General features: G+C 43.8%; 2 protein-coding genes, 1 long non-coding RNA gene and 1 other non-coding gene across 7 annotated transcripts in view; 2 read left to right on the top strand and 2 right to left on the bottom strand.

The window, feature by feature from the left end:
• Positions 1-3,380, top strand: part of LOC124264110 — a 3,418-nt gene extending 38 nt beyond the window's left edge. Inside the window, exons 1-2 of the long non-coding RNA XR_006895057.1 lie at positions 1-355; positions 1,331-3,380. The exon at positions 1-355 is cut by the window's left edge and continues 38 nt beyond it. This is a non-coding gene — a long non-coding RNA (uncharacterized LOC124264110). The remainder of the gene's footprint in view (positions 356-1,330) is intronic.
• A 12,237-nt stretch (positions 3,381-15,617) lies between these two features.
• On the top strand, positions 15,618-17,570 carry LOC124264119 (chitinase-like protein PB1E7.04c). Its single transcript, XM_046698842.1, has 4 exons — positions 15,618-15,644; positions 16,408-16,773; positions 16,833-17,002; positions 17,471-17,570. Exons 1-4 carry the CDS (start codon positions 15,618-15,620, stop codon positions 17,568-17,570), a joined length of 663 nt encoding a protein of 220 aa, XP_046554798.1.
• An 8,818-nt stretch (positions 17,571-26,388) lies between these two features.
• Positions 26,389-69,577, bottom strand: LOC124264083. 4 transcript variants are annotated; one of them, XM_046698809.1, is made up of 7 exons: positions 69,238-69,577; positions 56,177-56,261; positions 39,173-39,352; positions 31,067-31,205; positions 30,019-30,144; positions 27,748-27,810; positions 26,389-27,232 (listed from the first exon to the last, which is right to left on the bottom strand). In XM_046698809.1, exons 2-7 carry the CDS (start codon positions 56,190-56,192, stop codon positions 27,181-27,183), a joined length of 576 nt encoding a protein of 191 aa, XP_046554765.1. In that variant the 5' UTR covers positions 56,193-56,261; positions 69,238-69,577; the 3' UTR covers positions 26,389-27,180. The 4 variants fall into 4 exon arrangements, with proteins under 4 accessions (XP_046554765.1, XP_046554773.1, XP_046554780.1 ...); XM_046698817.1 differs by lacking the exon at positions 69,238-69,577 and adding an exon at positions 62,667-62,760; XM_046698824.1 differs by lacking the exon at positions 69,238-69,577 and adding an exon at positions 56,400-56,444.
• On the bottom strand, positions 34,452-34,533 carry Trnas-aga. The gene has a single exon. It is a non-coding gene; the product is annotated as a tRNA-Ser (tRNA).
• Positions 69,578-72,089: the final 2,512 nt, after the last annotated feature.

Raw genomic sequence — 72,089 nt, 5'->3', positions numbered from 1 at the left:
CATTGGCGCGAAAGGTAGTAATTTGCAAGGTCGTGACCCCGTGGCCTACGCAACATAGCGCGTGGTGCGGCGAAGTAGGTCATGTGATTTCAAGAAGTTTAGGTGGATGTGAGGGAGGTGCTGGCTTCATTTGTTGATAGCAATCAATTGTGATATGAACTCCAGTGAGTGGACTGTTGGTTGTACAGATGTGTACGGTGATGTCGGGGCCGTCGAGGGAGGAGTGTGTCCCCGTGTCAGCCATTACAGAAGTGGGATAGTTGATACAACACGTGGCCACAACACCAGGACGCTTTTACTGGGATAGACATCTGAGGATGACACACATGGCTAGCTGTCGGCCCCTCACAGACAGGTATGTCCACGCAGTCCGCCCTGCAGGCTTGACCTGTCGCCCTGTACATCACCTGTACTTGCCTACAGATACGCGTCTTACAAAAGTACCTTTTGGAAAACTATGTTTCTTCAACTATTTTAGTTTTTTCCTCTTTTCATGTTATACATGTGTGACTGTACGATGTCGTCTCGCCAGGACGACTTTCTGAACTTACAGGTATTCGACTGGACTTCATAATGGTTCACTGTTTGGACTACTGTTTCTGCTTAATACGCAGGACAGGGCGCTGGTGCTAGTGGCTGTACGAGGTCGCCAGATGTTACCGCCTATTTAAGGCACATCGACAGCTGTGTGTTTGGGTATTAAATATCAGTCGATTATAGGGGCATTCACTTGAATCAGCTATTGTTAGACAGGTTTATAGACCTCCGCTGAAGCTGGTCGACGTCACCTCGGGTTAGGACTATGAAGCGGTTCAGTTCACACGGCAAGGTCGATGCCTTGATGTGCTGAAGAGGGGAGAGGTTCATAAACCAAATTACGTCACGGTAGAGGTCGTCTAACGTTGTGTCGTCTCGCGGACTGATTACCGGTGTGACAATCCTCAAGGGCCACTGTGTGATGTGTCCTCCTAGAGGTAAACTCACTGGCGTATTGATTTCTATATGGATTGAATTGACAGACACGACCCCTAAATTATCAGCCCATGCAGCATACAGGACAGTTGTAATGCACGTCGCATCAGCTACTAGGTTTCCCACACTGACCGGGGTGAAGCGATAGCCGGGAGCTGTTCCCACGTCATTAATTGTAGTCCGTCCCCTATAACCCAGTCAAGGGGGATGTGGGTATTGAGGGGCCGTAAACTCCCCTTTCCTGTAGCCGCGGGCGGGTCACCGCTGGACTTCCCCGCAGGACCAATGCCCATATATATGACAAGTTGATGGAAGGTTGACATGTTGATTGTACACATATACCATTTCTCCTTTTCAGTTGCCCGACACGGTCGGAAGTTTCTACCGGAAGTACGTACTTCTAAAATGGTGTTTCAGCCAGCTGTGTCACGTGATCCACAACATCTCGTACTACATGATCACGTTTCCTTGTCACTGTTTCGTCCCGTGTGTTAAGCGAGACTGGACGGAAAACTGATAAGGGCACGTGTTGTGTTAAACTTCCTTGGCGTCGTCCTCACCAACTATTTCACCTCCTTCCGGTCTTGTGCTTGGCATCTGACTGTCCAATGACCAAGCTGCATTCCAAATCACAGCCAATCAGATACAGTGCTGATGGTTTCAACCGTCCGATGACGTGGCTATGGCGGATGTCACCTTCACCTTCAGGGATGGACATATATAGGAGCGCAGTGCGCAGGACAGGACGTTGCGGTGCCGGGAGGTGGAATATTGCAGTTAATGCATGACTGAGTGAATTCATTCACCGTAACCACTGACGCATGGCCTGTTGCACTTTGGTAATTATAGTTTCAATGCATGTGATATACTATGTTATTTTCACGCACGTCACAACGTCTTAATTTCATTACAAGTTTTTGTCACCATGTCTTATATTCAGCTGTATGGGGCCACATACCAATGTAGCTTTCGCCTACCCAGTGTGTGTGGCTCGGTGTCAGCCCCCTGGCCTGCTCCCACTGTCTCACAAACATCCCCAGCCAGATAGTCAATAAGTACGGTGAGAGGGGAGCCCCCTGTCTCCCCCCATGTGATGTGTACAGACACGTCGCCGACAACCTGCTAACACCAGCCGCGGAGAAACCGCAACATTAATATATGGATCATTCCAAGGGAGGTAACTAGGACAAAGGTAAAAATGTGTTATCTTTCCCTATCTCTTATGTACTCATCTTCCCAGCACGAAACCCGGGTGTATTATATTCGCCTGTCAGCTCTCCTTGTTAAACTGATCACTCTTTCATGTTGGGACCAGCTACTGTCACTGGCTGTGTCTATACTTGTCATGGGAGGTGGATGTTCAGCCTTCCCTCTCCACCATACTGGGAGCACGTTACAATGTAGGTCAGTTCACTGACACTCCCAGTCGAATGTCGACATACACTACCAAGCTCGATTCAGACATTGTTAGGTGAGTAATATACCATTATGTACTAGGGTTCCACCCCTCACTTAACCCAATATCTCTGCCTCTCAAACACCTCAATATTCTAACCCATCAAAATCACAGACCCATTCACCCCCCCAACCCCAACCCCCCAACCCAATCCCATTTCACGTAACGGTCTCTCGCCCACCAGACCCTGCAAAACAAACCCACAACCATATCCTTCACATCCCCACCTCCAGTCCACATGACTGGAGCAACCGTCCATTTCCTCCGATCCCCACCAGGAAATCAGCTAATCAGGCACCAAACAGCCCACTAACCCAAGTCCTTTTAGTGGTTATATCCTCGATGCTGAACTTGATTGAGTCTTAAGAGTTTGCCTATTGTCACAAACGTTTTACTTTCCTAGATTTGAACCCGCCTGAGGATTGACCACGCCCAGGATCTACCCACAGCTGGTTCAGATGTCACCGGCCGTCCTCAGGCGACTACAGACGACTCCAGTCAACTCGGCCTCTGCTTGTACACCTTATCAGTTTTTCGTCCAATAATTTGTGTGACTGCATGTTTGTGTGATTGCATGCATGCCTGTGCGAGTTTTGTTGTGAGTTCGGGTGTTGAGATTTTATGAACGCTTGGTGACAGTCCTGGGTGTGTGCGATTTCAGGTGTCGTGGGGTGGAAGCGGGTGGCGACGGTCGACATCATATCACCAATTTCACGTTTCCTTGTCACTTGTTCGTCCCGTGTGCTACTGGTCACTGGACGGAGAACTGATAAGGGCTTGTGGGTGACCAACCGGCGGAATGACCAAAGCCTATTTCTACCGAAGTCACAATGAGAGCGGATACCCCGTGCCCCGCTGCTGGTACACGATGCCGCGCCTGTCTCCTGTATTAATCGCACTTGACAAGTACACTGATAAATAAACGTTACCTTAACTTTGGTGTTCAAATTTATATATTGTCTTGTAATTTTTGTAAATGACATCCCGCGCGGCTTTAAGGTCCTTCCATAGACTGCGAATATCTGCTTACCAGTGCAGAGAGTTTATTGTATAAAACAAGAAGAATTTATTCTTGATTTTTCAGTCTCGTCCCCTTAGTAAACAAAAGGCAACAGTATTCTGTCCACGTTCACAAGAAATATCGGTCAAGTGTCGATTGCACGACTACGTCTATATCATTAGCGCTTTCAAAGTGATATCAAGTGTTGCTGAAAGGTGAGCGTATCCTGCTCCACGTCACAAACAAATGTTACGGTCAATCAGGTCATAAGCTGAAACATGAACATGAAACATAGTATTTGTGACTGACACGTCGTCAAACTGGGAAATGTTCTCCACATTGTTGCTAATAAAACTGTAGCCTAACCCCAACCGGCGGGCACACCACACGCGTATGAGGCGACACCTGTAGGTGCGCACCAACACACGGGGGGCTCAGATACACAGTACCACTGTAGGCGTCAACCAACACAGTAGGCACAGTACCCACTGTAGGCGTGCGCCAACACACAGCAGACACAGTACCCACTGCAGGCGTGCACCAACACACGGCAGACACATATACACAGTACCCACTGCAAGCGTGCACCTACACACAGCAGGCACATTTACACAGTACCCACTGCAGGCGTGCACTAACACATAGCAGACACAGATACCCAGTACCCACTGTAGGCGTGCACCAACACACAGATACACAGTACTCATTGTAGCCGTGCACCAACACACAGCAGGCACAGATACACAGTAGCCACTGTAGGCGTGCACCAACACACAGCAGGCACAGATACACAGTACTCACTGTAGGCGTGCACCAACACACAGCAGGCACAGATACACAGTAGCCACTGTAGGGTTGCACCAACACACAGCAGACACAGATACACAGTAGCCACTGTAGGGTTGCACCAACACACAGCAGGCACAGATACACAGTAGCCACTGTAGGGTTGCACCAACACACAGCAGGAACAGATACACAGTAGCCACTGTAGGGTTGCACCAACACACAGCAGGCACAGATACACAGTAGCCACTGTAGGGTTGCACCAACACACAGCAGGCACAGATACACAGTACCCACTGTAGGCGTGCACCAACACAGCAGGCACAGATACACAGTAGCCACTGTAGGGTGCACCACACACAGCACCAACACAGCAGCGTGGACAGATACACAGTACCCACTGTAGGGTTGCACCAACACACAGCAGGCACAGATACACAGTAGCCACTGTAGGGTTGCACCAACACACAGCAGACACAGATACACAGTACCAAATGTAGGCGTCACCAACACAGCAGACACAGATACACAGTACCCACTGTAGGCGTGCATTAACACAGAGCAGGCACAGATACACAGTACCCACTGTAGGCATGCACCAACACAGAGCAGGCACAGATACACAGTAGCCACTGTAGGGTTGCACCAACACACAGCAGACACAGATACACAGTACCAAATGTAGGCGTCACCAACACAGCAGACACAGATACACAGTACCCACTTTAGGCGTGCATTAACACAGAGCAGGCACAGATACACAGTACCCACTGTAGGCATGCACCAACACAGAGCAGGCACAGATACACAGTAACCACTGTAGGCGTGCACCAACACACAGCAGGCACAGATACACAGTAACCACTGTAGGCGTGCACCAACACACAGCAGGCACAGATACACAGTAACCACTGTAGGCGTGCACCAACATACAGCAGGCACAGATACACAGTACCCACCGTAGGCGTGCACAAACACACAGCAGGAACAGATACATAGTACCAACTGCAGACGTGCACCAACACACAGCAGGCACAGATACACAGCACCCACTGCAAACGTGCACCAACACACAGCAGGCATAGATACACAGCAGCCACTGTAGGCGTGCACCAACACACAGCAGGAACAGATACACAGTACCCACTGTAGGCGTGCACAAACACACAGCAGGAACAGATACATAGTACCAACTGCAGACGTGCACTAACACACAGCAGACACAGATACACAGTACCCACTGTAGGCGTGCACCAACACACAGCAGGAACAGACACATAGTATCCACTGTAGGCGTTCACTAACACACAGCAGACACAGATACACAGTACCCACTGTAGGCGTGCACCAACACACAGCAGGCACAGATACACAGCACCCACTGCAAACGTGCACCAACACACAGCAGAAACAGATACACAGTGCACACTGTAGGCTGGCACCAGCACAGCAGGCACAGATACACAGTACCCAATGCAGGCGTGCACCAACACACAGCAGAAACAGATACACAGTGCACACTGTAGGCGTGCACCAACACACAGCAGGCACAAATACACAACACCCACTGTAGGCTGGCACCACCACAGCTGACACAGACACACGGTACCCACTGCAGGCGTGCAGAAACACACAGCAGGCACAGATACACAGCACCCACTGTAGGCTGGCACCAGCACAGCAGGCACAGATACACAGTACCCAATGCAGGCGTGCACCAACACAGCAGACACAGATACACACAGTACACACTGCAGGCGTGCACCAACACACAGCAGGCAACAGATACACAGCGCCCACTGTAGGCGTGCACCAACACAGCAGACACAGACACACGGTACCCACTGCAGGCGTGCAGAAACACACAGCAGGCACAGATACACAGTACCCACTGTAGGCGTGGCACCAACACAGCAGGCACAGATACACGGTACCCACTGTAGGCGTGCACCAACACACAGCAGGCACAGATACACAGTACCCACTGTAGGCGTGCACCAACACACAGCAGGCACAGATACATAGTACCCACTGTAGGCGTGCACCAACACACAGCAGGCACAGATACACAGTACCCACTGTAGGCGTGCACCAACATACAGCAGGCACAGATACACAGTACCCACTGTAGGCGTGCACCAACACACAGCAGGCACAGACACATAGTAGCCACTGTAGGCGTGCACCAACACACAGCAGGCACAGATACACAGTACCCACTGTAGGCGTGCACCAACACACAGCAGGCACAGATACACATTAGCCACTGCAGGCGTGCACCAACACACAGCAGGCACAGATACACAGTACCCACTGCAGGCGTGCACCAACACACAGCAGGCACAGATACACATTACCCACTGTAGGCGTGCACCAACACACAGCAGGCACAGATACACAGTACCCACTGTAGGCGTGCACCAACACACAGCAGGCACAGATACATAGTACCCACTGTAGGCGTGCACCAACACAGCAGACACAGATACACAGTACCCACTGTAGGCGTGCACCAAAACACAGCAGGCACAGATACACAGTACCCACTGTAGGCGTGCACCATCACACAGCAGGCACAGATACACAGTACACACTGCAGGCGTGCACCAACACACAACAGGCACAAATACACAACACCCACTGTAGGCTGGCACCACCACAGCTGACACAGATACACGGTACCCACTGCAGGCGTGCAGAAACACACAGCAGGCACAGATACACAGCACCCACTGTAGGCTGGCACCAGCACAGCAGGCACAGATACACAGTACCCACTGCAGGCGTGCACCAACACAGCAAGCACAGATACACAGTACCCAATGCAGGCGTGCACCAACACACAGCAGAAACAGATACACAGCGCCCACTGTAGGCGTGCACCAACACAGCAGACACAGATACACAGTACCCACTGCAGGCGTGCACCAACACACAGCAGGCACAGATACACGGTACCCACTGTAGGCGTGCACCAACACACAGCAGGCACAGATACACAGTACCCACTGTAAGCGTGGACCAACACACAGCAGGCACAGATACATAGTACCCACTGTAGGCGTTCACCAACACAGAGCAGGCACAGATACACAGCACCCACTGTAGGCTGGCACCAGCACAGCAGGCACAGATACACAGTACCCACTGCAGGCGTGGACCAACACACAGCAGGCACAGATACATAGTAGCCACTGTAGGCGTGCACCAACATACAGCAGACACAGATACACAGTACCCACTGTAGGCGTGCACCAACACACAGCAGGCACAGATACACAGTACCCACTGTAGGCTGCAGCACCAGCACAGCAGGCACAGATACACCGTACCCACTGTAGGCGTGCACCAACACACAGCAGACACAGATACACAGTACCCGATGTAGGCGTGCATCAACACACAGCAGGCACAGATACATCGTAACCACTGTATACGTGCACCAACACACTGCAGGCGTAGATTCACCAATACGTTTTTGAAAATTCGAGGCAATGAGCGCAGATAGTCAGTAAATAACTGCATTTATTATCCATATGGTGAAACACATAACCAGTGCCACAAATGTCATATGTGCACATGTGCCTAGCAACCATTGTTTCAGTATTTCGTCGTCTGTGACGTCATTAAACAATGCATCGTGACGTCAATTAACAGGGCAGTCACACTAAGCTGGTTCCTGGCTCCCTTTGCGAGCGTAACGTATATTTGCGATATCCGAGACGGGGCCCACCTTATAGTCTCACTTTCTTACCGGGTTTTACTGCACAAATGTACATGAATAAAACGGATAATAAAGAAGTTATTACACTCGAGCAAGTGTGTCATATGACTTATACGAAACACGTGCAAAATATGTATTTCACACTCGTTTCGTATAAGTAGTTTGACACACATGCTCGTGTAATAATGTCTATGCCTGCACTGGTGCGGACAACTTTTGCACAGTTTATAATGTTGCAGATGTCTGTCAAATGCTTACATATAGCAAGAAACTCACAAACACGTAATGGCTGTACACTGATTCCTGGATACCCACAGACACGTGGGGCCGACACATGTGGCACATATCACATCTGACATGTAGGGGTTGCAGATATCTGTAGAAACATAACATGCTGAAACCAGAAGTCCACAAACGCCTAAAGGCTGTGCATTGCAAGATACCCATGATTATTTCATCCTGCTACACGACTAGATATCCATAATACGGGAGACCTGTCACATGACTAGAAATCCATAATACGGGAAGACTGCCACATGACTAGATATCAATAATACGGGAGGCCTGTCACATGACTAGATATCCATAATATGTGAGGACTGCCACATGACTAGATATCCATAATACGGGAGGCCTGCTGCATGACTAGATATCCATATTACGGGAGGCCTGTACGAGGCTAGATATCCATGATACGGGAGGCCTGCTACATGACTAGATATCTACAATACTGGAGGCAACGTGCTACATGACTAGAATAGATCCATACTGGATACATGACTAGATGTCCATAATGCGGTAGGCCTGCTACATGACTAGATATCCATAATAAGGGAAGACTGCCACATGAATAGATATCAATAATACCGGAGGTCTGCACATAGCTAGATATCCATAATACGGGAGGCCTGCCACATGACTAGATATCAATAATACGGGAGGCCTGAACGTGGTTAGATATCAATATTACGGGAGGCCTGCTACATGACTAGATATCAATAATAAGGGAGGACTGCCACATGACTAGATATCCACGATACTGGAGGCCTGCTACATGACTAGATATCCATAATACGGGAGGACTGCCACATGACTAGATATCCACGATACTGGAGGCCTGCTACATGACTAGATGTCCATAATACGGGAGGCCTGCTACATGACTTGATATCCACGATATTGGAGCCTTGCCACATGACTAGATTTCCATATTACAGGAGGACTGCTACATGACTAGATATCCACGATACGGGATGCCTGTTATATGACTAGATATCCATAATACGGGAGGCCTGCTACATGGCTAGATATCCATAAAACGGGAGGACTGCCATATGATAAAATGTCCATTATACGGGAGGACTGCCATATGACTGGATATCCATAATACCGGAGCCCTGCACATGGGTAAGTATCCATAATAAGGGAGGTCTGCTACATGACTAGATATCCACGATACTGGAGGCCTGCTACATGACTAGATGTCCATAATACGGGAGGCCTGCCACATATCTAGATATCCATTATACGGGAAGACTGCCAAATGATTAGATATCCATAATTCGGGAGGTCTGCCACATGACTAGATATCTATAATAAGGGAGGACTGCCACATCACTAGATATCCTTAATACGGAAGACATGTCACATGACTAGATATCCATAATACGGGAGGCCTGCCACATGACTAGATACCCATAATACGGGAGGCCTGCTACATGACTAGATATCCATAATACGGGATGCCTGCAATATGACTAGATATCCATAATACGGGATGCCTGAACGTGGCTATATATCAATAATACGGGACCCCTGCTACATGACTAGATATCCATGATACTGCATGCGTGCTACATGACTAGATGTCCATAATACGGTAGGCCTGCCATATGACAAGATATCCATAATACGGGAGGCCTGCTACATGAATAGATATCCATAACACGGTAGGCCTGCTACATGGCTAGATATCCATAATACGGGAGGCCTGCCATATGACAAGATATCCATAATACGGGAGGCCTGCCCCATGAATAGATATCAATAATACCGAGGTCTGCACATGACTAGATATCCACGATACTCGAAGCCTGCTACATGACTAGTTGTCCATAATACGGGAGGCCTGCTACATGTCTAGATATCCATGATACGGGAGGCTTGCCACATGACGAGATATCCATATTACAGAAGGAATGCTACATGACTAGATATCCACTATACGGGATGCCTGTTATATTACTAGATATCCATAATACGGGAGGCCTGCTACATGGCTAGATATCCATAATACGGGAGGCCTGCCATATGATAAAATATCCATAATACGGGAGGACTGCCACATGACTAGATACCCATAATACGGGAGGCCTGCTACATGACTAGATACCCATAATACGGGAGGCCTGCTACATGACTAGATATCCATAATACGGGAGGCCTTCCATATGACAAGATATCCATAATACGGGATGCCTGCAACATGACTAGATATCCATAATACGGGATGCCTGAACGTGGCTATATATCAATAATACGGGACCCCTGCTACATGACTAGATATCCATGATACTGCATGCGTGCTACATGACTAGATGTCCATAATACGGTAGGCCTGCCATATGACAAGATATCCATAATACGGGAGGCCTGCCCCATGAATAGATATCAATAATACCGAGGTCTGCACATGACTAGATATCCACGATACTCGAAGCCTGCTACATGACTAGTTGTCCATAATACGGGAGGCCTGCTACATGTCTAGATATCCATAATACGGGAGGCTTGCCACATGACGAGATATCCATATTACAGAAGGAATGCTACATGACTAGATATCCACTATACGGGATGCCTGTTATATTACTAGATATCCATAATACGGGGGAGCCTGCTACATGGCTAGATATCCATAATACGGGAGGCCTGCCATATGATAAAATATCCATAATACGGGAGGACTGCCACATGACTGGATATCCATAATACCGGAGCCCTGCACATGGGTAAGTATCCATAATAAGGGAGGCCAGCTATATGACTAGATATCCACGATACTGGAAGCCTGCTACATGACTAGATGTCCATAATACGGGAGGCCTGCTACATGACTAGATATCCATAACACGGGAGGTCTGCTACATGACTAGATGTCCATAATACGGGAGGCCTGCTACATGACTAGATATCCATAACACGGTAGGCCTGCTACATGGCTAGATATCCATAATACGGGAGGCCTGCCATATGACAAGATATCCATAATACGGGAGGCCTGCCCCATGAATAGATATCCATAATACCGGAGGTCTGCACATGACTAGATATCCACGATACTCGAAGCCTGCTACATGACTAGTTGTCAATAATACGGGATGCCTGCTACATGACTAGATATCCATAATACGGGAGGCTTGCCACATGACGAGATATCCATATTACAGAAGGACTGCTACATGACTAGATATCCACTATACGGAATGCCTGTTATATTACTAGATATCCATAATACGGGAAGCCTGCTACATGGCTAGATATCCATAATACAGGAGGCTTGCCACATGACTAGATATCCATATTACAGAAGGACTGCTACATGACTAGATATCCACTATACGGGATGCCTGTTATATTACTAGATATCCTTAATACGGGAAGCCTGCTACATGGCTAGATATCCATAATACGGGAGGCCTGCCATATGATACAATATCCATAATACGGAAGGACTACCACATGACTGGATATCCATAATACCGGAGCCCTGCACATGGGTAAGTATCCATAATAAGGGAGGCCAGCTATATGAGTAGATATCCACGATACCGGAAGCCTGCTACATGACTAGATGTCCATAATACGGGAGGCCTGCTACATGACTAGATATCCATAATACGGGAGGCTTGCTACATGGCTAGATATACATAATACGGGAGGCCTGCCACATGACTAGATATCCATAATACGGGAGGACTTCCAAATGATTAGATATCCATAATTCGTGAGGTCTGCCATATGAGTAGATATTCATAATACGGTAGGCCTGCCATATGACTAGATATCCATAATACGGGAAGACTGCCACATGCCTTGATATCCATAATACGGGAGGCTTGCTAGATGACAAGATATCCACAATACGGGAGGCTGGCTACATGGCTAGATATCCATAATACGGGAGGCCTGAGACATGACTAGATATCCATAATACGGGAGGACTGCTACATGACTAGAGATCAATAATTCGGGGGGTTTGCTACATGGCTAGATATCAGTAGTACGGGAGGTCTTCACATGGCTAGATATAAATAATATGGGAGGCCTGTTACATGACTAGATATCCATAATACGGGAGGCCTGCTAGATGACTAGAGATCAATAATTCGCGAGGCCTGCCTCATGAGTAGATATCCATAATAAGGGAGGCTTCCTATATGGCTAGATATCCATAGTACAGGAGGTCTCCACATGGGTAGGTATAAATAATATGGGAGGCCTGCTACATGACTAGATATCTACTATACTGGTTTCGTGCCACATGACTAGATATCCATAATACGTGAAGACTGCCACATGACTAGATATCCATAATACGGAAGGCTTGCTAGATGACTAGATATCCATATTACGGGAGGCCTACTACATGACTAGATATCCTTAATACGGGAGGCCTGCCACATTAATAGATATCCATAATACGGGAGGCCTGCCATATGAATAGATATCCATAATACGGGAGGCCTGCCATATGAATAGATATCCATAATACGGGAGGCCTGCTACATGGCTAGATATCCATAATACGGGAGGCCTACTACATGACTAGATATCCTTAATACGGGAGGCCTGCCACATTAATAGATATCCATAATACGGGAGACCTACCATATGAATAGATATCTATAATACCGGAGGTCTGCACATGGCTAGATATCCATAATACGGGAGGCCTGCGACATGACTAGATATCCACGATACTGGATGCCTGCTACATGACTAGTTGTCCATAATACGGGATGCCTGCTACATGACTAGATATCCATAATACGGGAGGCTTACCACATGACTAGATATCCATATTACTGGATGCCTGCTACATGACTAGTTGTCCATAATACGGGATGCCTGCTACATGACTAGATATCCATAATACGGGAGGCTTACCACATGACTAGATATCCATATTACAGGAGGACTGCTTCATGACTAGATATCCACTATACGGGATGCCTGTTATATGACTAGATATCCATATTACGGGAGGCCTGCTACATGGTTAGATATCCATAATACGGGAGGCTTGCACATGGGTAAGCATGCATAATAAGGGAGGCCTGCTACATGACTAGATATGCACGATACTCGAGGCCTGCTACATGACTAGATATCCATAACACGGTAGGTCTGCTACATGGGTAGATATCCATAATACGGGAGGCCGACTACATGACCAGATGTCCATCATACGGGAGGCCTGCACATGACTAGATATCCATAATACGCGAGGCCTGCACATGGGTAGGTATGCATAATAAGGGAGGCCTGCTACATCACTAGAAATCCATTAAACGTGAGTCCTGCCACACTACTAGATATCCATAATACGGGAAGACTGCCAAATGACTAGATATCCATAATACGGGAGGCCTGCCACATGACTAGATATCCATAATACGGGAAGACTGCCACATGACTAGATATCCATAATACGGGAGGCTTGCTAGATGACTAGATATCCATAATACGGGAGGCTTGCTACAGGGCTAGATATCAATAGTACGGGAGTTCTCAACATGGCTAGATATAAATAATATTGGAGGCATGCTAAATGACTAGATATCCATAATGCTGGAGGCCTGAAGCATGACTAGAGATCAATAATTCGAGAGGCCTGCCTCATGACTAGATATCCATAATATGGGAGTCTTACTACATGGTCAGATATCCATAGTACGGGAGGTCTCCACATGGCTAAATATAAATAATATGGGAGGCCTGCTACATGAATAGATATCCACGATAATGGATTCCTGCCACTTGACTAGATATCCAAAATACGGGAGGCCTGTCGCATGACTAGATATCCATAATACGGGAAGACTGCCACTTGACTAGTTACCAAAAATACGGGAGGCTTGCTAGATGACTAGATATCCATAATACGGGAGGCTTGCTACATGGCTAGATATCCATAATACGGGAGGCCTGCTATATGACTAGATATCCATATTACGGGAGGCCTGCTACATGACCTGATATCCATAATACGGGAGGCCTGCTACATGACTAGAGATCAATAATTCGTGAGGCCTGCCCTATGACTAGATATCGATAATACCGGAGGCCTGCACATGGCTAGATATCCATAATAAGGGAGGTCTGCTACATGACTTGATATCCTCGATACTGGAAGCCTGCTACATGACTAGATGTCCATAATACGGGAGGACTGCCACATTACTAGATATCCATAGTAAGGGAGGTCTGCTACATTACTACATGTCCATAATACGGGAGGCCTGAACATGACTAGATATCCATAATACGGGAGGCCTGCTACATGACTAGATATCCATAATTCGGGAGGCCTGCCACATGACAAGATATCAATAATACGGGAGGCCTGCTACATGACTAGATATCCATAATACGGGAGGCCTGCCACATGACTAGATATCCATAATACGGAGGCCTGCTGCCACATGACTAGATATCCATAATAAGGGAGGCCTGCCACATGACTAGATATCCATAATACGGGAGGCCTGCCACATGACTAGTTATCCATAATACGGGAGGACCAGAGATATCCATAATACGGAGGAGTGCCTCACTAGATATCCATATACGGGATGCCTCCCACGTGACTAAATATCCATAATACGGGAGGCCTGCTACATGACCATATGTCCATAATACGGGAGGCCTGCTACATGACTAGATATCGACGATACTCGACGTCTGCTACATGACTTGATATCGAAAATACCGGAGGCCTGCTACATGACTAGATATCCATAATACGGGAGGCATGTTATATGACTAGATATCCATAATACGATAGGAGTGCCACATGACTAGACATCCATAGTACAGGATGCCTGCTACATGGCTAGATATCCATAATATGGGAGGCCTGCCATGACTAGATATCCATAATACGGGATGCCTGCTACATGACTAGATATCCATAATACGGGAGGCCTGCCACATGACTAGATATCCATAATACGGGAGGCCTGCTTCATGACAAGGCCTGCCAGGCCTGCTACATGACTAGATATCCATAATACGGGAGGCCTCCCGCTACATGACTAGATATCCATAATACGGGAGGACTGCCACATGACTAGATATCCATAATACGGGAGGCCTGCTACATGACTTGATATCCACGATACGGGAGGCCTGCTACATGGCTAGATAGATACATAGATACGCATGGTACGGTAGGTCTGTATGTGGCCAGTCCAGCACCCCGGCACAGACAGAAACTGACCTTCGACTTATATTGTAACAGTTAATTCCTGCACATGCTGATTTAGTTGCCGCCACCAAAGGGTAAAGGTTAGTGCCGCTTCACCTCTATGGGTTCAGTGTGGTGATAAAGCTACTTGTGAACAGACTGAACTAACTCATCACAGGATGTCATGCGAGCATTGTTTCGCTGCTCAATGTCCCCCGTCACAGCTGGAGCTTGGGTACTGAACTTGGGACTTCCACTTCCCCGTGTGGCTTCAGATGGGAGACCATGAACCTGACCTGTGAACCCTAGTCAGGCGGCTGGTACCATTCAGTCTGTAATGTGTGTCTCTCACAAATGAGTTGTTCATAAACGCATTATTTAACTCAGTTTCACTGTATTCTGTGACGGTATGCACCACTTGGGAGAAACTTCAAGTTTCCAACCTTATTTGTAAATTAGTGGAATTCAACCCCTAGAAATAAAATTGTAGGGAAATGTTCTCTGTAGTACGGAATATATATTTACCAGATTTATATCTACTGTTAGAATATATAAAGTGGCATAAAACTTAGCATAATGAAATAGGTCAGACTGTATACAAATCTGTATACATTGATCAAGATATTAAGAAAGCAATATTTGTTTTAAATCTAAACGATTTCGCATCTTATTTTGAGATTTTGTAATTTGAAACAAAATAATTCCTCATCATAATCACCGGTATTTTGCGACAATCCCTTATAGCACGGGTTCCTTCAGACTGTCGTTCTTGCAACCTGTTTATGGGCGTGTTATTGAGGTACCTCAACTGAACTGTTCAGGTCATCATGTATACACATGGGCATTAATTAAGCAACACCCGAATCCAAGGGGAATTATTAACATTTTGAGCCAAACAAGCCATCATGCTCAAGCATACTGGAATGCACATGTACAGCACGTGCTTCACACAATATCGCTAAAGTTGTGGGTAGCATGTTTACGTAATATAAGCAAAGCATACCATACCCTCATCCTCTGACACGTCCGTCTGCTCACTGTCTACCATACCCTCATCCTCTGACACGTCCGTCTGCTCACTGTCTACCATACCCTCATCCTCTGACACGTCCGTCTGTTCACTGTCTACCATACCCTCATCCTCTGACACGTCCGTCTGCTCACTGTCTACCATACCCTCATCCTCTGACACGTCCGTCTGCTCACTGTCTACCATACACTCATCCTCTGACACATTCCTCTGCTTACTGTCTACCATACCCTCATCCTCTGACACATTCCTCTGCTCACTATCTACCATACCCTCATCCTCTGACACATTCCTCTGCTCACTGTCTACCATACCCTCATCCTCTGACACGTACGTCTGCTCACTAGCTGTCTACCATACCCTCATCCTCTGACACGTCCGTCTGCTCACTAGCTGTCTACCATACCCTCATCCTCTGACACGTCCGTCTGCTCACTGTCTACCATACCCTCATCCTCTGACACGTTCCTCTGCTCACTGTCTAATATACCCTCATCCTCTGACACGTCCGTCTGCTCGCTGTCTACCATACTCTCATCCTCTCACACGTCCGTCTGCTTACTGTATACTCATTCTTAAACACGTCCGACTATATTTATCTGCTTACTGTATGCTCATTCTTAAACACGTCCGACTATATTTATGAAAACATTATACGAAATTACATTTGCCTCACACCTTTTGGCGTAAGTGGAATGTTTGCCTTAAGCACCTGCCGGCAAATACAAGAGTTGGTGGTCTTTCTTGCATGATTGTATATCTTCGTGTTATTTCACTGTTATGTCAAATAATTAAGATATGGGTGTTTGCAAACGCGGGTTCCTTTGAGTGTTGGTGTCGTCTGCGTGTTTGCAGGAACCTTTTGTACGCGAACATTTTGTGCCGATATTCTTCCTGAATGTGGTTGTGGAACCGATACCTTCACCTCACCGCCTCGTGATATGCAATGCGCCTGCTTTACCTCTGTTTGTGTGACGACACAAGGTACAACCAAGACAACCCAGGTGACTATGACTTGATCTCTGCTTCAGTGAGCACGACATGTCCCATTTCCCGCATGGTCAGTGGACACTGAGCGCGACAGAGGTTGCAGCTACGAGGCGTCTTGAGAGCTGGCAGGAAAAGCGCTAAAACCTGAATTTGTTTATAAGCAATTTACCAGGATGTGTATACAACATAAATCGATACGTGGCCATCTCCATATAGATAGCCCGTGATATCGCCTCAAGTTTTCAATATTACCGTTATGCAACTATATAATGTTGTCGCCTCCGATCTGTATTCCGGATAATGGAACAGATTGAAACCGTTAGACCTGGACCGGCATGAGAAGCTCATTTTGCCGCCGCCACGTCGTGAAATCAACTAGTCATTACCTCACTGTTTAAATGCAATCTGTGGAAAGGTACTTAAATATATATTCTGTCAGGATATTCTTTGGATTGTTTCGTTTTTGTGTCATCCCCTTTGTCTCGACTCTAATATCATGGTACTCCTTCGGTAATAACCTAAACTGGCGTCCACAAGAAAGTACACGTATTTATGTTTGAAGTAATACGTAGGAACGAAATAAAGCCGTGGAAAGTGTGAACTTGAATACAGACAACTTACAATGAGAGAGTGAGATATATAACGCTAGATCCCAGGCTGCACGGCTGGCACAGGATGTCCTCAAAAACATCAACGTTTAAGGTTTCCATGGGCTGCATGCTCTCCGTACGAGGAGCCCTTTCATCATTTGTGGCATCGTCTGTACAGGCATGGCAGGACACCTACAGCACCAGTCAACCGTCGGGGCATATAATAGTATGTTATCGAGACATGGTAACGCTAACGTCATCAAGTGTTGATGAGGCGTCGTGTCGTAGATTCATTGACACACAAGAGTATCATACTTTGCAGTGACCTAAAGTCGGTTGTTACACGTGTGATTTGACAAATACAGTATAAATGATTTCATTTTGACCACCTACCTTTGTGTCATTTTGCCATTGGGTCATTTGCTAATTTTTTATGTTCATACGTTGTTAAAATGACAGCTTTATAATCACCATTTATAACGAGGTCGCCTCCAATGGGCCTGCTCAATGGGCGTGTACATAGAACGATGAGACAAGGATTCCAAATAAAAAATATTGGTGGAAACGGTTAAAGAGAATTCAACTGCTCTAGTGACTGGGATTACTTGTGAGGGACTGGTAATATGTTTCCATTTTGTGGCAACACTGAAAGATCCAAAAGATTTCAGTTTCCAGGCAGGGATCGTAAGGAAACTGATGGCATGTATGTGTGGGCCAGTTCACAATACATTACAATGGTATGTCAGGGCACAGGCAAATTGTAACGCAAATAGGGTTGAGCAACAAAGAGAAAATGACCAGTCTTCCCATATGCGAGCGAAGCGAGCAAAGGTTGGCAACGTGCTTCCCTCGAATCGGTTCGAAATATATCTTTAATATCAAAATAAAATATCGCCATCATCAAAGGTAGACACCCATGTCCTCACAGAGTTGTGCTCTCAGATTTCCAAACTCATATTTAATAATTACTCACGTACAATGTATTTAATTCAACATTTTAAGCGCAAATTGTGGCATGTCAAAACGTTTTCGCCTCCATTACCCATTCTCTTCCCACAGAGGTTACTCCTGTCATATCTTCCTACGTAACCTCTGTTCTAATACGGCCCTTTCATGGTGTGAGCGTTCAAGACTCGTGATTGGAGGCAATCAGATTAAGTTGTGCAATCAGCGACGTTGTTTCAAAAGTGATCATTCGCAAGGCCTCGGTAATTTCCGTATACTTCGAGAAAACTAAACCTCTTCCCCTGCGCGATGCGCAAACGTTTCTTCTAGACAGAACTCAGTCATGTTATGGCGGATCAGTGGCGTCTCCATCGCCCTCGTTGACAACGGACAAGCTAGCCATTAAACGTCTTGTGTGTAACATCAACACAAGTCCCCGGCAGATGTAACACGTGTTCTGATTGGATAGAAAGAAGGGAGATAATTCGTGTTGCGATCTTTTGCCGCTAGGGGATTTTACGAGAACCGGGAAATATGGCCGTATTAGAACAGAGGTTACGTAGGAAGATATGACAGAAGTAACCTCTGTGGGAAGAGAATGCCATTTCCCCTGCCAGCTTCCGGTTCAACGGAGTGAAGGAACAAGAATAAGCAGAAATTAAACACAAGTATCATATTGTATAATTTTACCGTTAAACTGTTGGGGATTATTATTCTTATCTGTCGTCGTTATTGTTAGAATTTTCGTAACATTTATTCTACAGAAACACTTCTGGCGTAACGGGTAAATGAAAGCATATTTAAATTTAACTCCTCTTCCTCGCATATGGGAAGACTGGTCATTTTCTCTTTGATGCGCAACCCTATTTGCGCTACCATTTGCCTGTGGTCAGGGAGCAACAAGAAGCCAGTGGAGCGCCTGTATCACGGGTGTTTTATGCAAGCGTGAGTGTTTTGGATCTTACAGCTACTTCAGCAGTTACGAGATGTTCTCGAGGTGGAGATAACGCTTTTCTACATGAAACATTCACCTGTTGTTCCACTGTCAGTCCAACATCAAGGACAACACATACATATTTGAAAACATTAAACAATGGTGTGTTTGCTTGTTCAGTCTGTGAAGGTGTCCTGAGCCTTGATGTCGTCAGGTTACATGTACAGGTGCGAATCCACGTTTTATAATCAGATTGCCCAGCAGTGTAAACAAGACTGGTCCAAAAACAGATCCTTGAAGTACACCAAGAAAAATAACTGATGTGACCGACAAGTACCACGCTGAGGCTACGCCATCAACCCCAGATGCAAGTGTTAAACTGCTGTGGTCACTGGTGTGGAAGGCGGCTGATAATACACCAGAAGTGAAAGATGTCCAGCACCAAAACCAATACACAAGTCATTGAAAACAAAAACAGTGCCAGTAATGTGACAGCGTTTGTATGCTGATTGAAGCTCATACCACAAACTGTTTTTCTGAATGCTCGGGGATGGTGGGGGGGTGCAGCCCAGTGGTTAAAGTGTTCGCTCCACACGCCGATGATGCTGGTTCCCCACATGATGGAACACTTTACTGTCCCAATAACCACGTCAAATAGATATTGTTTTGTTTGACTGGTGATATTTATAAGTCACGCAAGCCATGCCCAAAGAATAAATGGGCAAAGTGATACAAGTAAGAAATAGGCTCTATCATATCATGAATGGCGTATCTATACGATAAACCAGTCTGAACAATATGGTATCATTATCAGGCAAGCATGGACATAATCCACCGAGCAGGATCTGTATACCGATCATTACTGACGTTTTCAGCGGGTTTGGGTGAGGTGTGTTAGCCGCGTGGATCATTATGTTGACAAACATGGCTGTTATTCTATATGGTAAACTGGACGTTCACTCAAACATTAATGATCTCATAAGCGATTTCTAAAGTTTGTTGTAAGCATGACGTTCCATGATAAGGTGTATCATTAACCATGTGTATTTACGTACGGTAAATATCAAGCAATCGAAATAAGCTCGAATGTTACTTCAAAATCTCAAAGCTTATAAGCTCTATATTCCAATTGGCATTCGTTAAACTGTTTCCTTATTGCTCGTTATTTTACAATACCAAACAAAACAAAGAAGCACAACCACGCATGTAGGTTGGTTGAATTATTAAGCCAGTTTTTCAAACACTCAATCCAGAATTGAGGATTATAGTAAAGTGTGATGTAAAATGAAACCCGTCCCCATCAGCAGAATATGTTGTATTCAGATACAGCGATAGGATGCTTACTTTACAGCGGAACTCCCAAGACAATCAAACGAAGTCGCGAGAAGAAGACATGTAATGTAATGTATATAATTACGTCGTGAGAAGTTCTTAATGTTTCAGCTCCAGGTCCCTAGAGAAATATGGGATAACGTCACTGTTGACAAATTTCCTTATTTTCCTTTTTTACTTTACATATACGCAACATATATTCAGCAGAAGTTTAGAAATCGTTCACGTCGACATTAAGAAAACCAGCCAGTGTGATAGCATATGGAAATAGGGATGCAAAGATTCCCCTGCCGATGACTGGGGACACTTAAAGCAGTCTCGATACCTTCAGTGTTTTATGAATCAAGCTGAATATGGTGTGTGTCAAGCTTTTTGTGCAAATGAATTGCCCATGTGTTGCACTTTCACCCTATTGCCACTCTTATAAACCGTAGGGGTGCTGGACAGATAAGGCAACAAAAGCCTTTCTATGATCTTCCCGGTCCGTTCAACGATTCCAACGATACCATAAGCATTATTGCGTTTAGGAGCCATTATCAAATAGGGTATTAGCAGGTGTCCGCTGCCCTAGTCATGTCACAAACACATCCAAAGGCAAGTCAGGTGTTGAAGTGAACAAACACGGGAACATGAAGTAACATGTTACTCCTCCATCTGGAAATTGTCCTCCAACTGTATCCCTGATATTGCTTAAAGCAACGCTAAGATCAAATTAAGTGGACCTAAAACAGGCCTACCATACAAACGGTAAACAAACCATAAGAACGGAACCCATGTACACCAGAACAGAACATAATCACCAAAATAGGAAAATAAACTTCCAAAACTGCAACAATATCCTCTAAAACCGAAACAATACATCTGTAATGGACTGACTGACTGACTGAGTTTGGTTTTACGCCGCTTTTAGCAATGTTCAAGCAGCATCACGGCGGATACACCAGAAATGGGCTTCACACATTGTACCCATGTGGGAATTGGAACCCGGGTCTTCGGCGTGACGAGCCAACGCTTTAACCACTAGGCTACCCCACCGCCCCATCTGTAATGGAAGACTAATCGTTTGAAATGGAAACAAAACTCGCGTATCAGCTACAAGAGCGCGCGAGGATGGTCGCCGAGCGTACAAAACGGCAGTCATAGCATCCCAACACGGCAGTCCCAACACGGCAGTCATAGCATCCCGAAACGGCATACAAATCGTCAAAGATGGCGGCGATGGGAGACGAATAGTTTTAAAACCCTCGTTCGTATTCACAGATTCCTGAGAGATTCATAACTTCTTTGAGTGGCATGTTTAGAAGTTGGTGAATCGATGTCAAACTTTAGTCCTCTTTATTCGAAGATGCGACGTCGTCATCTGTGTCAAGCAAGTCAGACATATTCTTCTTAGTTTTAAAAAGTATGTGTGTGAATGCCACCGCTTCCCACTGTACGTATGGTCATGTTCTCAGATGAAGATCTTCTAGTTTCATCTTACTTTTATGAAGTCATTAAGTGAATATATACTATCCCCAAAAAGAAACGCATAGGCATTTTGCATTTTTTAAAAATCTATTAATTACCAATTGTGTTAAAACAATCGTCAAAATATGTAACGAAAGTGTTGATAACATGATTTTACACCATTGCACAAGTCAAAATCGCTTGAAAATGTTGATTTTGATGCGATATCTTACAAGAATTAAAAAGGCATCGCCACAATGCAACAGAAATCACCTTCCAGTTGCAATTGTGCAGCAAAGAGCACGCACCAGATTACTTTCGGAAATCGGCCTCTGTTTTGAAGGAGTTTCAAGGTCAAATCACTACGCCACGTCTTGACGCTGCGACACGGAACATGGCCATTGAAAGAATGCACGCTGGAGATTACCAATTTTCTGTTGACAGGCATCTGAATGTTACTTGGAGCACGATATCACTGCTGCAGCTCGTTACATCCAAACAGGTATAACAAATGACCGTCCCCGTACAGGCAGACCTCGAGTCACCACTGCAGCCCAAGATCGGTACATCCGGGTACTACATTTGCGTGATCGTACTGTCACGGGTGAGAGCACAGCATCCAGGGTGCCTGGACTTCGGAGGATATGCGGTCAAACTGTACGGAACAGGTAGAGAGAGATTGGACTGAGAGCCAGGAGACCCGACGTCGGGACCATGCTACGTGGTCACCATCGCGCTCAAAGTCTCCGTTATCTAAAATTATCCACTTGGTTGTATAGACATTACCTTCTTCTAAACTGATGCAAAAGTTCATGTACTATTTAAAGTCTATTTGTGGACGAGTTATTGTCGCTACAGATTTCTGGGTTATGCGTTTCTTTTTTGGAATAGTATATTTCTGTCAGATATATCTGTGATACCGAACCTTCCGAAAATTCCAACGTTTGAGTGTATGCCATGTAAAAAGAAGTTAAAAACTCGGGTAACATTGCGTTCTCATCAGAGAAGGAAACATGAACTTGCTTATAATTTCAACTGTGAATTGTGTCTCAGGAAGATTTTATCATTCTGCAATTTTATCTTTTCCATGTACTTCAAACTATTGAGTCCATGCAATCCCAAACATTCTACATCATTTACCAAAAAATAAAGCTTAACTTGAGGTACAAACATGCGTCCGTCTTTGTTCTTGTAAGTCTCAAGAAGTGGCCACCTGTGGACTTGAAACAGAAATCCCTGCCCTTATCAGTGGATTGAGTTTGCACTCGTACACTTTAAAAATGATCACTTAGATATGTAATTCACAAAGAATGAACAAAGTTTTTGTAAACTTTTTAAATCACTAAAATATAGTAATGTTGACTGTGACGCTATGAATACTTTATTTACAAAACTAGAGAGAAACAGTAGCACGGCATGTTGACAAGAAATCCTATTCGGTCGAACGAGGGACCACATTGTGCAGAATTGCAAACCCGGCACTGAGAGGTTTGGACATAGGTTTGAAGCTTAGAATAGGGGGTTGATGCGCTACATCTCGGTATCAACTTTTCAAGATTAGATTCATAGTGACGAAATACATTATGTACCAAACCCTATTCGTCTCCCCCTCGCCGCCATCTTTGACGATTTGTATGCCGTTTCGGGATGCTATGACTGCCGTGTTGGGATGCTATGACTGCCGTTTCGTACGCTCGGCGATCGTTCTCACGCGCTCTTGTAGCTGATACGCGCGTTTTGTTTCCATTTCAAACGATTAGTCTTCCATTACAGATGTATTGTTTCGGTTTTGGAAGTTTATTTTCCTATTTTGGTGATTTTTGTTCTGTTTTGGTGTATATGAGTTCAGTTTTGATGGTTTGTTTACCGTTTGTATGGTAGACCTGTAGAAATCATGGCGCTTAACCTGAAGGTCGTGTCGGGGCATCTATTCATGACAACTAAGTACACTCACAACAAAGCAATTAATCAAAATGATTTAAAACAAATGCACAGAGTAAAATGATTGTTTCTATACCATTTTATACTGCCCAGCAACATAACGTCGACAATGTTTAAATGTAAATACGTTTATCATAGATACACTGAGCCTGTGTCCAGAGAGGGGTCAGTATCACTGTATGTGAACTCCTGCCGGCGCCATTGGAAGCCAGTATGCGGAACGCGGAGCTGTGTGGAGAAGTATACACTTGCAGAGAATCCATGAATTTTAATGCTGCTGTCGGAAAAAAATATATAATTAGTTCGTCACCTCCTGCAGCAATATGTAGATATGGCACGTGATTTTATATAACGGTAAGCGTGGAGATGTGTGCATATTTCATAAGAAATCGCCAGAAGCGGTATCTCCCTCGTGTTCAAGTGTTAGCATCTGACTGTATCTTCCAGTCGTTTTTGACATAAAAGAAAGCATGGCCAATCACAGGTGATGCTTCGTATGATGACAACCGAGGAATACTGACTGGTCAAGGTGCATGGAACATTCTTGTGTATCTAACCATTAGGTATTCTTCATCTGAGACTGTAGCTCCGTCTCCTAATACCAGTCATACCAAGGACAAACAAGGTGGCGAATCCAGGTCTGATTTAGCGCATATAAGACTCCAGTTTAACCACCGGCTGTCTGGCCCGGAAAATAGGTATATGGTTGTGATATAACCTTAAGTTGATTACAGTACTTATTCCGTAAACATCCGGAGAGTTAATAAGTCTTTTACTATCTTTAATCTTTCTTTCGCATGTCAACATTTCATATGAACGTCTGTCATCCTTTAAGTGCCTGTAGGTCACGTGGGTAGTCAATTGTGTAAATCGATGCTCATGCTTTTGACCACTGTATTCCTGGTCCAGACTCGATTATTTACATTTCGCTGCCATAGAGATGGGATATTGCTGAGTGTGGCGTTAAACAACAAACAAACACACCCGTGTGTAAAACCATGTAATGGCATGTGAAGGTAAATTAACAACTCACTTTCTCCAACAACACCGAATATAGTATTCTCCTCATGGGAACAGTTCAGTTTCACCAATGAAGCTGTATTAAATTGCATTTTAGTGTATTCGTTACACACCAATTCAACCCTTGTCTGTTGCTCCGTGTAGTGTGTACGAAACACCATTCAACCATTGTGTTGCTCCGTGTAGTGTGTACGTAACACCATTCAACCATTGTCTGTTGCTCCGTGTAGTGTGTACGAAACACCATTCAACCATTGTCTGTTGCTCCGTGTAGTGTGTACGAAACACCATTCAACCATTGTGTTGCTCCGTGTAGTGTGTACGTAACACCATTCAACCATTGTCTGTTGCTCCGTGTAGTGTGTACGTAACACCATTCAACCATTGTCTGTTTCTCCGTGTAATGTGTACGTAACACCATTCAACCATTGTCTGTTGCTCCGTGTAGTGTGTACGTAACACCATTCAACCATTGTCTGTTGCTCCGTGTAGTGTGTACGTAACACCATTCAACCATTGTCTGTTGCTCCGTGTAGTGTGTACGAAACACCATTCAACCATTGTCTGTTTCTCCGTGTAATGTAATGTATCTGTTAAAACCATACTAAAGTCCAATGTTCCCATCCATGTAACTGTTCATTCTATGCGTACAATCATTATGTCCAAGGGTCATGTTATGCTGGTCACACAGATCTCCAGTCGCCACTGGTTCCGGGTTGCTTTACCCCTCACTTCTGGACATTCAAGGCAGTTTTGTATGTATTTCTTTAATAAAAGATATATTTACATTTCTCTGTACATGTGTATTATAAAACATACTGTCATGAAATGATAACTGTTTGACCTTAATGCACTGGCGTTATATATACCGTGTGTCACCGCCACGAGTCTCCAATTAGTATATGCCAGCTCGTCCACCTGTCTCGCCTTCAGTGGCCACCGCTACTGGACAACCCCTACACACCGTGTGTGATAAAGGATACATAGTCTAGCTGCAGCTGTCTACAAACAAGTATTTCTGGACATGATATAAAAAGACGCGTTGAGTACAAAAATATACTGCCTATGTTTAGGAGGGTTGGCGCTAAACATAGTAGAGATGTGGCTATATGGAAATAATTCTCTACGAGTCGGGCAACATGGCTAACAGGTTGCTATGGCAACATGACTTGTAATGGGAGACGTCATCGACATTTAGGGTTGTTATGGCACCAGCACTGCCTGACGTTCGTTCAACACAATGCCAGTTACGTCACCGACTCCGCTACCGGTTTTGTTGGTCACGTCTCCATACCCTCCTGTGTGGGAGGAAGACACACTTATCGCTGCCCCTGTCACAAGGCCATTCCTCCACACACCCTGACTATCTAGTTTGAACACACTGCCATTAATCATTGCGTCCATAGCTTAAGGCTCGCTACTAAAGTCAAGCTCTTCGATCTCAACACTGAGTATCGCGTGTCGACACAGTGAAGCACTTTCGAGATCTGGATGTGCAGCTGGCAACAACGGTTTGATTTACTGCTCCGTGGACAGGTGACTGTCAGTGGTAATATCGCCCGTCAGCCACCTTGGGACGAGGGATGTAGCCCAGCCTGCAAACATAATACAAACGTTAAGAAATGATATTCATTGGGGATGAGTCAAAATTACCATGCATTATTCAAGAGGCAACGCTCGCGTAATACATCAAGGGAGGCAACTCCTCCTCGCCTCGCAAACCAACACGTCGCTGATTAAGGAAGTTGTTTGTGTGTACCCAATGCTTTATTCTAGTAAGACAAAATGACGGTGAGCACTTCATACGCGGTATTCGTGAACTGATCTATGTTTCTTCCGCTGGCTATCTTCGGCGGTGGGGTAGCAAAGTGGTTAAAGCGTTCGCTCGTCACGCCGAAGACCCGGATTCGATTCCCCACATGGGTACAATGTGTGAAGCCCATTTCTGGTGTCCCCCGCCGTGATATTGCTGGAATATTGCTAAAAGCGGGGTAAAACTAAACTCACTCACTCACTCCGCTGGCTATCTTGATGGTACATGTAAGCAGTACAGGGGCGGAACATATATACCAAACGTGTACAGTAGTAGATGAAGCTGGTAAAGACTCACCATGGCCTGTCCAGCCCCGACACGTCCGTCATGTCGGGTGGGTACGTCTTGTTCTCAGGGTACCTGCACCAACACAACAAACACTGTTAGCACAAGTGATCAAACCATTCACATTCACCTTGCAATTTCACGTGTCTACAAAATATACACTAGGACAAGTTACTATTGGCAGCTGGTGACTGGAATCACTATCTGAGGCACTGTGCGCCATCTGACTACATCTATGATTTAGACACTGCGTTTGATCTCCTCTGGTTTCTCACAAAGGGAGGAGTCGAGAGGAGATGAGCTTAACAAGGCGTCTACAGGTCGAGTCCATAGTAGCAGTACTAGTAGTAATAGTATTGGGCAACAGTATTTTTGGGTTGGTTGGTTTTACAGTTTTAGGGCGACGTGGGCCAATAAGAGGCATATTTGCGCCCAACACATTGTCTTGAGTTAATAAAACATCATAAGTAATTTCATCGTTAGAAGGAATCGTTTAGTTAACATAACCCCCGACAACACTATTAATATTTATTTGGATAGACGTAAACATATATCGAATAACCTCTGCTTCATGTTACGGATTAAAAAGCTTAAGTAATCACTTCCATTTCTGAAACATGAAATACTTATTCATTAAAAAAAGCAGTAGGTTAATATGACAGAGCGTTAAAATGATTTAATGATTTTTATTAAAGTTGGTCGTAGTTGTCTCCCCTCGACTGTGTGTTTGTGTAGCGGACATGGCTTACTCTTTGTAGGCCCAGCCTACTAACGTTACCCACAGAGTATGTTTGTGTAGCGGACATGACGTACTCTTGGTAGGCCGAGCATACTAACGCTATCCACATATTGTGTTTGTGTAGCGGGCATAACGTACTCTTGGTAGGCCGAGCCTACTAACGTTGCCCACAGAGTGTGTTTGTGTAGAGGACATGACGTACTCTTGGTAGGCCCAGCCTACTAACGTTTCCCACAGATTGTGTTTGTGTAGCGGACATGACGTACTCTTGGTAGGCCGAGCCTACTAACGTTTCCCACAGATTGTGTTTGTGTAGCGGACGTGACGTACTCTTGGTAGGCCCAGCCTACTAACGCTACCCACAGTGTGTGCTTGTGTAGCGGGCGTGGCGTACTCTTGGTAGGCCCAGCCTACTAACGTTACCCACAGATTGTGTTTGTGTAGCGGACATGACGTACTCTTGGTAGGCCCAGCCTACTAACGTTACCCACAGAGTGTGTTTGTGTAGCGGACATGACGTACTCTTGGTAGGCCCAGCCTACTAACGTTACCCACAGATTGTGTTTGTGTAGCGGACATGACGTACTCTTGGTAGGCCGAGCCTACTAACGTTTCCCACAGATTGTGTTGGTGTAGCGGACATGACGTACTCTTGGTAGGCCCAGCCTACTAACGTTACCCACAGAGAGTGTTTGTGTAGCGGGCGTGACGTACTCTTGGTAGGCCGAGCCTACTAACGCTATCCACATATTGTGTTTGTGTAGCGGGCATAACGTACTCTTGGTAGGCCCAGCTTACTTACGTTGCCCACAGAATGTGTTTTTGTAGCGGACATGACGTACTCTTGGTAGGCCCAGCCTACTAACGTTACCCACAGTGTGTGTTTGTGTAGTGGGCGTGACGTACTCTTGGTAGGCCCAGCCTACTAACGTTTCCCACAGATTGTGTTTGTGTAGCGGACGTGACGTACTCTTGGTAGGCCCAGCCTACTAACGTTACCCACAGATTGTGTTTGTGTAGCGGACATGACGTACTCTTGGTAGGCCCAGCCTATTAACGTTTCCCACAGATTGTGTTTGTGTAGCGGACGTGACGTACTCTTCGTAGGCCCAGCCTACTAACGCTACCCACAGTGTGTTTGTGTAGCGGGCGTGACGTACTCTTGGTAGGCCCAGCCTACTAACGTTACCCACAGAGTGTGTTTGTGTAGCGGACGTGACGTACCCTTGGTAGGCCCAGCCTACTAACGTTTCCCACAGATTGTGTTTGTGTAGCGGACGTGACGTACTCTTGGTAGGCCCAGCCTACTAACGTTACCCACAGAGAGTGTTTGAGTAGCAGGCGTGACGTACTCTTGGTAGGCCCAGCCTACTAACGTTACCCACAGATTGTGTTTGTGTAGCGGGCATAACGTACTCTTGGTAGGCCGAGCCTACTAACGTTACCCACAGATTGTGTTTGTGTAGCGGGCATAACGTACTCTTGGTAGGCCGAGCCTACTAACGTTACCCATAGATTGTGTTTGTGTAGCGGGCATAACGTACTCTTGGTAGGCGTAGTAGGCGTCGGGGTAGATGCCTGGTCCTCCCTCGATGATGGGAGGTCCGTAGTGGTCGTAGTTGTGCTTCTTGGACGGCGTCACTCGGTCCTCGTACACGGCCCCGAAGTTCCTACAAAATCACAAAGGAGTCTGATGGTATTGCTTCGTTATGAGGCACACATAGGTGGCACCGTGGGTGGGGCCAGGACGATATTAGACGGCATTTAAGAAGGGTTTGCGGAGCAAAGGTGGGGGGACATTCGCTGTAGAGGAATAATAATACAGGCTCCGTCTGATGAGACGCATGTCTCCTGAACACTTCTACAGTCAGTCATAGTAGCAGTGTAGTGAGAGCAGGTTTAGGCAATATACAAACATGTTCTTGTTTCTCATTATCGCCTGACCCAAACATTCGACCCGACACTAAGATTTTTTTTATGTTTGACACTAGAGAAAATGCATCTTAGACTCTCAAAATGTACATGAATTTTTGACACAGGCCTACGGTGTGAAGTAGCCTACCTAGCACTTCTATACTCACTCATGTCTCCTGTGTTAACTGTGCCACACAGGCCTACGGTGTGAAGCAGCCTACCTAGCACTTCTATACTCACTCATGTCTCCTGTGTCAACTGTGCCACACAGGCCTACGGTGTGAAGTAGCCTACCTAGCACTTCTATACTCACTCATGTCTCCTGTGTCAACTGTGCCACACAGGCCTACGGTGTGAAGTAGCCTACCTAGCACTTCTATACTCACTCATGTCTCCTGTGTTAACTGTGCCACACAGGCCTACGGTGTGAAGCAGCCTACCTAGCACTTCTATACTCACTCATGTCTCCTGTGTCAACTGTGCCACACAGGCCTACGGTGTGAAGTAGCCTACCTAGCACTTCTATACTCACTCATGTCTCCTGTGTTAACTGTGCCACACAGGCCTACAGTGTGAAGTAGCCTACCTAGCACTTCTATACTCACTCATGTCTCCTGTGTCAACTGTGCCACAGGGGCCTACGGTGTGAAGCAGCCTACCTAGCACTTCTATACTCACTCATGTTCCCTGTCCCTCATCCGCCTGTAGCAGCAACAGTATGCGATTATGATTGCCATGGTAACGAGAAGGAGAAAAGCCCCGGCAGCGATGGATGTCCCTAGCACGAGCTTCTCGTGAGTCGTCAGCTCCCACGTCCCTGTCACAGACAGACATATATATACATAAACATTACATTGCACCACCAACTTTTGCAAGATAACTTAGAAAAAATTACATGTTGTTGTATGTGATTTGAAAACCAAATGCCGCGTGTTAAAATGTTGACTGAAACCAATTTTACTCCTGGGATAGAAATACTGGGTTTTTTTCTAAGTGTGCACCAGGCAAATATTTTAAATGTGCCTTTCAGAAATCAAATGTGCCCACATATTTTAGAATAAATGACGGTAGCAATGATAATGATCATTTGAAATTTATTGTTAGTAAACAACAAATGTAGCCTGTTTTCTGTTATCACTGATATGTCTCCTGTTTAAGCTTTCTTAAGCTTCATTTGTTCTGCTTTCCCAACACCTTTAATAGCTAAGTCATCGGTTCCCAGTTGCGCAGATCGATGCTCATGCTGTTGATCACTGGATTGTCTTGCCCAGGCTCGATTATTTACAGACCGCCGCCATATGGCTGGAATATTGCTGAGTGCGGCGTAAAACTTAACTCACTCACTCACTTTACTAGCTAAGAATTTTGTGACAGGTTCGCTTGTTCAGTATATCTAACATACACAATTTCCTCTTCAATAACCGAACTATCAGTACTCCCATCACTCTAAATGGAAAAACAACCAGATTTCATTACATCATCCATCATAATTCAAGTGAGTTCCGGGGTGATAAAATAAATAAATGTTTTTGCTTGTTTGTCATTTGTGTACATGTATTGTTTTGGGGATTAAATGACTAAAGGTGAGTTATGTCTCTAAACAATAAGCGTGCCATGAGGGCACCGAGAACATTTTCTATCCGTGCCATTTCAATATTTACCGTGCCATATCACGCTAATACAGGTGGTATTTCTGAACAAAACAAAAAGAAAACTGAATTTGAATTTTGATAACAATGAACATGCAATCTGAGAAGAATACACAAGAACGTAAACACCAGCAAAGCTGGAAAGAATGGTCACCATGACAACGAGACCAATCCCATTTCCACGCAGTCCACAAATGATGAAAACTGTTCAAGAAACTGTGGAGCACATACTGCAATTGTGAAATGTATATACCCTGTATGTTTAGAGCACGTAAACGTTTGACCCTCAGCTTTTGAGATATTGTGTGAAGCATGTGCGGAATACGTGCATTCCAGTATGCTTGATTATGATCGTCTGTTTGGACCCAAATGGTAAATATTATGTGTAGTCCGTTTGGGTTCAAATGAGAACGATGAATGATTAAATAACTCGAAACAGGGATAAGTGCACAATAAGTGACAAACGGCTGGTGGAACAGCGCCTGCACGCACTTCAGGTACAACTCAGGACAGCCCCAACTATAGTCCGTTTGGCTCAAAAGCGGACCGATGAATTGCAATCTAACTCGAAAACTCAATGAACATAACCTACTCAATGAAACGCTGATCATAATCAAAATATCATGAATTTGCAGAATTTTTGTCCTAAAAATAATAAAGTTGTTTAACAAACTATCATTAAAATATTGACACAGTTCACTGTTTGTTACGAGGGAGGAGTGCAGAGAAAGGGACAGCCAGGTGTTCGCGAAGCACGTTCACAGCCAAAGTTATTTATTCATTAACCTGTGCTGTGCCGGCTCCATCCGTTCTCGAACACCTGGCTGTCCCTTTCTCTGCACTCCTCCCTCGTAACAAACAGTGAACTGTGTCAATATTTTAATGATAGTTTGTTAAACAACTTTATTATTTTTAGGACAAAAATTCTGCAAAAACCTCACAGAGTGGGTATGATGTTTTAATTATGATCAGCGTTTCATTGAGTATGTTATGTTTATTAGTTTTCGAGTTAGATTGCAATTCATCGGTCCGCTTTTGAGCCAAACGGACTAAAGTTAGAAACAGCCAGTGCTGTTCCACCAGCGGTTTCTCACCCCTCGGTGTGAAGCGTGAAAATAGAACAATGTTACATGATAGTTTCTTAAACAACTTCTTCCGTGATCGATCATAAAACGTCTTATTTCAGATCCCGTTGGGTACAGAGGTTTCAGGACCATGTGTCTTATTTATGTTTTGTACACTTATCCCTATTTCGAGTTATTTAATCATTCATTCTTCTCATTTGAACCCAAACGGACTGTACTCTTGGATTCACGGGGTGTTTAGTTAATGCTGGTGTGAAATGAACACCATCAGAGTCAGGTCCGAGTTGTGGTTAGATAAAAGAAGACAAGAAAAAAAGAAGAAATTATCTTTAATACAATTAATGCTTACACCGTCCAGCGCTAATAATTGAAGCTTTGTACCAGTGTTTTATTGCAGATCACAAAATGTTCACTTCTTGAGACCTTATGGATTTTGAGAATACGATTTTTGGAAAATTTGTGACACAATCTGAAGTTTTTATGGTTCAATAGTAGGGCTGCGCAATATAACCGGTTTACCGGTATATACCGGTTCAGACATGAAAACGATACGTATTGCGACACGTTGATCGAAAACCGGTATTTTGACATGCATTCGGAAAACTTGGTAACACTCGAAAATCTTCGGATATTTCCGTCTTTTACACCGGAAGCCATGCGTGTGTTGTAAAATGGTGACCCCCAACAACGAACAATTTATTGTGGTGCCAAATACTAGGGCAAAGGCATCGGTAAGGCAGCATTTAGGGTTGAAACAGTTCACGGTAGATGGAACTATTGGTAAGAGCAACGCGGTATGTAAGATATGCAATGGTAAAGTAGTTTTTATTAAGGCTTAATCAGGCATAGTGATTTTGTTGTGTTTTTGCTTTATAAATCAACCATTAACGTCCTGCAATATATTGCAATACATATCGCAATACATGCTTTCGCATCGCAATATATCGCAATATGAAAATTCTGTGCAATACCCACCCCTATTCACTAGTGACATTGATTCAGCTTTATCCATCGCGGCTCGGTGACTGACAGATACTGATATGTATACATGTATAACACTCGATACAAATGCCCAGCTGTGTCTTATGTACCGCACATGTTAACATCTTCGTGTAAAAACGTGTAAACAGTTAGAGAAATAAATATGCAGGTCATATACTTTTCCATAATTGTAAATGCAGACTCTTTATCCTGTGGTCCGTTGTTTCTAATATTTGTGAAGGTTGCAAAATATTTCTGGAAAACAAATTAATTGCATCCTGTTAATTCTATGGTCAGTCGTTTCTAATATTTGTGAAAGTCGCAAAATACGATTAGAAAAAAGAATTGCGTCGTCGGCAGGATTCGAACCTGCGCGGGAAGATCCCAATAGATTTCTAGTCTATCGCCTTAACCACTCGGCCACGACGACCACAAGATTGCTGAGCGATTGTTTGCTATGTATTCATACTATGCGGGCTGCGGCTAAGGGTAAAAATAGACCGGTTTTGAGCTGTACGCGCGATTGTTGTTTGTGGGAAAGGAACTCACAAACGCACTTCTGAAGTCTCTGAATCGAATACCATTTTCACAAAATCACAGTTATTAAATTATTTAACTGAAATATAATACTGTACAGAACGACGTGCCAGACTTGCGTGGGCCGTGGTCTGTGCTGCAGTACACATCTATGTTGGATCTAAATTTATATTTGTGTCACGGAGCTAGGACCAACTATTGTTGCACGAAGATTAATAATGTATTATAAATTGTCATTTATGAACATTTTGTTTCAAAAACACAACTTTCATAACGTGTTGAAGAATTCATTACTTCGAATATCTTGACATATATTTGTTCTCATCCGTCAAAAGAATTATAAATATATATGCGGATGTCGAATGTTTACTTTATTTCTTATTAGACACCCTGTATTATATTGTCACATGTTATTTATAGAGTGAAATTAACAAAGACTATCCGATGTAGAGATATCAGAACCGTCTGTTATAATGATTGCGTTATTTACTTTTCAACATAACACAATTATAATAGTCAAACATGAGTGCCGAATGAAGTATTCAATATGTTTCTGATGAAGATCGATCACTAAAGTATAAGTACTGTAAATGAATAATAAAGAAAAGACGCTGGATTCAGCACAGGCCAATTATACTGTTTAGTTGGAACCAGATTCGCTTCTGTGTTTCGCAGTTTCTGACAGTTTAAATACAATCTTTATTAATTAGCGTCTATAATTATAACTTAATTATGTCCGCACGATATCCCGGTATCTTCCCATAAGACAGACCTCCCAAAAGACAGATCGCTTAAAACAACACATTTTGTGGTTGGTTGCATAAGGCTTAATTAAGCTGTACCCTTGATAAAAATTGTATGTACCCTGATAAAACATTAGGTATTAACTATAGTTTTATTAATTCATGTAATGAATTATGATTTTTAAATTAAGACATATTGCATCAACAAATATATGTACATCAACATATATTTGCCAGATCACATTTACTTCTGAATATTATCAAAAACAATAATTTATATACATGTACCTATCAAACATATGAGACCAAGCACCATATTATTTTACATCACATGTTTGTCAGTTCACAGATAACACTTTAGAAAGTCACTTGAACATCAGTCTTTCCTGGGCCAGCCTTATCGAAATAAGACAATTTTGTAACCATGCATATATACTCTTTTATAGTGACTCTGGATTCACATTAGAACGTCTTCATTTGAATTTTTGTAAATACATACTGAAGGTAAAACAACCACCCCAGATTTTATGGTTTACGGTGAACTTGGAAGATATCCACTTAGTATTTCTATCAAATTGAGAATGTTATTATATTGGTGTAAATTATTATTATTACCTCATGGTAAACTATCAAAAGTAATTGTTCCAGTTTGCAAACTGAGAGAGATGTTTAGTTTTCTCACATAAAAAGAATAAGTGCTCGAGTGTTTCTATTTCTCTGCCACATAAAGTACAAAGGTAACCCACAAAATAATTCACTAGTCCGAAGTTTGAATGTGGACGCGGGTTTCATCATTGTAAGAAGCTAATATGACGAACATGCTTATGCCACAATCTTGCATGATTTAAAATTGCGTAATCGTCGGAGAGAGTATATATAAATATTTTCAAAATGACCCCATGAAAATTCACTAGCCAGTCGGAGACTGTTGAGATTAAGTGGCCGGACTGGATTTTTACTTTTACTAGTCATGGGCAGGCCAGTTGGCCATTGCTAGTAAAAGTAAAAATCCAGTCCGGCCACTTAATCTCAACAGTCTCCGACTGGCTAGTGAATTTTCATGGGGTCATTTTGAAAATATTTATATATACTCTCTCCGACGATTACGCAATTTTAAATCATGCAAGATTGTGGCATAAGCATGTTCGTCATATTAGCTTCTTACAATGATGAAACCCGCGTCCACATTCAAACTTCGGACTAGTGAATTATTTTGTGGGTTACCTTTGTACTTTATGTGGCAGAGAAATAGAAACACTCGAGCACTTATTCTTTTTATGTGAGAAAACTAAACATCTCTCTCAGTTTGCAAACTGGAACAATTTGAAGACTGGCATTCGCCTCAATCTTGATATCACAAAGTATTTACTGGGGGACCCTGAGGCAAGTGTATTAGTAAACCACATTTGGATTATTTACCAAGCAAAACATCAATGAAACAAGATATACCTCTGCGGAATTGAATGTCGATCAACTTTTCTATTTCATAAAACATCACTACCATTTGGAAAAATATATCTTTGGTGAAGATCACTCAGATTTCAAAGAAAATGGTTATGTCTCTTTTCGACCACACCCACGTTTTGTGCGGATATATCGTCATCCATTTGTGTCAAGATCGTTTAGTTGAGAGTCAAAATCGGGTTTCTATCGACTTGCAGAAATAACAATAAAGAATTGGTAGGTGTCATGAGTGCTCGATAGGCCAATCATCCATGATTATGTTTACATTAAGTTTTAATCGATTGTATGCGATGGTAGCGTAGCGATCGGCAAAGCAGTCGGGTAGGGTGCACCCAAGTGTCCGGCCTTGTCATAATGTCTTATGCTGTGAAGCATTTCGAGTCGGGGGTCATCTCAAATTTTAGTATATATTTTATAAAATCTTTAATCCTCGCAAAGACACGAGGGCCTGTGCTACTGCCTAGTCCTGTTCGCAATATCAATTATAAAACCCTAAATGAAGCAAGTCTCTAGATTTCCTCTGGTTCATGACTCTCCCTTCTCACTGGGACTCCCTTTCAAGCTAAATGGAATTGTCTGTTTCTCATACAATTATATACATTTAGAGACTAACTAACGAATATAGTGGCAGCAACCACGCCTAGATGAAGGCTATGACGCGTCTTCAAACGACCGTTAGTTGACAGAGAAAGGTGTTTTCGCTTCGCGTTCGAATTAACTACAGCTTCGGCGGTTACTCTTGTCAGACTGTTCCAAAACACATCCAAGTTTTACACATTTGGTTAGTAATATGTTAAAATATTCTTCGTAAAAGCAGCAACTAAAACAGCACGACATGCGAATATATTATTCCGGTGAGATAATAGTTTCAGATATGATTTTAACACCTATTTTATGCAATGCCTCGGAGATATGACGTACCTCTTATTTTAAAATTATATATAGAATCTGTGCAAGTCGAATTTTGTAAAGAGATTCTTAAAAACATCAAATCATTTTGTAATGTTATAGCTCTGGGCGAATGTGTCAGATTCCCTTTACAGCTAATGTACATGACAGGTGTTGTCAAATGTTGGTGCAGACTAAGTCAGCTTCCACATTACAGACTACCATATCAAAGTTACACAATGCCTAAGTTCCAGACAACAGTGGACACACAACATATGGATAACAAAGACTATTTCTTATGGTTTGTCTAGATCTGGTTAAGCCAAGATGTTGGTGATGTAAATATGTTTATCCATGTGTTTAAAGAAAGACTGTCTGATACATTACTAGAGTCATGGCATTACTCTGTTAATGAATCTTCGAAACTTGTTTATCATAAACAGTTCAAATCACCCCTTGATGTTGTAAAGTACCCATCTCATGATCTTCCTTTCCATTTAAAGGTCACATAAACCCTTTCACGATTTAGATATAGTAACTTTAAAATAGCAGTTGAAACTGTTCGCTATGATAACATTGAAACACTCAAAGGCTGTGTATAGAAGCCTGATGGGTTAAGTCCATGTTTTTATTTGTGAATCTTACTCAACACTAAGAAACAACTGGTAACACTTGCGTAACTATAATTCCGAACAATAACCCTGATACTATCACTGATACTATCAGGCCTGTTGCTATATACTTATATCATGTCAGAAATATTGTAAGTCACCGAAACTAGATAAATGATTTTGCCCAAGGAAACATATCATTAACGTTTGTATCCAGTGCCGGAGGCCTGTTACTGGAACATACCTGTCTGACTTTCAGATATTATTTTACAGATTTCGTAAAGAAATTACCGGTAGATATACGAGAAAATAGCTAAATGCTAAAGTTCGGTGGATTAGAAGCTGGTGATTAATTTCTTAAGGCTTTAGTTTGAGACAGTGTACAAAAAATATTTAATTGTGTAAAAAAAGGTAGACAGTTCTAAATACATAAAAAAATACACCTAGAGTAGAACTAGGCCCCCAAATAAATACTTCAGTTTATGGGAAGACCTTTAGCCACCAATCCTAAATGGTTGTTATTTAATCTTCTATAGCGTTCAGGTGATTTAGGTCGTGATCCAGTTAAACATGAGAGTTAAACATGAGGGTTAACAGCAGAGAATTGTGCAGGGCAGAAGTATTCGGCTGCGCTTCTGACATGACGTGTGTGTGTGTGTGTGCGCGCGTGCACTTCTTCATTTTCCCCGTATTATCAGTTCCTTTTCACGTACAATGTCGTAATGACTAGGTTCAGTCTGACGAATAGTCAGGAAATAATCGAGAAATTGATGAATTATGGTCATAATATTCAAATTAATCAAAATTACATTCCAGGGATACTTACAACTACATTCTGGTTTCACGGCATCCGACCACGCCCCTGTTGGGAGACACGTGACATTGGATGGACCAACCACACGGTGTCCGAACTTCCTGCAGCCAACCACGACGTAGGAACCCGCAGTGACGTTGTAGTTGCTGAGTATCATGTAATCGTCATTGGGAGCGGCGAGGACGTCACACTCTGCAAGGAAAACATCACAACGTACAGGTCTTGGTGAATATTTGAGACCAACAGCTCGTAGAACGACAGTCAGGACTAAGCCCACTACTTCAACCAATGTCCTTAGTTTGTCTCACTGTATTTTGTTTGATGTGGCAATTTTTGTGTGACTGTGCAACAACAGACTTTAAGTCACTGGTACCAGCGTCAGTAACTGTTATCCGAATGTAGTTGAAACGGTAACGGTATACCGATATCTGATACATACAATGTGTGTACAACGCTATGCCGATATACGACACACGTCATGTGTGTACAACGATATACCGATATCAGATACACACCATGCGTATGTGTACAGCGATATACTGATATCAGATACACACCATGTGTGTACACCATGTGCAAAAGGATGAACGGGTTTTGTGAGATTCTCTGACAGCATGTGCCATGACACACAGATACAAGTCTGACGTTGGAGCTACGTTTGGTCACCGCTGACAAGGACATACGTACTTGGTACCCTATCTGCCCTGCACCCATAGTCTGTGTTTCCTAGCAAGTTACACAGTAGACAGACACAATAGGTTCACAGTCACGAGATCAGGGCCTAGCAGACAGACACAATAGGGTCACAGTCATGAGATAAGGGCCTAGCAGACAGACACAATAGGGTCACAGTCATGAGATAAGGGCCTAACAGACGGACACAATAGGGTCACAGTCATGAGATAAGGGCCTAGCAGACAGACACAATAGGGTCACAGTCATGAGATAAGGGCCTAGCAGACAGACACAATAGGGTTACAGTCATGAGATCAGGGCCTAACAGACAGACACAATAGGGTCACAGTCATGAGATAAGGGCATAATAGACAGACACAATAGGGTCACAGTCATGAGATAAGGGCCTAACAGACAGACACAATAGGGTCACAGTCATGAGAAAAGGGCCTAACAGACAGACACAATAGGGTTACAGTCATGAGATCAGGGCCTAGCAGACAGACACAATAGGGTCACAGTCATGAGATAAGGGCCTAGCAGACAGACACAATAGGGTTACAGTCATGAGATCAGGGCCCTAACAGACAGACACAATAGGGTCACAGTCATGAGATAAGGGCCTAGCAGACAGACACAATAGGGTCACAGTCATGAGATAAGGGCCTAACAGACAGACACAATAGGGTTACAGTCATGAGATAAGGGCCTAACAGACAGACACAATAGGGTCACAGTCATGAGATCAGGGCCTAGCAGACAGACACAATAGGGTCACAGTCATGAGATCAGGGCCTAGCAGACAGACACAATAGGGTCACAGTCATGAGATCAGGACCCAGCAGACAGACACAATAGGGTTACAGTCATGAGATAAGGGCCTAACAGACAGACACAATAGGGTCACAGTCATGAGATCAGGGCCTAGCAGACAGACACAATAGGGTTACAGTCATGAGATAAGGGCCTAACAGACAGACACAATAGGGTTACAGTCATGAGATAAGGGCCTAGCAGACAGACACAATAGGGTTACAGTCATGAGATCAGGTCCGAGATTGTTTTAAGCTCTCTTAGCGCTTAGGGTAGTCGTAAGTTAATGTTAATGTATGGCACTTACGACTATCTTAGCGCTAAGAGAGCTTCGAAAATCTAGGCCCAGGCATATAGCCATGTTTGATACATCGTGACGGCATGTGTTGTATCCTCTGACGTATTACGCGGTGAGAACACAGAACAGGGGCTTAACATCAAATATCAACTGAAAGCGGAGTTTCCCTGAAGGAATGACAGTAGGCAGATTGGTACACCTCGACACGGTTATGCACTGGGTATACTGCAGGAGGTACTGAACATACACTACAGGACCAGAACATCTATATGATGAACCAACAATATACCCCACACCCTTCCCCAGACAGGAACAAGAAACACTTCTACAACCCTACACCTCCACTAGACAGGAACACAACACCTACCTCTACATAAACAGCTGACCATTCCATGACCAAACACTACCAAGGCCTACCACTAGTTTGCGTAGTTTTGGAAGTTTGGTTTATAAACATGACACGATCTGCCCATGGCTTGCCGCAGTTACAACTCACCGGCTTCGTAAGGCATCCTACTCCGCGTGTGATCAGGTAACAAATGCACACACCATATTACAGATCATATTTTAGACTAGAGGGATTTGTCCACGCCTTGTTAAAGCCATAACTCGACAAGAAAAAGTTGATCGGCGTCGGAAGTATCCCGCCTTTAGCATGCCCGTGCCGACACAGTTCGGGTCCTGCCAACCAGCTGCATCAGTGTATCATCTTCACTATAATTGGAAGAATGAGCATGTTGCAGATGGTTGGAGAGTTAGGCGTTTAGGTCTGGAAATTCACAGTTGTTTGGCGAAGTTGTCGAGGGTGTGTGACCTGTCTATTTTCGTTCGATGCCTTTCAGTTTCGGTGTTTCAAGCATCCAGTTGAGTTGTCTCTGTGCCTAAAGGCTTTCGCTCCTCCCGCGTGGCGACCGACGGAATGAGGAAATGTAAACACATCTGCAGCATATTTTCCGGAAACGGCAGTAATAATCACAACACCTGCCCATGATGAAGGATTAGCCGGCTCCCATACATCACCTGAGCCTAATCCGATATCAGTAAAACACCATCCAGTTATCAGGTCAGGGCGTCCAGCATGAGATGTTCATTCTCACACGTAAACAATAATTATTGTTTTCTAATCCATGGAAGAGCTTATTTACGTCTGACGGAAGGAACTTTTGTCAGCGGAAAAATTAGTCATTTAAAATGATTGTGTAATTACATTGTTTTGAAACAAAGACGATGTTCAACTCTACAAGAAGCTGTCCATATGTTGTGTTTATCTCGCGAGCCGTGGAGTTTTACCCCAATCTCGTTTTTCTGGGCAGTTGTAGACGTTCATGCCCAACCGTGGCGACCTTACCTTGGCTATTACATGCTAAATACACGCACAAGAAAAATGCCAACTTGATCTTTCGTCGGCCATATTTATTCAAAATTCGTTTTCAATCTAAAACGACTCGATATGCGTTATGAAGTGGTTTAAAGACTATTACAAAGTGTTCCAAATTATATAATGTCACACAAGTTACCCAGTCTGTGAAGGTATTGTTTCATGTATTTGTTTCACCCACCACCTATCTTTCTGGATGGGGTTGGACCGAAGAACCAAGGGTGGCTTTAACACAGTGAATAACATATATAATCAACACTAATCACTATTACCTTTAAGGCGCACCCATCTGCGGAACTGAGGGACGCACTTGAATTAATGTCTAGATTTGCCATCAACAAATGGAGTGAGTGAGTTTAATTTTACGCCGCATTCAGCAATATTCCAGCAGTAAATAATCGAGTATGGACCAGACAGTGATCAACAGCATGACCATCGATCTACACAACTGGGATACGATGACGAGTCAACCAAGTCAGCGGGCCTGACCACGTCTAACCCGGATCTTCACGGGTCAACAAATGGAACGCTGCACACATTATACCTGCACAAGTTCATTTATATTTTGCATTGCGTGTAAACTTGTTATTCGTTCACTGTAGAGTAGAACACAGTGTTTCTGGTAGACGTTAAACGTAAAATGAATGTCAAAGGAAATGTCGCATGACGCCCAAGATTCTTTCAGCTGGAATATCACTCACTCCGGCGTACACCAATGCCCACAGTGTTGACACAAACCACAAGCAGGAATGATATACTGCCGCATGCTTGCAGTCAGAACTGACATTGTACCAACTGTAGGAGTCTGAGCATAGAAACTGGATCTACAGAAGACTTGTGATCAGTCAGCAAGACTGCCCAGGATATCCCAATAGGTTTTTCAAATTCCGAGGCTAATACGTCAATACAAAACCTCCAGATTAAATACAGTTGTTCCAAATACTTTTGTGAAAATTACAGAATAACCGAAATAAGTATTAACAGACATGTAAGAATACTTTTTCCAAATCACCAATTGACAAAGAGTACTTTTCCTACAAACCAGACACACCCAACAAAATATTAAACATGGAATGTGTTCATTCATGACAACCATTGTATAGTATGACCAGAAATTATTGAGTATTTTAGGAATATGTTTAATTGGATTTCTAGTATAAACAACCTTGACCAGCTATCAAGAGCTTGGTTTCATTCAAGAGAGACTACTCCGTTAATCCTTTTTCACTAGTTTGTGAAGAGTTATCCCCCTTTGTTTACTTGCTAGCAGACGACATTTTCAGTGATCCTCAGTATGGATGATTTAGAGAAGAGGAAGTTGATTTTAGAGTATTATAACAAGGACATCAGATCAGCTAAAGTGATTTCAAGTAGAACAGGCATCCCTTTGTCCACTGTTTATCGTGTTTTGAAAAATATTGCAAATGTGATATGGCATTGAGCACCAGGGAGGCGCAGGTAGGCCCAGAAAATTTCCTTTCGGTGACAGGAGGCGGCTTAGTATTCTTGTTTCTAAAAACAAACAAAGGAGTTTAGAAAACCTAAGGCTGGATATGATTGATAGAGGAACTGTGGCTGTCTGTAAGGAGACAATTAGAACTGAGCTGCATGCAATGGGTTGGCAGAAAAGTCGAGGAATTCCATCACCGATCATGAAACCTGAACAAAAGGAGCGACGGTTGAACTGGTGCTTACAGCATATAAACTTTGACTGGGACAATATGATTTTCTCAGATGAAAGTTCTGTGTGGCTGTTTTCTAATACACTAAAATTCTGGACCAACAAACTGAAAAACCTTTGTATCAGCGTCAAAAGTACAGTCCGAAATTTAACGTGTGGGGTGGCATATCTGTGTTAGGGGCAACGCCCCTCTGTGTATTTGAAGGGAATATGAACAGTGAGCGGTACACATATATGCTCGAGGGACATTTACTTCCATCTGCTCACGTGTTCTATGGAAATTTTTGGATTTTCCAGCAGGACAACGACCCAAAACATCGTTCAAAGCATTCACAGGCCTGGTTTCGGACCCAAAATATGACATTATTAGATTGGCCAAGCTATAGCCCTGACCTAAATCCAATAGAAAATGTTTGGGGACTTATGAAGGAAAGTGTCAACAAGAAAAATCTGACAAATATTGCTGAAATGAAAGAAGAAGTGGTCCGATATTGGGACAGCATGGACCACGACTTTCTAACTTCTTTGTAGTAGTATGCCCCGCCGCATTGAAGCCTGCATTGCTGCCCATGGTGACTTGACAAAATACTAACTGTTCACCTGTCTTTGAATCTGGAGTTACGTTCTGCTAATATTCACATTTAATACGTGAGTAATGAGTGAAAAAAACTTCTTTTGTTTTACAATCTTTAAATTCTAAATAATTTCTGGTTGAACTGCAAGAATGCTCAGTGCGGGTATGGAGAAGCAGAGGTATCGGTAGAAGTATGTGTTATATCAGGACAGTGTAGAGGTGTCAGAGCACAAACTGACTCCTCTACACAATGTCCTCACAAAGGTAGAGGTGTCAGAGCACAGACTGACTCCTCTACACAATGTCCTCACAGAGGTAGAGGTGTCAGAGCACAGACTGCCTCTTCTGTACAATGTCCTCACGGAGGTAGAGGTGACAGAGCACATACTGACTCCTATACACAATGTCCTCACAGAGGTAGAGGTGTCAGAGCACAGGTTGACTCCTACATACAATGTCCTCACAGAGGTAGAGGTGTCAGAGCAAAGGTTGACTCCTCTATACAATGTCCTCACAGAGGTAGAGGTGTCAGAGCACAGACTGACTCCTCTATACAATGTCCTCACAGAGGTAGAGGTGTCAGAGCACATACTGACTCCTACATACAATGTCCTCACAGAGATAGAGGTGTCAGAGCACAGACTGACTCCTCTGTACAATGTCCTCACAGAGGTAGAGGTGTCAGTGCACAGACTGACTCCCTCTCTATACAATGTCCTCACAGAGGTAGAGGTGTCAGAGCACAGGTTGACTCCTCTATACAATGTCCTCACAGAGATAGAGGTGTCAGAGCACAGACTGACTCCTCTATACAATGTCCTCACATAGATAGAGGTGTCAGAGCACAGACTGACTCCTCTATACAATGTCCTCACAGAGGTAGAGGTGTCAGAGCACAGGTTGACTCCTCTGTACAATGTCCTCACAGAGGTAGAGGTGTCAGAGCACAGGTTGACTCCTCTATACAATGTCCTCACAGAGGTAGAGGTGTCAGAGCACAGACTGACTCCTCTATACAATGTCCTCACAGAGGTAGATGTGTCAGAGCACAGACTGACTCCTGTATACAATGTCCTCACAGAGGTAGAGGTGTCAGAGCACAGACTGACTCCTGTATGCAATGTCCTCACAGAGGTAGAGGTGTCAGAGCACAGACTGACTCCTCTATACAGTGTCCTCACAGAGGTAGAGGTGTCAGAGCACAGACTGACTCCTCTATACAGTGTCCTCACGTAGGTAGAGGTGTCATAGCACAGACTGACTCCTCTATACAATGTCCTCACAGAGGTAGAGGTGTCAGAGCACAGACTGACTCCTGTATACAATGTCCTCACAGAGGTAGAGGGGTCAGTGCACAGACTGACTCCTCTATACAATGTCCTCACAGAGATAGAGGTGTCAGAGCACAGGTTGACTCCTCTGTACAATGTCCTCACAGAGATAGAGGTGTCAGAGCACAGACTGACTCCTCTATCCAATGTCCTCACAGAGGTAGAGGTGTCAGAGCACAGGTTGACTCCTCTATACAATGTCCTCACAGAGATAGAGGTGTCAGAGCACAGACTGACTCCTGTATACAATGTCCTCACAGAGGTAGAGGTGTCAGAGCACAGACTGACTCCTCTATACAATGTCCTCACAGAGGTAGATGTGTCAGAGCACAGACTGACTTCTGTATACAATGTCCCCACAGAGGTAGAGGTGTCAGAGCACAGACTGACTCCTGTATACAATGTCCTCACAGAGGTAGAGGTGTCAGAGCACAGACTGACTCCTCTATACAGTGTCCTCACAGAGGTAGAGGTGTCAGAGCACAGACTGACTCCTCTATACAGTGTCCTCACAGAGGTAGAGGTGTCATAGCACAGACTGACTCCTCTATACAATGTCCTCACAGAGGTAGAGGTGTCAGAGCACAGACTGACTCCTCTATACAATGTCCTCACGTAGGTAGAGGTGTCATAGCACAGACTGACTCCTCTATACAATGTCCTCACAGAGGTAGAGGTGTCAGAGCACAGACTGACTCCTCTATACAATGTCCTCACAGAGGTAGAGGTGTCAGAGCACAGACTGACTCCTCTATACAATGTCCTCACAGAGGTATACACAGGAACATATTGCTATTCCTGAAACTGATTGAAGGGCATTATATCAGTGAAATACTCAAAGCAGCCTTCACATGTTATATGCATAACGGGTAATGAAACACTCACTCCAACAGAATATATTTAAATATTGGGATTAGTTTCCAAGGCATCCTCTTTGTTCTGTTATACCGAGCAGTCGGTCCCACAAACCCAATTCTCCACCATTGAGACGGGCTGATTAGTGTCTCCTTTTCTAGACCAAACATAAACGTTAAGCAATACTGCCTCTTCACTGGAATATGTCGTGGGGGACGTATGTCGTCTTGGTGAAACGGAACAAACGAGCGAGGATCCCAACTTCAGTTAACATTGGCCTGGGCAAGGGATGCGGCTCGGTGTGTGACGTCATTGCTAGTATAAGCCGCTGTAAGATCTAACCACACGTTCTGGAGATACCTCTGCTTGGAGCGTACAGAGAAACTTTCGGTTTAATAACCAAATGGGGTTTAAGGAGATGAAAAGGTTGCTGCGCCGCGAATCATTTCAGTTCAGCTTGTAATTACTTAAGTGATAGTGCACATTCCATTTTCAATGTTGTAAATGTTCCTGTCCCTTACGTGCAGGAAAAAACACTCCTTCCTGAATGAATTGCAAATAAGTAGGACCTAAAGTCTAGAGGGTGATGCATGCCTGATTAGGCGACTTATTGTGATCCTCCCGTGTCTGTAGATAGACTGATTAACATACAATGTACCCGTATGCAGCGCGATGAAAGGCATTGCATGTATCTTGTAACCGAGCGCTTAAAGGGGCGGCCAGCTCTACTGGCCAGAGAAGCACTGTTGCCGCGACGTCACGGCGCATGTATTTAGCAAATATACTCTAGATTGACTTCCAAATTGACTCTTCCTGTGAGTGTTGACCTTGGAGGTTTACTGGTGACCTTGGCGAGACGCTGTGTACATAGTTGTGGTGTCGCGGGATGGGGGTGATAACGTAGGTTGAAGCTAGTCAAACACAGATGATTACAGACAACCGACCAACACAAGACATACAAGTGAAAGTGAATACAGGGGCTTATATTGTTGGGCCGCCGGAGATTGTCTGGGTGTGGTATACTACATATATACACGCGGCAACCCGCAGTCCGTACAGGGAAGATGTCAACATTAAACTCCAGGTTGTCGCATCCCCAATACGTCAACCACACACGGAACCAGCCCATGACAACGTCCCCACACCTGCTGTCACTGCAGGTTCACACGTTAACCTAGGGTGGCACAAGCATAAAGTGAAGCTGTACATCACTGCCCCATGTGTCGCCACACTTAATGTACACCGTGTTTTGTATGATGCTCTGCATGTTGCCTGTGGCTAAGGTGACAGCTATATTGTACAAGCAGAACTGATTAATTAGACCTGCACTGAAACTTTTACACACTTTGCTTGTTTCATATCCAGTAGAGTAACCCTTTCCCGACCAGTCAACAAGCCGGGATATTTGTAAACATAATACGCTTCGAACATTCTATAGAAGAGTAAAGTATGAACAGGTACACAGGTAGTTTTGTCATGTACATCAGTGTAGGTACAAATTAACTATGGGCAGAGCCATTGGTAAACCGTGGCAAACCTATTCGTCGCCACATAAAACAGAGTACACCTTTTTGCACCGCCTTCCAAAGTCGGAACTGAGGCTTTTGAACGTAACATCTTCGTTAGTCGACAGCTTTCATACACACAAATCGCCTGTCGGTTGCTGGAGCCAAGACCTCAACAATCTGAAGATTGTACTTAGTTACCGGACAGTGAAGCGTTCAAAGAGGAAATAGTTTGCTATCATAGTTTAAAAATAAATGTCATTCCTGGTATTAAATGGTAAGTAATCGTAATAAATTAAAATGGTTTTAAATCCGTACATTGTTCCGGATATTCCGTGAGAATAGTACAACGGCGCATGCCATGTTGACACCTGACAACGCTGGACACGGAGGGATGTAAAGCATACCTTATGTCATGGCCGACACGGAAATCTGCCCAGGCTCGTGTGTCGACATGTCGCACGCTGTAATCCACACACCAACCAGTTGAGTGTGTGAAGGTCACTTCCCTCTGTGGGTCGCGCAGAGCGGGACCTTCACACATGACCTTTCACCGCTCATGATGACCGACAACACATGCGTACAATTGACCTCTCAAAGGCGCGAAGCAGAAAAAAACGTGGACAGTGCAGCAAAACAATTATGAAATTTTTACATGCGCCAACGGACCCTTTCAGTTGACAAAATGAATAAGAATGAACTTTGAAGGACAGGCCCTCTGAGTCAGTATGTAATGGTTTGAAGGGACGAAAATGGTGAAGATCAGTAATACATCATACATAATACATAATCTTGTGTATAGATTTGTGAAACTAAGATCAAACACCATGACCAAACTGTAACATTCACTACAGATCCTTACTACAGATTGGTTTTCAGGTTAGTGAGTGAGTGAGCGAGTGAGTGAGTTTAGTTTTACGCGCGAACGCTTTAACCACTGGGCTACCCCAAGCCCCCTCTTCAGGTTAGAATTGGTCCTCAACAACCCGTGCTTGTCATAAGAAGCGACTAATGGGATCGGGTGGTCAGGCTCGCTGACTTGGTTGACACATATCATCGTATTCCAGCTGTGTAGATCAATGATTATGATATTGATCACTGTATTGTCAACATTTAGTTGGACTGTTGCTGAGTGTCGAGTTAAACACCAACCAATCAACCACACAAAGACAACGATGTCTTACAATAAAATATACATGACCTGTTCAAGTAGATTAAAACTATTTCTATTAGGAAAACAAGAACTTTAATCATAAACCACCCAAAAGCTTTAATTGTGACAAATTTGCACACACCACCCCCACCACCTCCTCTCCTCGCACATCCCAGACAGACACAACACACACAAAGGTCTCCCCTACACTGCATGACAAGTCCCTAAACTTTGGGACAGTATACTTTATCCCACCCACCTCCTTGAATCACGACCGCCGGATAAGACGAATAGTAATGAAGGCCACACCCGGTGTCGTGTGTTTGGGTTGGGGTGTTAAACCTGTGCTTACTAACGTCTACAGCTGTAGGAACGTCTCCGGGGTCCCCGCAGATTATACAGTCTTTGTGGAGCAGGCGTTCCTGTCTTGGACCATGTAATGTGGTCAGCGTGATAGGCACGGTGTCAGTGTGGAAGAGGTCCAGCCGAGTTCGCTTATCGATGTGGATCGCAGATATGGTACATATTGCCAGACCACACGGTCACTTTGGGAATATATATCTGTCCTGTATAACCACCTCAATAAGCAAGATAATGAAGATTTGGAGTGTTCTGTGGTGTCAGCTCAAATCCATAACTCTGTATGGTGTAGTGATAGTGTTATCGATGGTATTGATAAATAAGCAAGTGGGCTGACCAAGGAAACTACCTGTTTGATCCATGCATCGATGCAGTGTCTGCTGACTACACTTATCACATGGGCTTTATTATGTTGACTATAATCAGTTGGTGCTGTTTGAGAAATCATAACGCACAGTCTTCAATTGCGGATTCTTCACGCAATTCTTTGAATGAAATAACGTGTTAAATATCTATATGTTAAGAACGACAATATACTGATTATGATTACAATCTCCATACGCCATGGGTACTAGAGGGACAATTCAGAACATTATATATTCTGCTGTGTAAAACATAGAGATACAACAGGTTAACTTTGTCGGCATTGCTGACCTCTATTACACTAGTATAACGGAAGCCGCGAGTAGGTACAGTCCATAAAGCTACGTAATATTATCATCTCACTGGGTCGTACTGTATTTTATGTATCTTTTACCTTTTATTATATTTTACAGTATTAATCTTTAATATATTACTTTTATGTACAACATGTCCTATATGTAGTTAGTGTCTCATAGGTCAGTGATGGCCCCGACACTTTTATCTCTTCTCTCTTTTCTATCTATATTGTGGACGTTCTCTCCAGCCTCCGTGGAGTGGAGTTTATCGCCATTGTCGGGTCTTGCCAGCTCTTGTTGATACGCTGGGTAATTACGTAACTAAACATAGGAACTGCCATGTCTACCTGGGATGACGAGAGATCCTGCAGATCAAACATGGTGTATTGGTAGTCTGAGAATAGGTACTTAGCTCAGTGTTTGGGCAGGCTGTTACGACGAGGCAGACCCCGGCTTCCCTGTGTGCGTGTGGGTCAGTGTTCAAGGAATAGAAGTAACCTATCAAACGCCCGTCAGATAGCATCTTTAGTACAGCTCCTACATTTCAAAACATTTTTAGTGAGATAACCTGTTTCTATATCGACCCACCAATGATCCGTTTCTATTTCCATTGCATTTAAAAAACGCATCTATAGCAAGACAAACTGTTTCTATTTCCACTGTATTTCAAAACCTTCCTTGCGAGATAAACCGTATAGATTGGAACTGAATTTCAAAACGTATTCAGCCAGACAAAGCCTTTTCATTACAGCGAGTATATCATAAAACAGAACTAAAAACTATAAAAACCAGAACTAAAATTACGGGTGCATTTTGAGAACTTAGAAGGCAAAACGAGTTAGATACATGTAGAAATGCACTTGTAATGAACAAGGTGTGTAACGGAGACAAGGACAGGAGCTTACTTATTACTTCAAGCTTAAATCAACGTTTTGAAAAAAGACAGCACAACTGGAAAAGGGGGGATGGTGGTGGTGGTGAGCGAGTGAGTGAGTATGGTTTTACGCTGCTTTTAGCACTATTCCAGGAATATCACGGCGGGGGACACTAGAAATGGGCTTCACACATTGTACCCATGTGGGGAATCGTACCCGGGTCTTCGGCTTTAACCATTAGACTACCCCACCGCCCCGGATAAGGGTGGATGCATGAATACAGGAGGTGTAGCTGATGGTGCCATCGTGGATTATTCTCTTAAAGTGCAAACATTTAATAATATGTTACAGTAAGCAGCATTATCCGAGATCCAGTTCAGAAAGGATGAGATACAGAATCTACAAAATACACGTTTAAAAATAGTGTAAACACAATTCCCCTAGTTCAGAAACTCTTGCATTCAACGGATAAATCAAGTTTCGAAATATCAAACAAACATCGCCTCTTACTCCTTAACCTAGGCTACAAGAAATGTCTATCTATGTGTGTTATACTGCTGCTTCCGATGGTCATATCCTGCTCTGTCATTTATCATTCAACACTGGTTTCCAGAGAAGATATCGCTTGTAGATCAAGCCATAACCCCCAAGAGATATCGTTGGGTAAGTTTTGAGCTAATCGCTCAATATTTTCTGACTACTTTCATCTCCCTCAGCTGTAAACAAAGATGGTCACCGTAATTAAGTGGGTTTTGTTAATGATTTGTTCACGACATAAAAGGAATGGTGAAACTTATGCATTGCAGAATTTAAAGCAATAAATGGTAGCGCTACTTTTTATGTGCTTGTTTTTTATGACGTAATGGTTTCACTCGTTCCCTCTTCCATCACTCTTGTTCACTTTGATGTATTCATATGCAAGCCTTCACATGAACTTGTTACAGGTGACGTTTCGTTTTAATTTCTCTTGAACGACAAATAAAGTATAGTATGATATTGGATGATAAATAGAATCTCACCGTTGTGTCTTTTGATCTGAAATATATCACCACGAGTTGATAAAGGTGAGAAATCTCCTTGATAAGTTGCCGAGTTTTCTGACTTTTATTAACTCGTGCTGATATATTTGATATCAAAAGACACTCTGGTGAGATTCTCTCTATGGATCTCTTGTTTTCTGTAATGGAGGCTTGTTTTGTTCAGCTCGCCAAGACCGTTATCTAATGTTCATCACTATACAAGTCTGAGGCTGCGACTGTAGCCCCTCAGCCTCTACACACAGCCCCTTCACCTTGACAATAAACCCTGCACACTGGGAGGTCACCACAACAAAAGCTATTGTCTTAAGCAACCAAGGGTCTACCTGTCTTCCCGCTGTATTTCTACATACGTCGGACTGAAGTGTTTACTTGAAATACACTCAACATTGACAGAGTCCCTGATGTCAACATCTTCTGCTCATAGTCATCTCGCCTGCCGTGTTTGCTGGGTAACATATACGAACAAACCCAGCACATCTGTAAACATTGTGGAGGACATCGATAATAACGGGAAAATAAACATTGTTCTTCAAGTGGCATTAAGAGAATAACGCTGCCTATAATAATACCTAACATATCCTTGTGTTTGTGATGTTGGTGTTGTGTGACCTTCACTGGATTCCATGTGGCAGATAAGCTAGCGACTGATGTTGCCAGGCATCAGCTTTACATTACAGTGTTCAGCATTTCACAAGTATATTGTAGGGTTAGTAAACAATTAAACAGAGTTTTGGAAATTTGGTACTTTGCTGATTATATTGTCACGTTTCTAGTGAGACGCTGCGGCTACCTAACATGACAAGGTGAGACACCTCACCGATAGGGTATATACATGTATTTACAGCAGAGCAGCTGAAAGACCATTTGAACCAATGGTGAGTGAATGGCAATATTCCAGCTATATGGCGGAGGTCTGTACATATACGAGTCTGGACCAGACAATCCAGTGATCAACAGCATGAGCATCGATCTACGCAATTGGGATACGATGACATGTGATAACCAAGTCAGCGAGCCTGACCATCCGATCCCGTTAGTCGCCGCTTACGACAAGCATGGGTTACTGAAGATCTATATTCTAACCCGTGAAGATCCGCTTCACGGGTTTGAAAAATGGTATTACAACACAACTGAAACCCGTCCAGCACAATGTTCAACGGCATCATGGCATTGATGAAGCGCCGTTATAAGGGATGATTATCGGGATGTCTCGGGGAAGGCTACTTCAATGGGTGTGGGCGTTTACTAGATATGATTATATTAATGCCATTGTTTGGTCTGACAACACTGAAACAGACGGGAGCAATATCCCTACTTTAGGCCCGGCAAGATGCGGGGTTTGTGACCATATTTCAGGCTATAAATCAGCCTAGTAGTGTTTGTACACACACTACACAGCTGATTCCAGCACTGTGTCTACTATTCTCCCCTGTGCCTACTGTTATCCCTGGCCTAAATATAAGATCTCTGTAGTAATCCTGCTCACGTCGAAAACCTGAAGGCATGTTACTGTAGATGGAATAACGATAAAACATTTAACACAATTCTGACTGGCTTCCTGTCATGGTGAATCATTTGTAAAACAACCATATTTCTGGCTGTTGTGAAATCAACCATGAAGCATCTGCGTGATTTGATTCATACAACACTGGAAGTTCCTCAGTCTACGGATTCGATGTTATCCACGGCTGATGCTTCACCGATAGTTCACTGAAGGTTCTAAGCATTTGACCGGTTTCTACACGTACCATATGAACACAAGACTTCTTCATCATTTGATTTAAAGTGTGTTCTGTCCCTGTCAACAAGGCAATAGTTTGGTCTCCCGTCGATATGGTCTCTTCCATAATCTGATGTATTGATAATCACAATATATTCTCAACCTCTGAGTAGAAACCTCAGATTGCCGACCACGACAGTGCCTCCACTTTCCGTGTAAGTGTACGAGCCGGTGTAACCTAAGTGGGCGGCTCTGGGAGCAATCACAGCCAGCCTGGGGCTGACAGCTGGGCGGTCCCCGTGAGGAACAACTGCAGGATGTGTTCACTGGTGACACGGCCAGAACACTTCAGCCGTACCCCGCGGACAAAGATAGAGGTTTAGTAGTTGCAGCACGCCACACATACTTTTTATAGCCGCCTCTGGGGGATATGTCCCTGACTTGCATTTACAATGTGTTGTCATGGAAACAATACTCCTAACTTCACACCTCTCATTCCACAGATACCTGCCTGTTGCTGGGAATGTGGTTAATTTAATGCGTCAGAACGTCTTCCGCTTCTGCTGACTGGAAACTAGCGTGTTCTCTACTAGAAAATCTAGTCCTTTCTAATTACATTGAATATGTAGCCATTGTTTAAAGTGCTGCCGTCTTAAGCCATAGATCAGTATCTACTTTGTCGATAGCAAGCCGAGAGGCGAGACTGGTGTACGGACGTTGCAGTGACTTAAGTTCCAAAGGGAGAAGTATCGAAACTTGCGACACAGAAACTTGCACGATAGGAACTATGGCCGCCCTAACATACCACAAGTGCAGTAACTGTTCTTTCCATCCAGACTAGAGGTATTTCCTGGGGCTAGATAATGTCGATTCATTGCCTTCTTGGTTTTGCGAATTAATTCTTACAGAAAGTATGAGTTGAGATATAATCCGCCTTCCCCGACTGCCGCCATGCCACTGCTGGCTGATATCGGGATGCTAATACTGGAGCGGGCACGGGGCCAGGGGCCAGGGAACCGATCAACTTCGTGATTATATTCTCACGAGATTTGCTACAGTGTGAGCACGTAATGAATGCCGGCAGAATTTCTGTCGGACCTAGCCCTTTTGTCAAACGTTGTTTTCGTGTTATCGCTGATACGACATCTGACAGGTGTGCGCATGACCTTGCAGTAGGCACAACAAACAACAGGCCCCACCTATAAGCCATGCACTACCTTAGTCCATATACCAGAAACAATGAGCACACAGATATAAACATTTATCCTAAATCATGTACGGATGTCCATCTCTGATTGACTTTGAACAAATTACCATGTATGCCCGGTGCACGGCCGTACACTGCCGAAGCGGGGTATAAATCTTTGCGAGGGAGAATAAATCATTTATACGCCGCCCGATGGAGAAGGCATGCATACACGGCAGTCAGTGAACCGTGGTTCGGATAGACGAGTCAGTACCATGTTGGTAAAATATATGATTGAATTTCAGTTTGTTTTAATGTTATATTTACATAATGAGAGATCTAAACATTCGGTAAGATAAATACCTTGTAGCATTACGATTCGGGGTAAAGGTGATTTTATGCGTCCCGTGTTAGGTTTTATCGACCGTATACACCTCATCACAATGCTACAACGCATAATATACATATTACAGATTATCCTACCGTACCATGCACGTGTAAACATTATACCACACTAGATCATGAACTGAGACGTCATTCGCTTGTTCATAACAGTGAATTACTTCTACTTTGTTTTGGCAGCAACAAGATTGCAGAGCATGTTTGGTTTGGTATAGAAGTTAGGTTGCAAAAGTTGGGGAAATTAGGTTGCAACAGCTGGTAGATAGTTGAGGCGTGAAGTTGATCCTCGTGTTGATGTCCACAATGATGTGCCTCAGTGACCACAACCATGCGCTACCCCTTGTCATGACAAAAGAAGAAATCAGTTTGACCAATACAGACACAGGCAGCAGCAGCAGCATCCCTGGTGGCGATGTTACTCGCCAATATGTCACAAGGTGAACAAAACGTTACAGGGTGATTGACAGTGTCAACCTCGCCACAGGTGTGGTAACAACGAACATTCTCCTACCTGTAACATTCGCCATTGTTTCACGCTGTGTAATCCAGGTCAGCTTGTAGGCAACAGCCGGCACACTTACTCTCCCAGGCTACGTCTGAAATTGAAATAAATGTTTTATTAGAATATTTCCCTGAAATCTCGCGATGACACACGCAATAGGGCGGTGTTAATTGCTGCCGGAACGCGTCGTCGCTGGGAGGTATCGGAATCCGGACTAAGTCATCCTGATTACCTGCCTCGTGTGTAGGTACAGGCCAGTGGTTGCAGTCGTAGTTCTGGGATACACACCGACATCAGTTGTGAACATTTACATTATTCATACCTGTGTTTAATTATAGATACAGAACCAGGTTCGAGTGTATAGTGTACGTAGCTGAGTCCATCATGATGTATGCGTTTGGAGCATGCGCGTGCGGAGTCAAGCGTTCTATACGTTACCTTATTATTATTATTATCATTATTATCATAGCATGACTGAATTGAAGTGTATGCGGTTGTAGGAGTGTGGTGACATGGGAACCTGCACAGGATTACAACGTTGTAACGATGGATCTTAGGGTTCTCAGGAAACTAGTCTGTAGGTTTAACGATGTATCAAGTGTTGACATCTGGCAGTACAGCTAGACGTCTGTATAACGATGTATCTAGTGTTGACATGTGGCAGTAGAGCTAGACGTCTGTGTAACGATGTATCTAGTGTTGACATGTGGCAGTAGAGCTAGACGTCTGTGTAACGATGTATCTAGTGTTGACATGTGGCAGTAGAGCTAGACGTGTGTGTAACGATGTATCAAGTGTTGACATGTGGCAGTACAGCTAGACGTGTGTGTAACGATGTATCAAGTGTTGACATGTGGCAGTAAAGCTAGACGTGTGTGTAACGATGTATCAAGTGTTGACATGTGGCAGTACAGCTAGACGTCTGTGTAACGATGTATCTTGTGTTGACATGTGGCAGTACAGCTGGACGTCTGTGTAACGATGTATCAAGTGTTGACATGTGGCAGTACAGCTAGACGTGTGTGTAACGATGTATCAAGTGTTGACATGTGGCAGTAGAGCTTCACGTGTGTGTGGCGATGTATCAAGTGTTGACATGTGGCAGAAGAGCTTCACGTGTGTGTGATGATGTATCAAGTGTTGACATGTGGCAGTAGAGCTTCACGTGTGTGTGATGATGTATCAAATGTTGACATGTGGCAGTAGAGCTTCACGTGTGTGTGATGATGTATCAAGTGTTGACATGTGGCAGTAGAGCTAGACGTCTGTGTAACGATGTATCTAGTGTAGACATGTGGCAGTAGAGCTAGACGTCTGTGTGGCGATGTATCTAGTGTAGACATGTGGCAGTAGAGCTAGACGTCTGTGTGGCGATGTATCTAGTGTAGACATGTGGCAGTAGAGCTAGACGTCTGTGTGGCGATGTATCTAGTGTAGACATGTGGCAGTAGAGCTAGACGTCTGTGTGGCGATGTATCAAGTGTAGACATGTGGCAGTAGAGCTAGACGTCTGTGTGGCGATGTATCAAGTGTAGACATGTGGCAGTAGAGCTAGACGTCTGTGTAACGATGTATCTAGTGTTGACATGTGGCAGTAGAGCTAGACGTCTGTGTAACGATGTATCTAGTGTTGACATGTGGCAGTACAGCTAGACGTGTGTGTAACGATGTATCTAGTGTTGACATGTGGCAGTAGAGCTAGACGTCTGTGTAACAATGTATCTAGTGTTGACATGTGGCAGTACAGCTAGACGTGTGTGTAACGATGTATCTAGTGTTGACATGTGGCAGTAGAGCTAGACGTCTGTGTGGCGATGTATCTAGTGTAGACATGTGGCAGTAGAGCTAGACGTCTGTGTAACGATGTATCTAGTGTAGACATGTGGCAAGTGTAGAGCTAGACGTCGTGTGTGGCGATGTATCTAGTGTTGACATGTGGCAGTAGAGCTAGACGTCTGTGTAACGATGTATCTAGTGTAGAAATGTGGCAGTAGAGCTAGAGCTAGACGTCTGTGTGGCGATGTATCAAGTGTTGACATGTGGCAGTAGAGCTAGACGTCTGTGTGGCGATGTATCTAGTGTAGACATGTGGCAGTAGAGCTAGACGTCTGTGTGGCGATGTATCTAAATGTGTTGACATGTGGCGTTGAGAGCTAGACGTCTGTGTGGCGATGTATCTAGTGTTGACATGTGGCAGTAGAGCTAGACGTCTGTGTGGCGATGTATCTAGTGTAGACATGTGGCAGTAGAGCTAGACGTCTGTGTAACGATGTATCTAGTGTAGACATGTGGCAGTAGAGCTAGACGTCTGTGTGGCGATGTATCTAGTGTAGACATGTGGCAGTAGAGCTAGACGTCTGTGTGGCGATGTATCTAGTGTAGACATGTGGCAGTAGAGCTAGACGTCTGTGTGGCGATGTATCTAGTGTAGACATGTGGCAGTAGAGCTAGACGTCTGTGTGGCGATGTATCTAGACGTCTGTGTATGACATGTGGTGGCGGTAGAGCTAGACGTCTGTGTGGCGATGTATCTAGTGTAGACATGTGGCAGTAGAGCTAGACGTCTGTGTGGCGATGTATCTGTGGCGACATGTGGCAGTAGAGCTAGACGTCTGTGTGGCGATGTATCAAGTGTTGACATGTGGCAGTAGAGCTAGACGTCTGTGTGGCGATGTATCTAGTGTAGACATGTGGCAGTAGAGCTAGACGTCTGTGTAACGATGTATCTAGTGTAGACATGTGGCAGTAGAGCTAGACGTCTGTGTAACGATGTATCTAGTGTTGACATGTGGCAGTAGAGCTAGACGTGTGTGTAACGATGTATCAAGTGTTGACATGTGGCAGTACAGCTAGACGTGTGTGTAACGATGTATCAAGTGTTGACATGTGGCAGTAAAGCTAGACGTGTGTGTAACGATGTATCAAGTGTTGACATGTGGCAGTACAGCTAGACGTCTGTGTAACGATGTATCTTGTGTTGACATGTGGCAGTACAGCTAGACGTCTGTGTGTAACGATGTATCTTGTGTTGACATGTGACAGTAGAGCTTCACGTGTGTGTGGCGATGTATCAAGTGTTGACATGTGGCAGTAGAGCTAGACGTCTGTGTGATGATGTATCAAGTGTTGACATGTGGCAGTAGAGCTAGACGTCTGTGTAACGATGTATCTTGTGTTGACATGTGGCAGTAGAGCTTCACGCGATGTATCTAGTGTAGACATGTGGCAGTGCTAGACGATGAGTGGCGATGTATCTAGTGTGACATGTGGCAGTACAGCTAGACGTCTGTGTGTGTATCTAGTGTAGACATGTGGCAGTAGAGCTTCTGTGTGGCGATGTATCAAGTGTTGACATGTGGCAGTAGAGCTAGACGTCTGTGTAACGATGTATCTAGTGTTGACATGTGGCAGTAGAGCTAGACGTCTGTGTGGCGATGTATCTAGTGTTGACATGTGGCAGTAGAGCTAGACGTCTGTGTAACGATGTATCAAGTGTTGACATGTGGCAGTAGAGCTATATGTCTGTGTAACGATGTATCAAGTGTTGACATGTTGCAGTAGAGCTAGACGTCTGTGTGGCGATGTATCTAGTGTTGACATGTGGCAGTAGAGCTAGCCGTCTATGAATGGCTGTATCTCTTGTTGTCTTGGAACTGGTGCTCTTCTATAAAGCTAAGGTCCGAAAAGCGTTCTTTACACAAAGGCAAAGGTTAGTGTGATTGACTTTAAGTTAGATATGTGAATTAACAACTGATATTTTTAGGATATTGCATAATATTAATAATATTTATAAATATTGCGAGAAAATCATTCCACGATAGGTTTGCAAATGGCACATTTTAATCTTTTCGGGCGGACACACGGTAATAAGGTCACAGTTAGAGAACAGTCAAAATGAAATTCACAGTCAATAACGTGTATGTCCCCCATGAGCACCGATGCATGTTTGACACCTGCGCTTCATAGAACCAATTAAACATCATTAAACCCATCAAAATGGCAGTACATATCTGTGGAAACACCTGGCGGAGTTCCTGAAGCGTGACTGGGGAATTTGGCAAACGTCTCAATCTCCTCTCCATCTCGTCCCAGACGTTTTCGGTAGGGGACAGATCTGGGAATTTAGCGGGCCAGGGAAGGACCTTGACACTGTGCAGCGCCAAGCTGGCGACATCAGGTCTGGCGTTGTCCTGCTGGACGATCATTCCTGAACCATTCTGCTGGAGAAACGATGTAACAACTGAAGTAATAATTTCGTCTCTGTACCTGAGACCCGTTAAATTTCCATTGATGACAAGCAAAGGTGTACATCTAGCACTCGTGTCTCACTCCAAACCATCACTCCTCGCCGCCAAAACGGTCGGCCTCAAGGACACAGTTCCTAACATAACGCTCACGACGTCGCCGGTAAATTCGGGTTCGGTCATCAGCGCGGTTCGAGAGGAATCTGGACTCGTCAGTGTAGAGAACATGTCTCCACTCACGTACTCTCCACCGTATATGTTGTCTGCACCACTGCAGTCGTAGACGTTGGTGACGCAATGTCAAAATTTGTCGTCTGGCAGGACGTCTAGCACGTATCCCGTGTGCAGTCTGACGCCGGGGAATGGTCTTTGGTGATACCCTGTTGACACTAAGAACTGTTCGGGTGTGGTTGGTTGGAATCGTTGGTGCAGATGGAGTGTATGAATCCACCGATCGTTGCGTGGCGTTGTTACAGGTGGACGGCTACTTCGGGATCGGTCTGCAACGTTAAACTGTTGTGCAAGGTTGCGTTGGGTTGTTCCGATTTCCAGCATTCCAATTTCTCGCCATCCTTCATTTTCAGTTAACTGTGGTATATAGAGAATCTCACCCAAGTGTCTTCTGATATCAATTATATCAACACGAGTTGATAAAGTTACAAATATCCGAGGCTTGCCGAGGATATTTTTACTTTATCAACGAGTGTTGATATATTTGATATCAGAAGACACGAGGGTGAGATTCTATTTATCATTCAAAATCACTCTTCATTAATTTTCAATGAAAAATGTACATCTCTGAACATGGTACTGCCATTACACTTGCAGTGCAGCGATGTCATAGCATTGTGACGTCATCAAGTACATGACGTCATAGCATTTTCAGGGCATTGTACAAAATCTACTGTCAAAACGATATCTCCTAGGAGATATCGTTTGATCTCACACAAGCGATATCTCCTGTGGAACACAGTTTTGGATGATAAACAAAAAAGCAAGCAAATTTCAAATTTGTGTGTTTCGAACCCATAGACGTCAAACATTGACTTGGGTGACAATGATTCGAGGTTTAGAGCCACACGTTTTAAAAAGCACGTTTCATGCCTTTTTTCCACCGACTTCTTGCAAGCACGAAAAACGCATGCAAAAGAAAACCTACCTACAGGGCCTTGTTTGGGTTATGGAACAAGTGTATTATATAGAATATTAAAATGCGTTATAAACATTTTCTCATTTCTGTAAACAAATGTGTTGATCACACTAACGTTTGCCTTTGAGTATATTACAATCACACAATTCAATCACGCACATACGCGCGCGCTCACACGTACTGGTGTTGTAGACGACATGAATATTTTTCGACGAAAAGACGTAAGCGTCCAGACTACCTTGCTGAATGAAGACACAACACTCAGAGGCATAAACCCTTCTTCCAGTCACCAACCACGAACATGATCCGGACACGGGATATAATATAGTACTGGGCTAACTTACCTCCACACTCTGAATGAGCCGTGTTACCCAGCGAATACCATTTACTTCAAACAGTCAGTGTAACTCCCCGTTACCACAACAGCCGTGTGTTGCATATATAATATACTGGTAACATAAAGCGATCTAAGCAGCCTTCCAAATAATTGCCTATACTTGATGGTGGCTATAATATCGAGTTCGTTCTTTTGTTAAAAAATCTGGACCCGAGGGTGTCCCTGATATTTTACAGTCAGTGTCGGTGATGTGATTGAAACTCCCTGCAGGGTAGATAGGTATCGCGCAAACAGCGACGCCTGTGACTATGTCGTCATAACATTGCGCAGAATAAAACAGGTTCTCTACGGAAAATGAAATATTTGCACGCTATCCTTCTCTATTCATGTGCCAGACATTGGTAATCACAAGTATCTAACGAAACGCGATTTTGGTCACTAGCCTCGGGGCAACTCATGTGTGAGGTAAGAACCTAATCAATGCTGGAATGTCAGCAGCCATCTATGTTCGTACAATGCAATCACAGGGAAACATCTACAAACACCTCATCAGCGATAACGATAGCAAGTACACGTTTGTTGATCTTTTTCTGAATTGCATGTACAGATGCAGTGAACAATTACGATCAGACACAATTCTTCAGCAATTTTAAATGCTTACACCATCTTCCATGAGTCCACCCACTTTACTTTAGTACACAGTGCTGATCAGGCAGTCATGCATGGAGCATGCAGTCTTACCCACCCCTCCCATCAAGAGTCACTTGCCTTCAATAGCACCCACCTGGCAGGAACCTCCGATCTCAATGACAACGGTGGCCGATTAAGTACCAAGTTGAACAATGATATTCAATGTGGCATTTAGCTTGGGCTGAGCTGATATTATGCCATTCCCTGAACAATTTCCAAGCGGAAATCGTCTGCTGCAGCCAATTACCGCAAATCGGAGCGTCACATTTACGACACACGTGCTCCTGTAAGGCAAAGGCACATGACCAAAACAGAATGAGACGAAAAGCAGAGGTACCGAGCTCACGGAGAGTTCACATTTGTTTGACCATGTAAGCTTGAGTAATCACGATCTGTCCAGATCTAGGCTTGTTTGCCCGCTCCAAGGGTCTTGCATGTCGTCTGCCTTGACATAGCGAGACAGAGTGTTGCCAAGTCTGTGCGTGTGATCAAGTCACATCGTTCACGGGATCAGGTATTCTTTAAACCTGAGATCAATGCCCCTCTTACACAGCGTTATACAGACGCTGCAGAATATGCATGTGATTTAACTAATCTTCAATCTGGATAGGACAAATACACCTTCGCTTGTCTGCGTCTTATGCTTATGTTATTTCGGAACACATGTAATCGCCGTCATTACATCTTCACGTGGGTCTGACACTGTACAACCAAGGTCGACATTACATGGATATGCACTGTGCTACAGTTATGCAGGGCATATAGTTTATGTCAAACCTCCCTTTCATATAAAACCAACAATAGCTTAAACGCTAAACACAAGATTATTTGACATTGTTCCAATGGCTACAATGTAAGTGTCGAAACTAGGGACAATGTCTACAAGAAAATCAAATATTGCTACATCTAAGCTATCAGATTATACGGCAACCTTGAGGTTTCTTAAATTGAATAAAGATGTCTAAGTGTCTCAGCTTGTATCTCTTATATTGCCATATGGTTCTACAGGGAGGCGCCCTGTGGCAGTGGATCCCGGGCACGATGTGAATGTGCAGGCTATGGCTTCCTGAACAGAGTCATTACTGTCACGACTCCCGGCCGAGGAGATTACTGTAACTCATATTTAGTCCGCTTTCCGCCCTGAATGCTACGCTACAGTTTTACTGGCTGTTTAACATTCTGTTGTTTCCACGAAGGTCAAAATTTCAAAGTTGACGTAAAAAGAAGAAACATTTTTTTCACTTCTTCGCGGTAGCTTTCATATTGTTATTTTTTTAAAGGGAAATCTGAACCACATGCGTGATTTACATTAAGCCCTTTACATTCAGCCTGCTGCTATATTACTGACACATCCACACGTGTGTAGACCCAGTGCCCGTTATGTTCTCTCTGCTGCTATATTACTGACATATCCACTCGTGTGTAGACCCAGTGTCCGTTATATTCTCTCTGCTGCTATATTACTGACATATCCACACGTGTGTAGACACAGTGCCCGTTATGTTCTCTCTGCTGCTATATTACTGACATATCCACACTTATGTAGACCCAGTGCCCGTTACATTCTCTCTGCTGCTATATTACTGACATACCCGCACATGTGTATACCCTTTTCCCATTATATTCTGCTGGTATATTTGTGGTTTGGGTTTAATGGATGACAACTCCTTCGAGTGCTGGGGGTCAGTCTTCAAAGGACTGCCATGGCTAATTGCGGTTATGTTGAAAACCACAGGTCCTCACCCCTAACCTTCTGGGGGAAAATGGCGACTTTTGTAACTAGTTTGAAACAAAATGTCAACACGAATGTGACCATGTTTGGCTAGCCACCTCCCTGCTACATCCCTCAACTCTAGTCAAACAGCCACGATGGGGGAACGAGCCATGCAGAGATTTATCTACTTGTGACTGGGCACACGTTGCACACACACGTCCTGTACACCATTGCCGGGTCTTCCAGCCTTACTGCCTACCACAACAAAACGTAAAATGTAGCAGATCGAGGAATATATTTTCAGTGATCCCCTCACTATCCCAGACATGGTGTTTGTTTGCATAGCTACACCGGCATAACGAGCGAACAACTGTGGGGAAACATCTGACAATATTCTCCCAGTCAGCGCTCATTTTAATCCCAGTTACATAAATATGCACATCGTCAGTAAATACCCTTGCTGATGTAAGTTTGTTAAATTTGTTTGGCAATTCCTTTCTGTACAGGTTTACATTTATTTATTAGATTTTTATTTGTGCAGCCTGTCGAATTCGAAGCTACGATCCTGAATTGAAAGAATTTGATTACTTCCAAAGTGACACATGAGAATGTTGTAAGCTGCTATAATATTGTTAGTCAAGTCTCTACAATGCTCAGCACTGGCGAAGACGATGAAATATGCAGGTGAGGGTACAATGTTATAGACAATGTTACTTTTTAGTTACTATGAGAACTGCCATCGGATGTTGTGAGTAAATTATGTAACTATATTTCCTTTATGTAATATATGCTATATTTGGGAGACAGTACACTTTCTTAGTAAAGTACAAATTCCAGTAGCTTTAAATCGGCCGTGAGAGCCGTGTCAATTAACACTTATCAGAGGGGTACACAAAATCCGCAGTCTAGACTACCAGTTGTCCGACTTCCATTTATGTAAGTCGCGCTGGCTGAGCGGGTTAGGCGGCTGACTTTGTGTGTTGGCAATTAGGTGCCTGACTCTGAGGGTGTGGGTTCGAATCTCGGATGGGACTCAATTCAAAAAGTACTAGAATTTTTACTTTATTGAGAAAGTGTAATCCCAAATACAACATGTGTTACATTTGACCACTTTCTAAATGGCATTGTGTAATTATATATACATGTAATTCCTTTGGCTAATTCCTTCACTTGTTCGGGGGGCGGTGGGGTAGCCTAATGGTTAAAGCGTTGGCTCGTCACGCCGAAGACCCGGGTTCGAATCCCCACATGGGCACAATGTGTGAAGCCCATTTCTGGTGTCCCCCGCCGTGATGTTGCTGGAATATTGCTAAAAGCGGCGTGAAACCAAACTCAGTCAGTCAGTCAGTTCACTTGTTCGGAATGCGTGTCTTCTAACGCGATTACGTTTGTGTCTAAAACAAATCTCAACACCAAACAGAGAGGTTCATCGTATATTGGATAGTTAAGAGCAAATAAGGCGTGTTATGGTTAACTACCCTTTGCTATTAACGTTTTGTTGATGGTTGACTTGTTGTGCGCCATGTACTCATTAACCCCCACACATACACATAACGGTTCACAGTACACAAGCGGCAGGCGGCTGACTGTTTTAGAATACGTTATGAATTACCCACAGTAGGAGCAAAACAGATTATTCGTACCACAAATTCCATTAGAAGTGTATGCTCTGCTCACACTTGATCCCAAAGTCACAGAGCAGCCGGAAAAGCCCAGAGAGAAGCTGACCTCTTAAACACTTAAAGCACAAAAAACATCGCAGGATGAAAACATGGCTTGTTGGTGAAAATGTGTACTAATACTCTCTACCATCCATGTGAACAGACACACATTCTGTGTCAATATATGTCAAGCAAAAGGTTATGCAGTAAACTCTTACAAATATTGTCATCACGACAGGATGGTTATACAGTAAACCATTACTGATATATATTGTCTTCACGACAGGATGGTTATACAGTAAACTCTTCCTAACATTGTCATCACGACAGGATGGTTATACAGTAAACCATTACTGATATATATTGTCATCACGACAGGATGGTTATACAGTAAACCATTACTGATATATATTGTCATCACGACAGGATGGTTATACAGTAAACCATTACTGATATATATTGTCATCACGACAGGATGGTTATACAGTAAACCATTACTGATATATATTGTCTTCACGACAGGATGGTTATACAGTAAACCATTACTGATATATATTGTCTTCACGACAGGATGGTTATACAGTAAACCATTACTGATATATATTGTCTTCACGACAGGATGGTTATACAGTAAACCATTACTCATATATATTTTCATCACGACAGGATGGTTATACAGTAAATCATTACTAACATTGTCATCACGACTAAGAGGCCTTGACACAAGGTGCAGTTGTCACAGTGTAAAATGTCCGCGATATGGAAGACCGCCAGGTTTCTAATACTGAGATCAAGGCCTCGTTTATGTGTGTAATACCGTGATTAGGATCAATGGCGGTATGACAAGACGAAGACCCACCAACGATGTTGCATGCACTGCCGAGGTCGTTACGAGGTCTGCTACTCATGCCGGCTCTGCAAATACCCCTGCTGGTTTGAGTCAATTGACGGGTATTCCTCATCTCGATGTCAACATATAAACCACGTACATCGGTGCTACATTGTCATTTGATTTGTTGACTACTGCGATGACAAATTATCCCCGTCAGAAACACAAACATCGGATCCACGCAAGGCCCTCGTATGGTATTAATTCTTTTGAAACCTTATTTATTCGCGTCTCTTCGATTTGCTCTCTGCGGGGCAAGATGCCAAGAAAAATCGAAATATTGAAAGTTAGTCATACTGTATCGAATCCTGGGACATTGTATCGGTCAGCTGTCCCAGATATGCATTGACCCTTTGACCACATAACATCCCTGGTGGTACAATAATCACACTGCTGGTAAGAGGCTTAGCCGGGGTGGAATTATGACAATCTCTGTAACTGTTATACTGGAATTATGGTGAGTTCGAGTGTTAGTCATGCTTGTGTAAGTGAAAACAGTACCAGTGCGGGGTTACTGAGTGGGACTGTAGGCTGTGGGAATGTAATCACATGTATTTGACAGAACATATTCTGGCCGAAATCCATTAATTCATAAGTAGAACTGACTCTTTATAAGCTTAATGCTTTCATTACACAGAAACAAAGATTAGTTTGTAGCAATTGGAAGAATATAAACACTCCAGATTTAATCAGAGGGCAGGGGCGGATACAACTTTTGAGAAAGGGAAGGGGAGGGGATTTGCACAATTGATAAAAGGAGGGGTGCACACTTCATGTTTTTACCTGAGTGTCAATGGTCATTTTATACACTTTCAGGGCAAAAGGGGGATGCGCACCCCTGCACACCCCAAACCCCCACACCCCTCTGGATCCGCCTTGGAGGGGTTGCTTAAAAAATGAATTTTCACACTGATACCAAAGGAAATCTACATACTGATGTCCCACGGTGAGGTCCGGAGTGGAGGTCCGGGTTGAGTGTGTGACCGTCCGTGTGTGTCGTGTGTGTCACTCGGGGACAAACACACAGTACTTGCGTTACTCAAGTGAATCAAGTGGAAACTTATCATTCATCGCGGTGCTTCGTCCACAGTAGTATCGACGTGTGATCGAACTTCGTCATATCACCATAACTACATGGCTGGATGTGTAAACAACAGGTCACTTCTCGCCATCCCGGGTAGCCGGGTACAGATCTTACAATTGATATAAACTAACGGGCAAAAGAAACGATACCAAGTAGAAATCACTGATATTACAAAACGACAAACCACCATTGTGGAAAAGGACAGTGAATTTTAATAACAGGTGTATAGGCAACATACACTCAGTCATTTCATTGGAGTAGCAACATTGAGGCACTGTATAAATGAAGGAATGAAGTCTAAATCAAATTAAAGTTTGGTATCGAGTCCTTTGCTTGTTGGTTGATAACATGCAATTAGCAAAGCGGTTTCCGTAGGAGGTTTATGTTAATGCTGAGAACGTGTATTCATGATTTTTTTAATATCTCAGATATTATTTTGCCAAAAAGTTGCAAAAGCCTGAAACCCTAAATGAATACACCTGAACCTGAATGAATACACCTGAACCTGACTGAGTACACCTGAACCCTGAATTAATACACCTGAACCCTGAATGAGTACACCTGAACACTGAATGAGTACACCTGAACACTGAATGAATACACCTGAACCCTGAATGAGTACACCTGAACACTGAATGAGTACACCTTAACACTGAATGAGTACACCTGAACAATGAATGAATACACCTGAACCCTGAATGAGTACACCTGAACACTGAATGAGTACACCTGAACACTGAATGAGTACACCTGAACACTGAGTGAATACACCTGAAGCCTGAATGCGGAGACGTGGCATCATGTATATAGTTATCTAAACACCCCTGGCAATACTCTGCTCGTTTCTCCAGTCGTGTGTGTCGGTTCCACTTGAAATATGCGTAAGAGTGCACTTGATATCAGGTTGAAAAGGACGTGAAAATGAACTTCAAAATCAATAATTCTGCTCTTAGAACCTGAACAGATATATAGGTACATTCGTATGTTGGGAGCAGTGAGGCGTGACTGGTGTTGAGCGCGGGTCGTCCTGGTCTCGTACTAATACCTACTGTTTCTTACCGTTATGTTTACACCTCACAAAGGAGACATTCATAACATTAGACTTGAGGTAATATATATTGAAGATCTCCACTACTGATCTACCAAAGCCCTGGCATACAAGCTTAAGACACGACATACACCTGTACAGGTAGACGGCATCACTAAACTTCACACAAGTTCAAGGAAGTGTGCTACATCCCTTTGATGTTCGTCTGGTAAAGGAAACAAGCTACAAAAATAGTTTAAATGGCAAAACTTACCATTCAATGTATACTTTTCGAAGCCACAGAACTGCTCCGCTGTTAGAATCTCTCAGCTGTACGTAACCTGTCGATATCCTATCAATATTGATAGCAAGGTTGCACGACCGTACAGTACTGAAACAGTATAGGTGCCCCGGTCTGCTGGGCGGGACGATCAAGGTACTCGCTGTGTCACAAACAGGACGACAACAACTACATCAGCACCTTCTAGCTGTACACCAGCGACCACGCCGTTTGCTTTCACACAGGGCCCAGCTACACTTCAGGAAAACAATGCAGGTTAATGGCAATCTGCCCCGAGGCCGGTGTTGTCATCGAGAGAGAAATGTGTCGTCTGCTAACGGCTGGCTTCGCGCCACTCACCTCTCACCTTGCCGATGTCACGTGACCTTCCGTCCAGGTGTTGAACAAGCTGATGAACGTTTGGCTCTGTGGTCAGATAAATACATTGTTACAGGACTTGCGGAGGTTGGGATAGGGGAACCAATTCTATAGTTTAGATTCGATCTAAATAAGTGTATCATTACTAGCATAACTGATGGTCTCGTCTTTGGTTGTTGTTTTGTTGTTGCATTTCTTCAAGGCGATATGTTACAATATGTATGTAATGAATGGTGCGCTTGAAGTGTGTTGACAAGTTTAAATAAACAACAGATATTTGACTAGTCTCGCATAATGTAAGTGTTGCCCACAAGCGGTTTTCATTTCCGTTTGTATTCAAGATATAATATATTATAGTTGTTTTAACACGAACAGACTTTTTAACAGGTCATCAAATACCACATTAAGCCTCCAGGAGATGGTAAGTATACGAATATGGTCTTTTTTGTGAATAAAAGTATGTGATTATGTAAGTATGTACTTTCTTAGACACCAAACAGAATGCAGATGCAGTGACAAGGTTTGAAGGTAGTGGAACATTTGTTGTTTGTGCTCTTCACGTATAATCAACTAATTACTTTTTTTCATCACGTATAAAAAGATAATACTGGCCCCCCTTTATGTTTGGATTGTTCAGCCATTCCTAGTAAAAATGCTGAACAACAGGGACACATTGATCATTTCTCTCTGCGTGAAATCCCCCAATACGATGTGGCTGGTCGTCATGACGGTTGCATCAAAAAGTAAACCTTTAGAGTTCACGTGATTCGATTTTGTATCTGTTGTTCATTCTATGCGAAGAACATAAATGGCTTGGTTTGAGCTGTTTCACCTTCGATGTATATCAAATTAGTAGATTCAATAGTTACAAAGAACGATGTTAAGCGGGAAACATCCAATTGTTTTCTAACATGGGTTTCTTGTAAAATAAATCAGTTTGGACACCAGTGAAATACAGGTACCCAAAACCACAGGTTGGTATTGGTCTTAACTACTGTTAATTACAAGGCACTTGATATGTTCGGGTGCTGTTTCGGGATAAATGTGTAATAAATAGATTAAGTAAATGTGTTTTCAAAGGAACAGTGTTCAGCGTATATTTTGTTTGTTTGTCAACGCTGCACGAAAGTATTTCCCAGCTGTGTATAAGTATGTAGCCTGTACTCCAGGGTCCAGTGATTGACATCATCAACATCAATCTATACCTCGAGGATACACATCCAAATCAGCCAGCCTGATAAGCCGATCGTTAGTCGATTCGTACGACAGGCATGGCTTGCCCCAAACTAACGGTGACCCAGATCTTCACGGGTTTGTTCATTTCGTCCTGTATAGAATGTGGTGAGGATATAAGGGTGGATTGGTTCCTTCTTTCAGAGACATCTGACGTGTGGTATGTCTGGCCGCACTGTGGCAGGCAATGGTCAGTCCCAATGTGTGTGAACCGACCAGTTGTTGATAGTATGATGCACACAGTCTTCTCATCACCCCTTTAATCCGGACACTATAGATTCAGGACGGTCACTGCTGGGTGTGGTGTCGTGTGGAACGTGGGCCATCATGGAGTACTCGTCCAGTACGGCGGGGTAGTTTTGTATACACAAGTCGTGAAAACCATTCGTGAAGTTGAAGCGGTCAGTAGCCATGTTCAGCTTCACACAGTGCCTGCCCCTTATCTACAGGGTTACCTATGATGTGAAGTACAGTAGGGCGTCTAGGTTGAAGGGTTATTTTACGATGGGCGTTGTTCAAATACAGGGTCGTGTCTATGGCCTGGCCATTCAAAGACCGCTGAGTAGACTTCGACAGTCTTTTATTCCGATGTGTGTCGATGTTTATTCCATTAGTGAATATGTCGTCTTTGGTTAACGAATTTCTTTGACCACGTGTTTAAGATGTTAATGTGGTGTTAAGGTGAGAGTGCCAGTCATGACCGTCTCTAAGGAATGTACATAAAACATAATATTAAAGTTGCAGGCAACATTGGACGGCTCCTTGGCTTGGATCATTTCTAAACATTTGGTACCTGATGTCGAAAGCAGTAAAGGTTATAGCTGATATGGATCGTATCATTGTCAGTAATGAGAAATACTTCAGGAGCCGATTTTACTAGCGCTTACTTCAGCTAGACCAGAGTTACCCCCTTAGACCACAGCTAGAACTTTTACCCTGACCCGGAACGTTCAATCACTGACAATCTTTAAAACTGCCTAAAGACCTCCACCGCAGTGTAGTTTAATTTTGTGCAGCGCTAGCTCGTCGTCATTGTCAACTGAAATCGACATCATCTCCCATATCTGCACGTGGACCACGCTTTGCAGTGGTAGTCTCTTTATAGCAGATATCGTCCCTGCACTTTCCTTCAGACTGTCGCATGTTTTGCACGGGTAATCTGCCGTGCTCGTGCTGTAAATGTCGATGAAACTTATGATACATTCGGCAATGTATCCCTGGGCCGTCGGTGATAT

The sequence above is a fragment of the Haliotis rubra genome, unplaced genomic scaffold (genome assembly GCF_003918875.1).
Source record: "Haliotis rubra isolate DU_JTF1 unplaced genomic scaffold, ASM391887v1 Scf1203, whole genome shotgun sequence".
In the NCBI taxonomy this organism is placed as follows: Eukaryota; Metazoa; Mollusca; class Gastropoda; order Lepetellida; family Haliotidae; genus Haliotis; species Haliotis rubra.
Note: the sequence above shows the minus strand (reverse complement) of the source record. Positions and strands in the feature narration are given on the sequence as shown.

Excerpts from the sequence above, each read along its gene's own strand:
- LOC124264119 (XM_046698842.1), top strand. The coding sequence starts at position 15,618 with ATGTCCCCCGTCACAGCTGGAGCTTGG. Across the intron at positions 15,645-16,407 it reads CCGTCACAGCTGGAGCTTGG|CATACCATACCCTCATCCTC; the intron begins GTACTGAACTTG and ends ATATAAGCAAAG. Across the intron at positions 16,774-16,832 it reads CCTCATCCTCTGACACGTAC|CTGTCTACCATACCCTCATC; the intron begins GTCTGCTCACTA and ends TCTGCTCACTAG.
- LOC124264083 (XM_046698809.1), bottom strand. Across the intron at positions 27,811-30,018 it reads GCCTACTACGCCTACCAAGA|GTACCCTGAGAACAAGACGT; the intron begins GTACGTTATGCC and ends GTGTTGGTGCAG. Across the intron at positions 27,233-27,747 it reads TCGGGGCTGGACAGGCCATG|GCTGGGCTACATCCCTCGTC; the intron begins GTGAGTCTTTAC and ends TTATGTTTGCAG.